General features: G+C 40.0%; 2 protein-coding genes across 2 annotated transcripts; one reads left to right on the top strand and one right to left on the bottom strand.

Moving 5' to 3' along the window:
* Positions 1-277: 277 nt before the first annotated feature.
* tmem169b (transmembrane protein 169b) lies at positions 278-11066 on the bottom strand. Its single transcript, XM_028807537.2, has 3 exons — positions 10849-11066; positions 5694-6063; positions 278-5091 (listed from the first exon to the last, which is right to left on the bottom strand). Exons 2-3 carry the CDS (start codon positions 5980-5982, stop codon positions 4451-4453), a joined length of 930 nt encoding a protein of 309 aa, XP_028663370.1. The 5' UTR covers positions 5983-6063; positions 10849-11066; the 3' UTR covers positions 278-4450.
* Positions 11067-26234: 15168 nt separating this feature from the next.
* Positions 26235-39725, top strand: rpl37a (ribosomal protein L37a). The gene is made up of 4 exons (XM_028807536.2): positions 26235-26311; positions 27310-27438; positions 28136-28218; positions 39540-39725. Exons 1-4 carry the CDS (start codon positions 26309-26311, stop codon positions 39601-39603), a joined length of 279 nt encoding a protein of 92 aa, XP_028663369.1. The 5' UTR covers positions 26235-26308; the 3' UTR covers positions 39604-39725.
* Positions 39726-60948: the final 21223 nt, after the last annotated feature.

Raw genomic sequence — 60948 nt, 5'->3', positions numbered from 1 at the left:
CCCTAGCTCATTTCCTTCCTTCTATTCAAATAACAAGTTATTAATACTGTGCATTTCACATCCTATCAAAAAGCTACATGATAAAATCATTATAATCATTTCTAGCTCAACATACTGTAGATGAACAAAGAGCATTAATCTTTTTGTTCCATGCTGCAAATGTCTTTTATTAGAAACAATAAAATGGTACAATCTTAAATGTCTCTCTTTATTCTTAAACTCAATGTGCACCTCACATTATCCTGTGTGAAGAAGTACCAGCCTTCTTTATTTAAGGTTTTGTTTTTAGGAAAAGCCTAATTGATCTTGTAGTCAGTGTTCCACAATGCCATGAATGGAGTTCTCTAATGTGTTTCTTGAAAACGTTCTGCATATATACTGTATATATTGCATTATCTGAAGCTTACATCAGATGTGTCTATAAAACCCTGAACAAATTTAGAGAGAACCCAACACACAATCACGTACACTAAATTCTGATTGATACAAAAATATATAAATACTTCTGCATCTCTCTCACTCTCCCTGTGTTAGGGGATCTACAGATAGCAGATCATGCCAAAGTTATTTAAATGTACATATTTGGCCTGGATTACTTAATCTCAGTAGCTGTGGATTTTCATTGTAACCAGGTACTATTGGTTGTGTTTGGACTCCAAAGCTAGCTTGAAGTTTTTATTTTTTCTGCACCTATGTGGTGAATTTAGAGTTATGAAAAGTAGCAAATCGATGTATTGTTGTTGAGACAGCTTAGTCCAAATTTTATAGTAGGCTTATTAATATTTGCTATTTTGCTTTTCTTAACTGTAAAAATCTGACATAGAAAAAGTAAAAAGTAAAGAGGCAGCTTGTCCGCATGGATCTTACTTGCTACCATTTCATTTTTTGGAACTGAACTATGTGTTTAAGCAGAATGTATCACAGGCACTAAAAGAAGCAGAATATAAAGTACTAGAATTCTGTGAACCAAACTTTTGTAAGGAACTCGGGTTTGCTAAATGTCATAGAAAATCTGCTTGCAGACAGTGAAACTTTTTGGAACCTTCTGAGTTCACAGCTTGGGATACAAGTTGTGTAATTAAATGGTAATTTTTATATGATGCTCATTTTGCCCATTATTAATAGATTGGCTACAATGAAATGCTGCTGTAGTTGATTTGAGCAACTAACTCAGACAAATGTTAGTATTTAGGTTCTATAACCACTGAAGTGCATTTGGCACTCTATTTTGCCACTGTTGTTTATTAACCTTATTTTTCAATCTGTATTATTTTGTCTGGCAGTCCAAGATGGCCACCATATTATCATGTCATATGACATGATTATGTGACTTGCTTTCTGAGATCATGTGGTCATGAGCAACAAATCTGCCCCACTACAGTGCAGCCCTGGAAGTCTGGTAAGATGGTCAGCTCTTCTTTTTTTTTAGAAACCAGACTGTATGTGATGTTCTTTTCCCATTTCTAAGTTCTGGTTAGTTTGAAAGTTCCTTTACATGCCATAATCTATGATTTTCCAGCACATTTTGCGTTTGTCTTCATATCTGTTTTGATTTTTTTCAGATTTTTACCCATTAGGGATTAGTTGTTATAGGCAAGTGCACATAGTTAGGAGATGAGTCAAGCTTATCTTTGGATGGCCTTTTTACTTTTCTTTTATAGTTCTATTTAGGATCAGTTAGGATTTCAATACTACATTCTGCTTTCTCCATTTTTTGTCTGTCTTTTACGGATAACATCAGGTGACTGAGCAGTATATTTGTGTATCGCCTGAACATTTTTATGTGCCTTTTTCTTATCATGCTAAAAAAGTTAATTGAGCTTAATATTAAAAGCAAGCATTAGGACATAAGATTGTTACACCTTTAAAACCATAGTCCTGAATCTTTCAAAACTTTCAAGACTGTGGGTCTGAATGGCTTTTAGAAGTGAACTTTTGAAGATGGCTAAATAAAGGAGAAAATTATTTAAATGCACTGCAAAATCAAAAACTAAAAGGGGGCTCATACCTACAACCCTAAAAATCAACAAATAATAGTTTGAGGAACAACATAAAGTGTAGGGTAATAATAGTGTTTATCATATTGACAACCATAAGCCAGTGTTTACGCTAGTAATTTGGAAGCTGAAAATGTAAAGAAAGACACTATGAAGTGGTAAAGGGAATTCTGTGTGTTGTTTGAAAAGAGACTAATCTAACAGCAGTATAATATGCACTTCAAAATACAGTAGCTGAATTCATTCAAACATACCCTTTAGTAGTCCTCTTTCTTTTAGCACTGTAATGAATGCCTAAGGCCTGGTAATTTCTGGAGCACAGGCTATATTCTCCCTCAACGGCAAAAGAAAGCTCTAACGTACAAATAAGTAATTTTTCTACTACAGATTAAGTGCAAGCTTCTGCCAATTTGTCTCCTACAGATATTTTATTTCTACAAACAATGAGTTGACATTTTCTTAAAAGCTGATTTGTTTGTTGATTTATGTAACTATATAAATAATGCATATAATTCATAAAATAGCACATAAAAGATAGTAGTGGAGATGGTCCTATAAAAAGCTACCTTTATAATAATACTGTATACAGTGGCTAATAAGCAACTTCATCCCATTTAGCAGCCTCTGGAAAACAAATAATTGAAGAATAGATGATGTCATATGCCTGATTCACTTGATGTTAATGGTGCATCTAGTCACAACATAAATAGAGTCTTGCAAGGACTGTCATACAGGATTATATATTAAAATATAAGTAGAACCTTAACAAAAGGGTCAGCCAATTAAACATGTTTCATTCTATCCAGGTTCTAACCCACTTTACTAGTTCAGGGACACAGGAACGTGGTGCCTGTCTATGCAAAACTGGAACTGTTCCCGGACAGGTCACCAGTCATTTGTAACATTCATTCATGTCCACATCCACAAAGGGCAAATACGGAAGTAACCTAACACTCACATCTTTAGAATGTAAAAGGAAAACCACAGTTTCTGGAAAAAAAAATCCATACACACATGGGGAAGGCTGACAAGCTCCATTTTAAGAACAACTGGTCAATGGGTTCAATCACAGAATGCTGGATCCATAAGGCAACAGCACTAATCACTATGCCAAGATTCTGCCCATAAACATTTTTATTAATATTCTGCATTGATTTCCCAAGGATGGATGTGTATGTCGCTGAGATTTTGTTAGCCATGCAATGTACAGTTAACCTCTTCAAGGCAAGGTTCAGTTGTTGCCTACTTTGATATCAACACTGCACTGCCTTACCAGAACAGGCTTAAACATCTGGAAGAAGGAAGGACAGTTAGACCAAAGACATATACCTATTTACTATAACTTTCATCTCTAGGAAAATCAGAGATTTTTATATAATACACTACATTTTGCAAAAAGTCATCTGTGATTTTGTTTAGCATTACACAAAGTTCCTCAACTATCAGTCACTTATAAGTGTATATATACTGTATAATAATCAAAAATTAACAGAGAACATTATTTCAACAGTAAGAAAGGTGAAAGTAAGACCCAGCATCATAAATGTCAGCGTTAACAACTTCTACTCATAAACTGACCTCATGAAGGTTTTCTGTTCATGAAAAAGTATATAGCACTAAATATACTCAGTAAACAGCAAAAAAGGATCAGGTCATTCCATATTTCATCAGTGGAAGTGCATACTTTACATTATGCCTTTTAACAGCAACATCGTTTTTCAGCACAAGACATTAAAAGAGGCCAATGTGCCTTTGGCATGCTATTTTGGATATGAAATCAATATTTGAAAATCAAAGAATTAAGAGTTTTAATATAAAAATAGAAAGTATATTTATCATTTTAATATGTTTGTTAGTTTCTTCATAGATCATAATCTCAGACCGTGGAAAATACAATGCATGTCCAAACACTCTCCTATGTTGAATGGATCCAAGAGATGTCTGAAAGCCACAGTCGGTATCTTACGCAGTGATCCTAGACAAGTATGTGCCATATATTTTTCTCCTACATCGTTTACACTGTCCAGTTCTATTGTAAAGAAAACCATTGATTAGCTGACCTCCCATGCAGGAAAAGAAATCTTACGTACATACATACTTACTCCATATCAAAGCATTCCTTAGCTGCTGTTGGTTTGGCATTCTCAATGTTAATTTATCTATAGAAAACATTTCAATTAGTCTTTTTACAAAAAGAAAGACCCACACTTAATCAGACACTTTCTTGGCCATATAAAGCAAATCTACCAAATGGCAACTTTGCGTTAAATGGCAGCACCATTGTTTGAGAAGGCCACAGATTCTGGAATCAGCAATATTATACTTCAGAGAGAATGAGCAACATTTATTGAAATATGAATTACTTTGTATTAAAATGGAAAGTCGCAATGAGGATAGCAAAAGCAATTATTAAGGTTTCCTACAGTAAGCTATCATTACAAGTGTAGAAAATTTCAAACTGCAGATGTTTCAAGCTCCTGAACTGGACCCCCTTTGCCTGGAATGCTGCCCGAGAGGGTGTCTGAGTCTAGAAGCTCTACTATACTGTAGGGAGAGCAGTCCTCCAGGCCAAGCTTACTGCAAATCCAGCCACAGAAGCCTTTCTCTAGATCACGGACAGCAATCCACCATTCAGCAAAAGCCCATGAAACCTGTGTGATGGCAGTATACAGACCAAGAGAGAGAGATATTACCACAATGATAATAGGGTAAAAGATGATAAGAAAGGGACAAATGGTTATTTTGTGCCAAAACGTTCGTTCCTCATTGTAAACCAAGAAAATATTATACCAGGTGATAGTGCCATAGTAGAAGGACATTACAAAGGAAAGTATAAACACCACAGGAGCACAAGCCAGGCTCCAGAAGACAACGTGGGGACCCTTGCTGACCCCCATCTGGCAGGCCTGCTTTCTTCTCTCTGTCGTCTCATTGTCTGTTTCTGTCTGGAGGGGCTCTTTGGACTTTGCTAGCTCTTGAAGCTCCTTCTCTGTCAAAGTCACATGAATATCCACCATCTGGCCCTTCTTCTTGCCACGTGTTATTGTCCCAGTTAGTGTAACATAACGGCCGTCCAGTGGAGGATTCCAGTTTCCTGTAAAGACAGATCATATTGTGAATAATCTTTCATATATACGTTAAAAAAACAACTGTTTTTCATTTCTCACTACCTATCAACCCCAATTCTGTTTTCAAAAACTCACAAATCAATGATGAAAAATTCATAATTTTCCTTGAAAATCCATACATTCCACTGTATTGCCACAGTAAACAGAATACTGTAGTAGTCCAATTAGAAAAGTCATTGAAATGACTAAATTTTTAGAAACAGTCAAACAGTTAAAACAGTCAACTGGATGGAATGACTCTTTATATGTAACCTTTATTATTGTATAATAAAAGAAGAATATACATTTTTTCTCAATGTTGCTAGATATGTTACATAGGTCTACTGTCTCTCTTCAAGTATGCACCACCTATTTACATTTTATTAAAATCTTTTATGCTGTATATTCAAATACAGATGTACAGTACAGTATACTTATTCTAAACAGGCATTTGACCCTCTCCCCTTAGTAAGAACAAACCAAGACCTGATAAAGTTACCTAAACATTGATAGCTATTTTAAGGCATATTTATACCAAAGTAAAAAAAAAAAGTCCTATTATAGAGCAGCAGCATAAAACTTTCTGTACCTTCTCCGGTTGGAGTGCTCAAGAACTTGGCCGCCTCATCCCCACTCTTTTCTGTGTCTTCTTTCCCTGGCTCTTCACTTGACACCATCTCAACCTCTGAGCGATACACAATAATGGATTCTGGCCTTGGCTCCTTTTTTCGTTTTTTTCGCTTCTCCACTCCAACTTCCTCTGCCTCTGAATGGCTTCCAATTGCATCAGACTGGCGTAGTGAAGCAAGACGGGGGCTCTCTGCTCCCCTAGACTTCACTTGTTCCATGATGACAGCTTGGGAGGCTTCTGTGTGCATTACTTTCCGTTCAAATCATCAGAAAATCGTCAAGATGTTACCCTGTTGTACCTCATTTTCCACTAAACACTTATTGATGACCTATATAAAAAATAAATAAATAACCACAGTTATTATTTCTAACTAAAATATCTACCAGGTCACAACAAGCATAACTCTTCATGTAACAAAAACCATGAATGAATTTCTGGATACTGTTATTATTACTTCTACAAAAACAAACAAAAAAAAAAACAGTTTATTACAGTCAAAATTGCAAAGAAGTAAAAACTGGACCTGAGGTTTGGAGTATGCCTGTTTTTCTTTGTTAGGTTTTATGGTGCTGAATGTTTAAATTTTATATGCTAACAAGTTGCAATTAAAAAATTAAGTAAAATTTTTAATTAAGTACTTCATGCTCTCTGAAGAATATTGTTTTTTGTTGTTTCATTATTAAAGTAATCTGCACTACAGTAAATTCACACTAACTGCTGATATTGTCATGAAGCATTAAAGTGAACTGAAGTGAACTGCGTATATCCTGGTAGTAGAAACCAGTCCTAAAAGGATTGTCAGTCAATCATGGGATGTAGTCACACCACACTCAAATTGAGCCAATGTAAGATTTCAACTTTGTCTCTTTCTATATAGATATCAGCTACTGCAAAGTTTTCTCATCATCCTTTTCTCACCATCCATTGTCACCTCAGGGTTAGACTCAAGAGTACTCTGAGGTTTAAAAATCACATTTCTGTTGTAATCAGAAAATCTTTCTGCCACATTTGCAGTGTTTTTCAGCCAGTGTGCCTATGCCGTGAGAGCTTCCTAGGTGGGCCATGGAAACAATAATGTGGCGCACTTGGTTCTGAACCTGAGAGGGACAAGCTCTGTAGGTGATCAAAACTTGTCTAAGGAGGACAGGACTACTTGGAGAAGCTGGCATAAAAGCAGCTCTGGGATCTCTATGTTAAAGCACTTCGGACATGTCTCCTGGCTGCTAGAGTCTATCTGGGTCTGAATGGCAGTGGGTGGTTACCAGCAAGCCTCACAGGGCTAGTGGATAGTGGGCATACAAGTTGCCTCTGAGGCAGAGAGGGGCGGGCAAAGGGATGAAGCAGCTAGGAGATGCCACCAAAGTGCTTACTATGTGCCATGTCTGTGAAAGCTGATCTCGGAATTGCTTTTTACCAGGTTCTCCAGTAGTTCTGCCCCTTCAGACAGTTGAGCACATATATGAGATATAATGTGTTTATGGTTATTAAAATAGTGGTGTGCCTTGGGATGTTTTTGGTTACAAAATCTGTGCCACCACAGAAGAAAGGCTGGGAAACACTGTTCTAGAGTTAGACCCTTTCTCATGTCTAAACACTTAGTTATGTCCGATCTTGGTTGGATTACAATTCAATCCTTCCTCCTTGAATTTAAAAATGCTACTCCACATAAAACAAACAATGTCACACCACCATTGGCTGAATCACAATGGCTTGCTACAAGATATCAAATTTTGTTCAGCATTTACCTGCTCCCTTCCAAATCAGGTAATTTGAATACTCCAGATTATCTGGAATTGCTGCTTGCTTTATAGCAACCTGACAGACAACTGTGACCAAATGATGCTGCCCTCTTCAATATTCCAAACACATGCCATACCAATATATGGCACCATTTATCAAGTCTGACAGCTCATGTTCTGGGCAACTGTCCTGAGAGATTTGTTTGTGAATTTCAGTCCATGGACATATGTATATTATGTTTAAAATTCCTCTTTTTTGGTTGATTTTCACTCTCATCATATACCTGTAACTATCTATATATATAATTCACTAAGTCCATGGCAAGCAAGACGCACGCAAGACAGCCACGCCCGCCAACTCACAGAGCCCCGCCCACCAACAATTCACTAAACAGCCGACCATGACGCGAGAGCAAAAGCATTTGCCAAGAACGTGTTCATTAATCAAGAACGAAAGTCGGAGGTTCGAAGAAGATCACATACCGTCGTAGTTCCAACCATACACAATGCCGACTGGCGATCCGGCGGCATTATTCCAATGACCCGCCAGGCAGCCAACCGGGTAACCAAAGTCTTTGGGTTCCGGGGGGTATATGGTTGCAAAGCTGAAACTGAAAGGAATTGATGGAAGGGCACCACCAGGTGTGGAGCCTGTGGCTTAATTTGACTCAACACGGGAAACCTCACCTGGCCCGAACATGGCTCACAAGTGCATGTGAACTGTAGCGTATGTTTGCAAAGCTGAAACTTAAAGGAATTGATGGAAGGGCACCACCAGGTGTGGAGCCTTTGGTTTAATTGGACTCAACACGGGAAACCTCACCCAGCCCGAACGTGGCTCATAGGTGCATGCGACTGAGGTAATGTGTGGAAAATGACCAGTCAACGTGACTCACAAGTGCATGTGAGGTGAGGAGTTGGGGGCGGACACATGAGCAGGCAGTGCGTACTGAATGATGACTAAGAGATGACTTAAGAAATCGACTAGAATGGTGGGGGTGGAATGGGCATCAGACGATCGAACTTGCCTATCTAGAGGATGTAAATGTCCTAACACGGGTTCCGTAGGTGAACTGTTACCGGTTGTGCCGACCCGTCGTTGGACGGTTAGGACCCGAAACCTCTCGGGCCCACTTCCCTCCCCTCTCTCCAGAGTTCCATCTTTGCATTCACTTACAGTCGTTTCCTCAAACCCACCCCATTTGGACAACTGTGTCTTTCAGGAAGTGTTCACCCATCAATACATAATTATGCGGCGTATGCTATGCCACGGGTTGGCTAGTACTGTCTAAACCAAGTCTTCCTTTCTATATTGCTCCTGATCCTATTTGTACTACTGATCTAATTGTTTTGACTATCTATTCATCTTCTGCTATGTAATGTCTATTTTGTTGTGATTCATAATTTACTGAACACATTTTCATAGTATCTTGTTAGTTAAAATGTATTTGTTTTGTAAAATACCTTTCATTGTGTGCTCTGTGACATGTACAAAATAAAGACTGATTGATGAATTGTGTAATTTATTGGCCAACCAGTCTATCAGTCTAGCACTTTGTCATTGTACTTTGGGAAGGAACTGGAGTGCCTATATGAAAGTCACACTAACAGAGGGCATATGCATACTACACATGGAAGGTATTCCAGTCTTAAACCAAAGCTTGGTCCATTGTGTAGCTGCACAACTAGTTTCAAATAGCGGTCCATGAAATTCTCAACTGCTACACCTCCTGTCATTTCCACAATAATAACATACAAAACAGCATCAAAACACTGTTAGAATTGGACAGTCCTCACTTACATCCCTGGGCTGTTCTTCTTCTGAATCCCCAAAACAGACCCTCCCTTTTACCTATAATATCAACTGAAAAAAGTGAACACCTCTTTCAGAAACTAAGCACAATTTGTGATTCGAAGTAAACCACGTCCATATTATGAGCAAACCTTTTCAAAATCTTTTCATATTATGAACAAATTCTTTCAAAAAGAAAACAAAAAAATCTTCTTAATGTCTTTGTGTGATCCTCAAAGGGCCAACACTGGGTGGTCTTGTTATTGTCTTATATTGTCTAATAGGGTATACTATAGACCAGGTGGCAATAAAGGGGATTGGAAAAAATGAAAAATTGTTGAAAATTTTAGAGACAATGAAACCTTCTGTTTTTAGGCACCTGCATACTCCCTCCCATGTCTTAGTGGGTACTCTGGTTTATTGTACTTCCTGCAAATGTGCAAGATAGGTTGATTGGCAACTCTACATTTTCCCAATATGAATGAGTGTAAAGTGGATATTCTACAACATGCATTTGCTTACAATCCCAGTTCAGTCCCTAGGACAAGCCCTAGCTCCATATCACTCATTAACAAACCTTATTAGTTTACAAAAAGAATGACGGTATACAGAACATATCATGGCTTAGATAGTTTGTCTAAAAAGTATAGAAACTAATTTAATTTACTTTTAGACCCACTTAATGTATTCATTTTTATGAGTTGCCAGTGTCTATTTCTGCACCACAAGTGCGCTGCAGGAGTCTCTCACACACATTTTGGAAATTAAGACAGTAGCTAATCAAAATCACAAAATGTCTTTGGTTTGAATTGGATCAAGTCGGCTCAAGTTAAGGAAGGAAAACCTCACACAAAGGGCACCGCAAATCCAGATAGAAACTGGAGTTTAAATACTGGAGAACTGCAGTGTTACACTGCTGCTCAACAGCAACTAGCACTTCACTTACTTGACAACAAAAAGATAAAAACCTTCACATAAATAAATGTAATTTTACCTTTTTTTTTCATTAGACCGGGACTTTTGTAATGTGTAGGGTCACAAGATGATCATTGTGCGACTACAATAATCTAAATTTCATATAATCTGGGGTCTTTTGCTCTGTGCCTTGACGCAGTTTCACCTTTCTTGTATGGAGTTGCTTCTGCTGGGATCACCCCGTGCCTTGCACCACAGACGTCTAAATCCCAAACTGGATCGCATGCCATTGTTTGAATGTTCAGCCAGCTCGTGATTGTGAACATTTTGTTTAAAAAAGCTTTCGATAATTTACTCAAGAATGTTATTGTTTATTCTATTATTCGCCCCAGTAATTAACAAAGAGTCACGAAACTGACGCAAACCAGCAGTTTTCCGTGACAGAACCGGCTTGTAGTTGAGCGCCCCAGATCCTTATATAAGCGCCCATTATGGAGAACAGCTGATCGTCCCGAGCCTCTTCCAGAAGCACTCGTTCGTAGCCGATCACACAAGACGCATGCACAATCCGTGTATTAAAACGGTTAGGCATTCTGACGAGGTCCGCCCTTTGTTGCTTATGACATGGAAATGTTATCGCTGTCATATAATACAAGCCTCGCCTTACCTTCAGTTGTTAATGGCGCTGTATATCGCGCAGCAGTCGTCTGTCACGACCATTATTTAAACAGCTTGTCTCGATGGCCAAGAGAGTGATACATCCGGACATTGCCATACCGCAGCTTACGGCGCTGTCACCATCGTTCAAACCTAACGGGCATAAACACGAGAAAGGCGCACACTCACAGCCTCTCGGGCGCTGCCAGCCACAGCAGAGCTGCGGGATTGCTGGGAGGGGATGGAACTCTTCCACAACGGACACCTAATGAGCCAATAGGAGGAGGGCTGCCGGTGGGTGACGCCAAATCTATTGGTTTAATCTCCCACATCTGCACCAGCCACCTCCTCATACCCATTAGTTTACCTTTTCTGTAGGTGTGGCCCCATATAGTAATAAATAGGTGTATTACTAATGTCCAAAAATCACGTAAGTGGGGAGGCTTCAAGTGTCATCTTTTCAAAACACATCAGGTTAGAATGGTCTAGTGTTATTAATGATATGTTGACTGGACATTTTTCCTTTTTTATTTATATTCAGGACTATCTCAAATCCCTCAGCTATCCATCCATCCATCCATCCATTTTCCAACCCGCTGAATCCGAACACAGGGTCACGGGGGTCTGCTGGAGCCAATCCCAGCCAACACAGGGCACAAGGCAGGAACCAATCCCGGGCAGGGTGCCAACCCACCGCAGGACACACACAAACACACCCACACACCAAGCACACACTAGGGCCAATTTAGAATCGCCAATCCACCTAACCTGCATGTCTTTGGACTGTGGGAGGAAACCCACGCAGACACGAGGAGAACATGCAAACTCCACGCAGGGAGGACCCGGGAAGCGAACTCAGGTCCCCAGGTCTCCCAACTGCGAGGCAGCAGCGCTACCCACTGCGCCACCGTGCCGCCCCTCAGCTATCCATTTACATAAATAGTTTTTCCAAAGGTTACTGATAATACCTTTGCTGTTGTGCAGTAAACCACATCCTTACCCTTTCAGCAGCCTTACCATCACAATCAGAATTTCCAAACCCCTCTCCCGTTTTCCTAAAAAATAATTTATTTAACCTAAATATTGACTGCTACAGTTCTTGGTTTCTTTGCTTTTTAACCTATTGTATAATTTCTGATGTTATCATCCTTGTTATTGTTTGCACAGCTGTACTAGTACTTTGCTTTATCCAAGATTTTACACAATTTTTGCTACTCATCGATTATATACTGTATAGCAATCAGCCCCAATAATAAAATCATCTGCCTAATATTGTATAGGTCCCACTCATGCTGCCAAAACACCTCTGACCCATCAAGGCATGGACTCCACAACACCTGTGAAGGTGCTCTGTGATATCAGGCATCAAGACATTAACAACAGATCCTTTAAGTGCTGTAACCTGCAAGGGTAGATCTCCATAGATTGGACTTGTTTTTCCAGTACATCCCACAGATGCATGATTGGATTGAGATCTGGGAAATTTGGAGGCCAAGTGAACATCTTGAACACTTTGTCATGTTCCTCAAACCATCCCTGAACAATTTTTGCAGTGTGGCAGGGTGCATAATCCTTCTGAAAAAGGCCACTGCCATTAGGGAACATCATTGCCATGAAGGGGTGTATGTGGTCTACAACAATCTTTAGGTAGGTGGTACATGTCAAAGTAATATCCACATGACTGCCAGGACCCCAGGTTTCCCAGCAGAACATTGCCCAGGCCATCACGCTGCCTCCACCAGCTTGCCTTTTTCCCACTGTGTATCCTGCTGCCATCTGTTTCCCAAGTAAACAACACACACGTCTGTCCACATGATCTAAAAGAAAATGTGATTCATCAGTCCTAACAACCTTCTTCCATTGCTCCAAGATCCAGTTTTGATGCTTAGGTGTCCATTGTAGGTGATTATTTATATATATATTGTGACAGATAGGGGGCACTATCACTCCCTTTGAACCCTCAAATCAGACTTCAGACACCAGATAAAAGTCCAAATTATTGTTTTATTAGGACAATAATGTACACCAAGCACCCTCCACTCCACAATACTCATAAATCAATACAATAATACACTACTAATAATCAATCCTCCACTGCCAGACGCGTTGTCACCCTTCCTCCAGACTCAGCTTGTCCATCTGGGATTTCCCAGAGTCCTTTATAGTCTTTGACCCAGAAGTGCTTCTGAACCCTCAGTACATGCGACTCCCTAGCACTTCCGGGTCAGATCAAAACTCTTCTTTTTCATCCCGGAAGTACGTAATTTCCCCTGTCGCTGTGACTAAGACGTACTTCCAGGTTATTTGGGAAATAGAAGTCCTTGCTCCTTCCTGCAGCGTCCCCTGGAGTCCCCCATGGTATCCAGCAGGGCTGTGATGTAAAACTCCACTGTCCATGATGCCCTGCTGGAACTCGGGGCACCCCTATGTTGCAAGAAGGGCTCCACCTGACGGCCTGGGGGTACTGGCCGGGATGAACGGCCGGCCATATCCCACAATATATATATATATATATCCATCCATCCATCCATCCATTATCCAACCTGCTGTATCTTAACTACAGGGTCACAGGGTCTGCTGGAACCAATCCCAGCCAACACAGGAAACAAACCCTGGGCAGCCCACCACAGGGCACGCACACACACACACCCACACACCAAGCACACACTAGGGACAATTTAGAATCGCCAATACACCTAACCTGCATGTCTTTGGACTGTGGGAGGAAACCAGAGTACCCGGAGGAAACCCACACAGACACGGGGAGAACATGCAAACTCCACGCAGGGAGGACCTAGGAAGAGAACCTGGGTCTCCTAACTGCGAGGCAACAGCGCTACCCACTGCGCCACCTATATATATATATATACAGTATATACTGTATATATATACTGTATATATATATACTGTATATAGATAGATAGATAGATAGATAGATAGATAGATAGATAGATACTTTATTAATCCCAATGGGAAATTCACATTTTCCAGCAGCAGCATACTGATACAATAAATAATATTAAATTAAAGAATGATAATAATGCAGGTGAAAAAAAGACAATAACTTTGTATATGTTAAATGTTAACGTTTACCCCCCCGGGTGGAATTGAAGAGTCGCATAGTTTGGGGGAGGAACGATCTCCTCAATCTGTCAGTGGAGCAGGACAGTGACAGCAGTCTGTCGCTGAAGCTGCTCTTCTGTCTGGAGATGATACTATTTAGTGGATGCAGTGGATTCTCCATAACTGATAAGAGCCTGCCGAGCGCCCTTCGCTCTGCCACAGATGTTAAACTGTCCAGCTCCATGCCAACAATAGAGCCTGCCTTCCTCACCAGTTTGTCCAGGCGTGAGGCGTCTTTCCTCTTAATGCTGCCTCCCCAGCACACCACCACGTAGAAGAGGTCGCTCGCCACAACTGTCTGATAGAACATCTGCAGCATCTTATTGCAGATGTTGAAGGAAACCAGCCTTCTAAGGAAGTATAGTCGGCTCTGTCTTTTCTTGCACAGTGCATCAGTATTGGCAGTCCAGTCTAATTTATCATCCAGCTGCACTCCCAGATATTTATAGGTCTGCACCCTCTGCACACAGTCACCTTTGATGATCACGGGGTCCATGAGGGGTCTGGGCCTCCTAAAATCCACCACCAGCTCCTTGGTTTTGCTGGTGTTCAGTTGTAGGTGGTTTGAGTCGCACCATTTAACAAAGTCATTGATTAGGTCCCTGTACTCATCCTCCAGCCCATTCCTGATGCAGCCCACGATAGCAGTGTCATCAGCGAACTTTTGCACATGGCAGGACTCCGAGTTGTATTGGAAGTCCGATGTATATAGGCAGAACAGGACCGGAGAAAGTACAGTCCCTTGTGGCGCTCCTGTGTTGCTGACCACAATGTCAGACGTGCAGTTCCCAAGACGCACATACTGAGGTCTGTCTTTAAGATAGTCAACGATCCATGCCACTAGGTATGAATCTAAACCCATCTCTGTCAGCTTGTCCCTAAGGAGCAGAGGTTGGATTGTGTTGAAGGCGCTAGAGAAGTCTAGAAACATAATTCTTACAGCACCACTGCCTCTGTTGAGGTGAGAGAGGGATCGGTGTAGCATATAGAATATATATATATATATATATATATATATATATATATATATATATATATATATATATATATATATATATATTGTGGGAACCAGCCCGGACACAGACAGGCAGACACCAATGGTTCAAAACACCACACACATTTATTGTACATTTCTATTTACAATGTCCCAAAGCACACAACCCCTGTGCCCCTGCACCACACACCCTCAGTCCAGGCCTCTTTCTCTCTTGCCTTCCTTCATCACCTCCACTCCTCTCCTTCGAGCTATGTCCACTTCCACCCGACTCCAGCTGACGAATGGAGGGAGGCAGCCCCTTTTCAATCCACCCGGACGTGCTCCAGGTGCCTCTTGACGAGCTTCTGGCAGCACTTCCTGGTGTGGCGGAAGTGCTGCACGAGCACCCGGAAGCACTTCGGGTGTCCCTGGTTGTCTTTCCGCCAGCACCTCTGGGTGTGGCGGAAGTGCTGACATCCAGGGCTTTTCAGGCATCTGGGCGCTCCCTGGCTGTGACCACGGGCCCCTATAGGGTTGAGATTCCATGCTCTGTTCTCGTGGTCCCCATACCAACCAGGGCGGCTGCCCTCTTGTGGTCCAGAGGAGGCGTAGTCCCTCTTCCGGTCCTTCCAGGCGTCCCGGCTGGGTACCGCCCCCAGCCGCTCACCACAATACATATATATATATATATATATATATATATATATATATATATACTAGCAAAATACCCGTGCAGAGAAGTAGTGTGTTAAAGAGGTTATGTAAACATATATATACATATACATATATACATATATATACATATCTACATATACACATATCTACATATACATATATATACATATACAAATTTACACATCTACATATATATATACATATGTACATATATATACATATAAATATATACATATCTACATATATATACACATATATATACATATGCACATATATATATAAATATAGACATACATATATACATACATACATACATTCACATATATATATATATATATACATATCTACTTATATATATATTCACGGCATTCGTAGTCTGAATCACAATCTGATTGTATGGGTGGTTACCTACCAGGTAACGCTTATGGTTGGCCAGCAAGTCAGCTAACATCAGCCACGGTGCCTTCAGTTGTGAGAAGCAGATCATAGAATGGTTGAAAATAGTTTACTGTCAAATAATGCAAAGAGTACGCGACACGTGTTTCGCCCTAATTCTGGGCTCATCAGGCGTACAAACTCACTGCATATAGCCAAATTCCCGGGCTTTGCAGCGGTGAAGTATTGCTTTTAAATTTTAATTAAGAAGAAAAGAAAACCTTGTATGTGTCACTCGCTCGCTTCTTATTGTTTCGCTGCCTTCTCAATTGTGTAATGAATGTTTTCTTCAGTGCTCTGGGGCTCTTCCTTGTTTTCTACGTACTGCGTTCACAGTCAGTTCACGTGATTACGTGGGAGGCGTGATCACGCGATACACAACCCCACCTCCCACGGCCAGCGAGCTGCAGTCCATTACAGTATATGGACAAAAAAGAGGTTCCAGTTATGACCGTTACGCTTTGAATTTCGAAATGAAACCTGCCTAACTTTTGTAAGTAAGCTGTAAGGAATGAGCCTGCCAAATTTCAGCCTTCCACCTACACGGGAAGTTGGAGAATTAGTGATGAGTGAGTGAGTGAGTAAGTGAGTGAGTGAGTGAGTGAGTGAGTGAGTGAGTGAAGGCTTTGCCTTTTATTAGTATAGATATATATATATATATATATATATATATATATATATATATATATATATATACAGTGCTTCAGGTGATAATTAACCTAATTCAGGCTGCACTTCCGGGTGTGGCTGCATTCCAGCCCACACAGGCTCGTTAAGCTGTGCAGCTCCTACCGGTGGTGGCCACAGAGCCCAACAGGGCTGAGCCCTTAAGTCCCACGCCTGTGGCCCCAATGGCTGCCACCACACATTCTGGCTGGTCCCCTGGACCCAGTGTCAAGGGGGTGTCCCGGCCAGGCATAGGTCCTGGCCTTCTGCCACAATATATAATAGTCTTTTACTGTAAATGCTGCAGGAGATAAAAAGGAGTCCTACAGGATGATTCCTTGCCCAGATAGGATGCCATGAGAAAAGAGATTGAAAGGACAGGCTCTCTGACCAGATAGGTACAAGACTCCTTACCCAGCAGGGAGGCCAGCATGATGAGAAGACCAGGAGAGACACTAGCTTTTGGGTACTATATCCCCAATACACTAGAGGGCAGCTTCCCTTGGATTCAGTTCCCCTTCGGATACCCACAGGGCATCATGGGAATTGGAGTTCCGGAACACAGCCCTGTTGGGTTCTGTGGGTACCATTAGGGGGCACTGCAGGGGGATATGATCCCTACTTCAGGAAACTCTTGTCTAACCCAGAAGTGTTTCCTATGGACCATGTCCTAGCCACGGAAGTACCGCCAGGTTAAAGATTAAAGAAGTCATCTTAACTGGCAAACAGAGTCGGGAGGAAGTGGATGAGGCTTGATGGGACGTGTGTGAAGAAATAGGATTCTTTTCTGGGCTGGTTACTTTGATTCTTCTTATTTTGATCTGTGGAGATAACATTTATTAATAAAAAAGGACTATATTTGAATTTGTGATTGATTTGGATGTGATTGCGATGGGGGTTTGGGGCTCAGTGGTGCCCCCTACTGGTTAATATATATATATATATATATATATATATATATATATATATATATATATATATATATATATATATATATACTAGTCATTTAGCCCGTTACAATAACGGGCGCTAGAACAGTACTGCATAAACATTAGTAGGAACAGTCTATATTAAATGGCAAGGGACTTTGACCTCATTCTTTTTGTTGGTCATATTTTTCTTTCTTTCAGCCTAGTTTTTGTTGATGTTTACTTGCTGAGCTGACAGTTCTTCGTGGGCTGCCGCCGTGTATTGTGTGTCTTTAATTTTCTGTGACAGTAATACTGTCTTGTACGTCTGCTGGCTTGTACGTCCGTAATATACCTTTAATTTTCTCTGGCGGTAATACAGGCGTGCGCGTCGGTAATATGCCTGTAATCTCCTCTGACAGTAATACTGGCTTGTATGTGGCTGAAATATGCGTCACTGTATTGTGTACCTTTAATTTCCTCTCGCAGTAATACTGGTTTGTATAAACGCCTCTAACTTTCTCTGACCGTAATTTCGCGTGTCGCACCGTGCCCCGTGCATGCACATTTCACCAGAAGACACACACACACGGACACATGGACGCACACAGGGATTTTATTAAAGATGATATATATATATATATATATATACTGTATATATATATATATATATATAGTATATATAATATATAATGTAATATATATACAGTATGAAGCTATGACAGAATTAATTATTAAACACAAGGAAAAGGACTGAATGTTAACTCAAGGGTTAAACTAAAGGTAACTTAAAGCTGAAAGTGCAAGAGGTCTCTGCTTTTCTTAGAGAAGCCACCAGCATAAGTTTCCAATTTTAGAACATGGTAAATGAGTAACAAACACCCCTCCAGAAAGCAGGGATAAACTGAAGGAAAAGTCCATGCACTCCTCCTATGAAACTGTGCTAAGCTCAATTGCACAATCTGCTAAACACCCCTGTTAAGAAAGCGATGATCAGAATAATGGGAGAATCAACATGAGTCAGAAATTACTGGTGCCATAAGTTGATTGGAGGAGCTAATAAAGTTCTGCATATTAAGAGTCAGATGATGTGATGTATTAGATAAGGTGATGTAATTAGAAAAAAGTATAAATGCAGATGAACTGTTAAATGTATTGCTCACTCCATGGACTGAAACATTTGCAAATAAAGAAATGTTCTGCACTCTCATCTGAGCTCTGTGATTTCCTTCTTTGAAAGTAGATGAAAGTTTTTTTTTTTTTTTTACATGACACTACAGGAAGTGGCAGAGAATAAATATGACTATCTAACCTGAATCACTTTCTATCTTTTGGTAAGAAAAATGGTGTAAATTCCTCAGTATGTTTCTAATTATCAAGAACAATCAAAATATCAATTGGACATTTTTAGAAACAGCACCCATGAGATCAACAGTACCATTATACAGTAAATTTGTTTTTGGCCTGTCAAAAATTTTAGAAACAGCAGCTTGAAGAAGTCGTCAGACCCTTTTTAAGATGTTGTTTGATTACAAAGTATACTTACATATCTTGTTTCAGTGTCTGTACCGTAGACTCACATACTCAAGACAAAATGCTTAAAGAAGAAATAATTTGTTAGGATCTGAACTATAGCTTGTGGTGAATGAGTCCTATAAATAGTTGGGGTGCCAATTGGGTCACCCCACTTAATATCTTTTTCTAAACAAAACAGGTTGCAATTAAATAAACTGGTGAACAGGGGAACACAAAATATGCTTCTGGATTGTTTTATTGGGAGCTCTGTCTTTGTGCAAGTTTGGGTCTAAGTGAGATGCCATCTTTCTGGGATGGGCTCTTTGTATATGTTTCCATTCAGAAGAGGTGGAAGTTGAGGAAATGATGGGGGTGTGGCCAGTTAGCTTCAGACAAGACAGTTAGCGACAGTGTCCCTTCTCACCCTGGGGTGGTACAACATACCTGATCAAAGCTAGCAAGGTGATCCTCAGACGTGCAAGCGTGGCAAGGTCTATACGCAAAGGTCAACCACCTTTCCTCAAAAACTGATCTAATGACAGATGAATGCTAATTTTGCCAAAGATAAAGCCCTAAGCTAATGGATAATTTTACTGTAAAGAGAAAAATTGATGTTTGGACTACGAACATGGTACTGCCCTCCTTTCATGTTTGTCCTCTGTTTAAACAAACTAGACTTCTTTTTATGTACAGTATGTGTGATTTACACTGTATATCATCTGATATTGTATTTAATATTTAGTACTTTATTTGTTCTTGACTTTTGGATTTATTTATTGTCTGGCCTGTCATACTTTTGCCTGTCATATGTGGCAGACTTGCAAATAAGAATTTCTTTTTACGATTTTCACCCGACAGTAAAGCTGCTTGAGCTGCAACACTGATACTAAACTGAGCGGGGCACGTAGTCATGATAAAGTTACTCCATTCTCAGATTTTGCTACACTCACTGGGAACAGACCTACTGTTATGGTGAGTTGTTTTGTTTAATGGATTAAGTATATACAGTATATAAGAATATGTAGACTTTATTATTCTAGAGGGAAATTTGTTTGCAGCAGAAAAGTACAAAACATAAGGTATTATTACACAGGTACAACAGAATAATCCAAGACACAAAAACTGACAACTAGTGCTATTACTTATACAAACAACTCAAGATTTGTACAAAGAACAATAATTGCCTTTAACAGTACACAATAATAATAATTCTGAATTCAGCAGCAGTCCTACCAGTAATATAATTCAAAATGCTTACAGTCCTGGGAATAAAAGACTTCTTAAATCTACACCTAAACCCAAATCTGCAGCCTAATGGAATCTGCTGAAATTTAGGAAAAAGAGGATGGCTACTGTCTTATACAATCAAGTCCATTTCCTTTTTAACCTATTTGTAATACAGTTCAGTGAAAGAGGTCTGGTGTGACCCAATAATGTTATTGGTAATTTTTACAATGTTGTTAAATAGTTGGGCGGCATGGTGGCGCAGTGGTAGAGCTGCTGCCTCACAGTTAGGAGACCCGGGTTTGCTTCCCGGGTCCTCCCTGCGTGGAGTTTGCATGTTCTCCCTGTGTCTGAGTGGGTTTCCTCCGGGCACTCCGGTTTCCTCCCACACTCCAAAGACATGCAGGTTAGGTGGATTGGCGATTCTAAATTGGCCCTAGGGTGTGTGTGGATGTGTTGGTGTGTGTCCTGCGGTGGGTTGGCACCCTGCCCAGGATTGGTTCCTGCCTTGTGCCCTGTGTTGGCTGGGATTGGCTCCAGCAGACCCCCGTGACCCTGTGTTCGGATTCAGTGGGTTGGAAAATGGATGGATGGATGTTAAATAGTTTCTATTTTTAATACTGCGGTTGCCAAATCAACATATAAAAACAAATCTAACAACAGATTCAGTAAATCTTAAAACCTACTTTCGAAAAAACAAACACATAACAAGCGTAAAACTATACTAACAGGTGCCCTCTTTACTGTATCAACTGCTTTCTGCTCTGCCATAATGTGTACCTGATGCTGCTGCTTCTCAGCATGCCTGCTCCTGCAACTACATAAGATTCTGAAATACTTGTTTCATTAAAGATAAGAAAAATATACAGTGAGCATATCATCTGTTGATAGAACCAGATGCATGGATTCTTTTGTCATTTATGATCTTAACCTCAATTGGATGAATGCAGAGAAATAACCCAGCCACAGGGGATGCACAAACCAGTGTGTTTCTTCGTGCCAGTCCTAAGCCCAGATAAATGGGGATGGTTATGTCAGGAAGGGCATCTGGTGTAAAATTTTGCCAAATCAATATGCGGACAACAATACAAATTTCCATACCAGATCGGTCGACCCCCGGGTTAACAATGACTGCCACTAGTACTGTTAGTCAACAGGGTGCTGGTGGAAATTGGGCTACTGTTGGCCGAAGAAGAAGAAGGAGAAGAAGAGGGGGGGAGACATGTCCGGAGGCAGGAAGAGAGGAGGAAGGTAAAGACATTGGAATTCAGGGTAGGAACTTTGAATGTTGGCAGTATGACTGGTAAGGGGAGAGAGTTAGCCGATATGATGGAGAGAAGGAAGGTTGATGTATTGGGTGTGCAAGAGACTAAACGGAAGGGGAGTAAGGCCACGTGGATCGGAGGTGGATTCAAATTGTTCTATCATGGTGTGGATAGGAGGAGAAATGGAGCAGGGGTTATTCTGAAGGAACAGTATGACAAGAATGTTCTGGAGGTGAAAAGAGTGTCAGACAGACTAATGACTATGAAGCTGGAAATTGGTGGTGTGATGATGTATGTAATTAGTGCATATGCCCTGCAAGCTGGGTGTGCAATGGATGAGAAAGAAGATTTTTGGAGTGAGTTGGATGAAGTGATGAACAGTGTACCCAAGGGACAGAAAGTGGTGATTGGAGTGGATTTCAATGGACATGTTGGTGAAGGGAACAGAGGAGACGAGGAGGTGATGGGTAGGTACGGTGTCAAGAAGAGAAATGAAGAAGGTCAGAGGATAGTGGATTTTGCCAAAAGGATGGACATGGCTGTGGTGAATACGTATTTTAAGAAGAGGGAGGAACATAGGGTGACGTACAAGAGTTGAGGAAGATGCACACAGGTACAGTAGATTACATCCTATGCAGAAGAGTCAATCTGAATGAGATTGAAGACTGCAAAGTAGTGGCAGGGGAAAGTGTAATTAAGCAGCATAGGATGGTGATCTGTAGGATGACGTTGGAGACCAAGAAGAGGAAGAGAATGAGGGCAGAGCCAAGGATGAAATGGTGGTTGAAAGTTGAAAAAGGAAGACTGCAAGGCTGAGTTTTGGGAGGAGGTGAGACAGGCACTGACTGAGTGGTAGTGAAGAATTACCAGACAGTTGGGAAACTACAGCAGAAGTAGTAAGGGTGACAGCAAAAAGGGTGCTTGGCGTGACATCTGGACAGAGGAAGGAGGAAAAGGAAACCTGGTGGTGGAATGGGGAAGTACAGGAGAGTATACAGAGGAAGAGGATGACAAAGAAGAAGTGGGATAGTCAGAGAGATTCAGAAAGCAGTCAAGAGTACAAGGAGATAAGGCACAAGGTGAAGAGAGAGGTGGCGAAGGCTAAAAAAAAAAGCGTATAATGAGTTGTATGAGAGGTTGAACACTAAAGAAGGAGAAAAGGACCTGTACCAATTGGCTAGACAGAGGGAACGAGCTGGAAAAGATGTGCAGCAGGTTAGGGTAATAAAGGATAAAGATGGAAACGTACTCACAAGCGAGGAGAGTGTGTTGAGTAGATGGAAAGAGTACTTTGAGAGGCTCATGAATGAAGAGAATGAGAGAGAGAAGAGGTTGGATGATGTGGAGATAGTGAATCAGGAAGTGCAACGGATTAGCAAGGAGGAAGTAAGGACAGCTGTGAAGAGGATGAAGAATGGAAAAGCTGTTGGTCCAGATGACATACCTGTGGAAGCATGGAGGTGTTTAGAAGAGATGGCAGTGGAGTTTTTAACCAGATTTTTTAATGGAATCTTGGAAAGTGAGAGGATGCCTGAGGAGTGGAGAAGAAGTGTACTGGTGCCGATATTTAAGAATAAGGGGGATGTGCAGGACTGTAGTAACTACAGGGGGATAAAATTGATGAGCCACAGCATGAAGTTATGGGAAAGAGTAGTGGAAGCTAGGTTAAGAAGTGAGGTGATGATTAGTGAGCAGCAGTATGGTTTAATGCCAAGAAAGAGCACCACAGATGCGATGTTTGCTCTGAGGGTGTTGGTGGAGAAGTATAGAGAAGGCCAGAAGGAGTTGCATTGTGTCTTTGTGGACCTGGAGAAAGCATATGACAGGGTGCCTCGAGAGGAGTTGTGGTATTGTATGAGGAAGTCGGGAGTGGCAGAGAAGTACTGTATGTAAGAGTTGTACATAATATGTACGAGGGAAGTATGACTGTGGTAAGGTCTGCAGTAGGAGTGACGGATGCATTCAAGGTGGAGGTGGGATTACATCAGAGATCCGCTCTGAGCCCTTTCTTATTTGCAATGGTGATGGACAGGCTGACAGACGAGATTAGACAGGAGTCCCCGTGGACTATGATGTTTGCTGATGACATTGTGATGTGTAGCGATAGTAGGGAGCAGGTTAAGGAGACCCTGGAGAAGTGGAGATATGCTCTAGAGAGGAGAGGAATGAAGGTCAGTAGGAACAAGACAGAATACATGTGTGTAAATGAGAGGGAGGTCAGTGGAATGGTGAGGATGCAGGGAGTAGAATTGGTGAAGGTGGATGAGTTTAAATACTTGGGATCAACAGTACAGAGTAATGGGGATTGTGGAAGAGAGGTGAAAAAGGGAGTGCAGACAGAGTGAATGGGTGGAGAAGAGTGTCAGGAGTGATTTGTGGCTGACGGGTATTAGCAAGAGTGAAAGGGAGGGTCTACAGGACAGTAGTGAGACCAGCTATGTTATATTGTTTGTAGATGGTGGCACTGACCAGAAAGCAGGAGACAGAGCTGGAGGTAGAAGAGTTAAAGATGCTAAGATTTGCATTGGGTGTGATGAGGATGGGAGGTGACAGGATTAGAAAAGAGTACATTAGAGGGTCAGCTAAAGTTGGACGGTTGGGGGACAAAGTCAGAGAGGCGAGATTGCGTTGGTTTGGACATGTGCAGAGGAGAGATGCTGGGTATGTTGGAAGAAGGAGGCTAAGAACAGAGCTGCCAGGGAAGGGGAAAAGAGGAAGGCCTAAGAGAAGGTTTATGGATGTGGTGAGAGAGGACATGCAGGTGATGAGTGTAACAGAACAAGATACAGAGGACAGAAAGATATGGAAGAGGATGATCCGCTGTGACAACCCCTAACGGGAGCAGCCAAAAGAAGAAGAAGAAGACTGGAATCAAACTTCACAGGGCATACAGAGCATCACAAATACACAAGTACTCACTGAGACAGTGAAATACAGAGAGGAAAACCTGCTCTAAAGTGCACGCCACCTCAGACTAGGGTGGCAGTTCACTTTTCAGCACAACAATAACTGAAGTATACAGCCAAGACAATGTTGGACTGTCTTTGAGTGGCCCAGCCAAAGCTCAGGCTTAAACCCCACAGAACATATATGGAAAGACCTGTAGATGGCAGTTTACAGTCAATTCCTATCCAATCTAACGGACCTTGAGAGGGACTACTGGGAAGAATAGGAAAAACTGCCCAAATTCAGGTTTGCAAAGCTTGTAGAGACTTACCTAAGAACAGTCAAAGCTGTAATTACTGCCACAGGGGCTTCTACAAAGTATTGAATTAAGGCTCTGAATATTTATATGAATGGGAGATTTTGGTTTTTGAATTTTAAGAAATTTGCAAACATGTCTTAAATTATGTTTACACTTTGTCATTACAGGTTATTGAGTGTAGATTAATGGGCTAAAATTAAATGCACAACACAAAGTGTGAAGAAAGTGAAGGGGTCTGAAAACTTTCTGACTTCACTGTAAAATTATGTGTGTCGTGATTTTTGTTGTTGTTAAAATTACCTTTCCACAATAAACTTCTTTACAGTAAATACATTTGTGGTGCAAATCACTCCTTTTGGGTTCTCTCCTGGAAAAGGATAGACTGAATTTTTCTGATTGGAGTAAAATAACTGCCTCAATGGCAGACTTTAAAAACTTTTTTTCTTAACAACCGAGTGTAAAGGGCTGTGAGGTTCATCAACAGACTGTGAACAGTTTGTGCTGTGCTGTAAAGTAATAAAAGTGGTGATACACAAGCCAAGTTATCAGGTGATATGCAATGTACATTATATGTTTTTGCATAAACCAAAGGCTACAAATTGTAGGTGAAAGTGCCAGACGTGATTTCTCTGCTAGGGTGTTGGTCTTCAATTTGTAAAAGTTAAATCTTGGTAAACTGGTGGCCCTTTGAGCATAGCAACACAACAGGGTAGTCTAGAAAGTAAACGGCTAAATGACTATTTTATCAAACATCAGAAAAAACTTTCCCTGGACTTGAAGGAAATAAATGGTACAGAGATGCCTCTTGAAAGTTGCTACATACTGCTATGTTTTGATAAAGCCTCCTTTAGTTATAATTAACACTATATGATGAATTTAATTATTACACTAGCTAACTTTTATATATATCTAAGATGAGACTCTCCAGAAGGACACCAAAATTTACATCATCGGTACGCACTGATGTATTGAATTGTACAACTACATAAATGAGTTTGCGATCTCGACAAAACAAAAAGTTAAATAAGACTATGGGTATGTCAAGGCTTTTCAGCTTAATTTAATTTAAATATGTCTAGTACTGATTCTCTACTTATATTTTTCTTTATTCTGCATATGAAAAAGTAAAAATATATATGTTATATATTTTGGATTGTGCAAAGCATTTCATAAAAGTGATTAGTTTATTAAAAAAAATAAGAAAACAAAAATAAAGGTATCTGAAAACATAGTATTAGGAAACACTCTGAAACCTTGAGATATTGTAGAAATCGTACATCATTCTCTTGTCCTTACAATGCTTTTTCAAAGAAGGAATTAGAATGCCACACGCCTATATCCGTATGATGTATTAACACGAAGCATTCTTTAAAGAAAGAACGGAAGTCCTCCAATATCCCAGAGTGCGCCAGTCTTGCGTATCTAAATCGCGCTTGCGCACTAACGAAAGCCCTCTTTTGGACCCTGCCGCTTCCAAGATGGTGAGTTATTGAAAATATAGAAGTGGTGTTAAACCACAATCTGCTTCCATCCCCATAAATAATGGACAGTTGGCTGATTAAACTTTTCAGCTGAGTAGTTGTAACAATATCTTACCCATATATATGTATTAATGTACGTTTTATTTCTTAGAAGTAGTCGTTATTTATGTAAAAAGTTCACATTCCATCGCAATGGCGGCGCGGGTGGATAAGCACCCTATGTACGGTGTGTAGATTTCATTTGTCAGTATAACATAACTGCTTTTTGCAGGTGTGCCATTATGAGTAGTTAATTTTTTTTTTAAAGTTAAACGTTTTTCGGTTAACTACTAGAAACCTCCATTTATAGTCCTAACATTATTAAAGGCCCTTGTTTTGCCTTTTCATTTGCTTCGGAGTCATCGGCATCACTGTTAAGACTTTAAGCATATAGTTTTGTGAGCGGCCTATTACAAAAAATGGGGTTGTGATATTTGGTGTTTGATTAATATCCGTTTTAATTTTGACAGATCTAAGCTAAATACGGTAAACTGCTGTTTCGCTTCAGTTCATTAAGGGCTTCCAGCTCACCCTGTAAACCCGCTTTGAAATTTGTTAATGCAGTTGAGTGATTATTAAATTGTAATCGCTAAATGCAATTTCTATACAAAATCTGATGAAAGGAAAAAGAAATGACATGATGGAAACTGCTGTTCATCAGATTTGGGAGGGCTGGCTTCTATCACCGGTCCAGTCAGACAGCGTGGAGTTCTTGTATTGTCCCATATATTACGGACATTATTAACCTGTCACACCCATTCCAAATTAATGACAAAATTTGGTATGTGTTTTAAGTGTACCCTTCAATTGATTCCAGGTTTTACTAGAATGTGCTTGGACACAGGAGAAACAGTATGCAAATTTCAGTGTCCCTTGTGCTTTTAAGAGACATTTAAAATAGTAAGAATGTGTAACATGAGTGGTACAATAAGCTGAAATCATTTTTTCCTTTTTAACAGGCAAAGCGCACTAAGAAGGTAGGCATAGTTGGGAAATATGGAACCCGCTATGGTGCATCCCTCAGGAAGATGGTCAAGAAGATTGAAATTAGCCAGCATGCTAAATATACTTGCTCCTTCTGTGGCAAGGTAAGAATCAACAATTTTTGACAAATGCTTTATTTTCATGTACAGTACAATAATATTAATCCAATAGTTATTTATCCAAAGTATCAGTGCCACAAAGTTGAATTTTAAAGCAATTTTTTTTACAGCCAGTTTTTTGGATTAACCTGTAAACAACAGAACATCATCTTTTCCTTGTTTTATTTGTATTTCTATTGATTAGCGGATCTTGCATCAAAAATTATTTTAATGAATATTCAGAAGTTTTTTAATTTTGGTTGTATCACTTTGTGACACAGTTCATTATTGCCAACCTGTATTGCAGCAACTACAAGATAGTGGAATGAGTATAATTTTTTTTTTTATTGGTTCTGGATGTTGAAGAAACATCCACATTTTTACATGGTCTAAAAGATATAGCATAAATCTTACCTGTGAATATAGTGAAAAATGGAAAGGCCAACAATGCACTTTATTTCGTACATATTAACAATGAAACTTAAAGTGCATTTTTGGTGTGTACTATGTTTCTGTGTGACAGTTTTGGCCATTTTCAACTGTTTTGGTCATTGTAGTCAATTGCACTTGGTAATGAAGAGGTCACAAATGTTAGGGTGTATTTATTTTTAAGATTCTGTAATAAAATAATTTGAATTTTTAAATTAATCATGCTGTGTTTATGTACAAATCATAAGTTATGAACATTTAATGCATTTGTTAGACAAAGATGAAGAGAAAAGCTGTTGGAATTTGGAACTGTGGGTCCTGCATGAAGACTGTTGCTGGTGGAGCTTGGACATACAAGTAAGTAATTTGCTTGTATAATATACAGTGGGGCAAAAAAGTATTTAGTCAGCCACCAATTGTGCAAGTTCTCCCACTTAAAAAAAATGAGAGAGGTCCGTAATTTTACCATAGGTATACCTCAACTATGATATTTTGGCCCATTCCTCCATGCAGATCTCCTCTAGAGCAGTGATGTTTTAGGGCTGTCGCTGGGCAACACAGACTTTCAACTCCCTCCAAAGATTTTCTGTGGGGTTGAGATCTGGAGACTGGCTAGGCCACTCCAGGACCTTGAAATGCTTCTTACGAATCCACTCCTTCGTTACCCGTGCGGTGTGTTTGGGATCCTTGCCATGCTGAAAGACCCAGCCACGTTTCATCTTCAATGCCCTTGCTGATGGAAGGAGGTTTTCACTCAAAATCTGACGATACATTGCCCCATTCATTCTTTCCTTTACACGGATCAGTCGTCCTGGTCCCTTTGCAGAAAAACAGCCCCAAAGCATGATGTTTCCACCCCCATGCTTTACAGTAGGTATGGTGTTCTTTGGATGCAACTCACGACGAGTAGAGTTTTTACCAAAAAGTTCTATTTTGGTTTCATCTGACCATATGACATTCTCCCAATCCTCTTCTGGATCAACCAAATGCTCTCTAGCAAACTTCAGACGGGCCTGCACATGTACTGGCCTAAGCAGGGGGACACGTCTGGCACTGCAGGATTTGAGTCCCTGGCGGCGTAGTGTGTTACTGATGGTAGCCTTTGTTACTTTGGTCCCAGCTCTCTGCAGGTCATTCACTAGGGCCCCCCCGTGTGGTTCTGGGATTTTTGTTCTCCGTTCTTGTGATCATTTTGACCCCACGGGGTGAGATCTTGTGTGGAACCCCAGATCGAGGGAGATTATCAGTGGTGTTGCATGTCTTCCATTTTCTAATAATTGCTCCCACAGTTGATTTCTTCACAGCAAGCTGCTTACCTATTGCAGATTCAGTCTTCCCAGCCTGGTGCAGGTCTACAATTTTGTTTCTGGTGTCCTTTGACAGCTCTTTGGTCTTGGCCATAGTGGAGTTTGGAGTGTGACTGTTTGAGGTTGTGGACAGGTGTCTTTTATATTGATAACGAGTACAAACAGGTGCCATTAATACAGGTAACGAGTGGAGGACAGAGGAGCCTCTTACAGAAGAAGTTACAGGTCTGTGAGAGCCAGAAATCTTGCTTGTTTGTAGGTGACCAAATACTTATTTTCCACCATAATTTGCAAATAAATTCTTTAAAAATCAGACAATTTGATTTTCTGGATTTTTTTTTTCTCATTTTGTCTCTCATAGTTGAAGTATACCTATGATGAAAATTACAGGCCTCTCTCATCTTTTTAAGTGGGAGAACTTGCACAATTGGTGGCTGACTAAATACTTTTTTGCCCCACTGTATGTAATAAACATAATATGTTACCTGGCTTCTCCCGGGAAATTTCGTAGAACAATGGTGCTGTCAGTTAAAGCAGGAAAGACTTTGGTGATGGTTGCTGATGAGGGGGCAGGGGGCATAGAAAAGGTGGTTGTATTACTGTGTCATGTGCTTTAGAAATACTGGGAGAAACTCAATCCTTTGCACAGGTTGTCAGAAGGAGATGAATAAAACATATAGAGCCAAAGTAGTTTTTCATTATTTTTGATAAATATTTGCACTGTAAATTTTCCTTTGACATTTTTAAAGGGTTCTCAAACGTTAATGATCTGACTTCTTTTTGTAGTGGGCTTGCACAATTTTAGCCTTGTCCATCTCTGGGATCACATGCAGTGCTCTATTGCTTCTTCCTATAATGTGTTGTTTTTTCCCCCTTCCCTGTAACATCGCCAGTGCCAAGTGTAATCAATGCAAAAGCAGTGTATGGTTTCCAAAGATACCTAGGGGGTGTAGAGGAAAAGGAAATACACTCGTGTGATTGGTCATATACTTGGCAAGCATTCTTAATTATAACATATTACCTGATGTTAAATAGGTAAAATTGGGAAACTGGGAAATATAAAATAGGTTATCCATAGCTATTTTTGTGGAATGTATAGCATGCTTTGATGTCATTAACTCAAAAAATATAACATCACAAAAAATGATTAAGATAGCTGTGAAAAAATAGGGGTTCAGTGTTAAGAGTATTGCATTTAGCCATGCTTAAACTATATGTTTTTGCCACTCTGAATTCCCAGTTAGATTTCATCGGACTCCTTTGAATTTTTTCGAATATGTTATACATTCCTTTTTCATTTCTTTAATTTTTGTAAGTATGAGATTTCTCTTTTTACAAAAATAAAACCTTTCCCCTCAAGTTTAAATAGGAAGAAAAGTGGAGTAAGATGTTAATGAATTTAAGTCCAAACATTTTCAAAGTATTTTTTGTCATTTTTAATAAAGGTGTACAGCTGCCGAACAACTCCAAACATTCAAGGCTGGGGGGCTGTCAAGAGGCAGGGCCTGTTAAAGCCCATTGCAGCACTTCTTGTGTGATTTTTGCGCTATACAAAAATAAATTGCTTTCATTTGCTACAGCCATTTTTATTTACATTCCGTAATTTTCAGCAGGAACAATTAATCATTCTAATACTCACCTGACTAATTGATTATCAGAATGTTATTTTGTTAAACCTAAAAAGAAGTGGTTTGAAGGACAATCAGCAGTTGGGGAGTGTGACCTGTGTTTGTAGAAAGCTTATGAGGGTGGGTAGAATGATGATATAGAAAGTGTACATTATAGCTATCCACTATGAAGAAATTATGGTAAGATCTGCTACTCTGGTGATATGTTGAGTGCAGGTAGAGGTGAGGCACAGTAGTGATATTGAGAGCGAGAGGTGCATGGAACTAACATGGTGCTGTCCCATTTTTGCCTTTTAAAGGGGCATTGAAGGGTGGGTGAGAAAGCTGTGTGAGGAGTAGTATAAAGTATGTGAGAGTGAGAGGTGTCACTTACAACAGAAGGTAGCTTGTGCCAGCCAAACACAGTTGCAAAGAGCAGAGGTGAAATGAGAATAATAGGGTGAATGTCTATTTGTTGTGTCTTCAGGAGAAAAGGGCTAGGGTAGTTTAGGCAACTGTTGAACGATAGGGTGAAGAGTTGCAGTGACACTGTTTGGCGATATGTATAGAATGGTCTCAACTTGAAGGATGCCCAGGACCTTGAACCCTAGAAGAAAACATTTTTGTGTGACGTCTGGCTAGCCTGTATAAATCCAGGAAACAATTGCTAAACTAGTGATGATGATAAAGAATGGGACCTATTAATGGTGGAAGAATAAATTATTCAGGTGAAGTTTGAAATAGCCAGCAATGTTGCCTTTTACTAGTTTGTAAAATGTATCTGGTTTGAATACAGGGTTGTAAAATGTATGTGGTTTGAATACAGTGCATCAGAAAACACCCTTTTCTTTAACATTTTCAGACTCTCATTTAATTGACTGGTCTTTTGTTGTCCTTCTGCATTCAAAAAAGTACAGTAGTGTGATTTGTACATGTACAGGACATTTAGAAATACCTATTTTTTGATATAGCTTGAAATGCATAACTCTTGTTGTGTTGCCCTATTTTTGTGTAGTTTGCTCCGTTGTATCATAATAAGAATTAACAAAAGCAGAGCAGACATCTGGGCAAACAGTGCTAGAATGATGAAAGGCTGTAGCTACTTTAGTGTCAAACCCACTCATTGGTAAATAAAGGACTAAATTACCAGAACACCTGGAAAACCAGAATGAAAATCAGGAAGAAAGCATTGTTAAAAAATTAAACCCATATAACTACTTAGTACATTTTAGAAAAACAAAGTGAGAAATGAGAGCTCACTTGATTAAGCTAGGCATCCAAATAAAATCAGTCGGTTGGAATGAAAACCTGCAATAGCAGTGGGTCTCCAGGACTGAGGTTGGAAAACTCTGAACTATAGCAATCACTTAATCATAATGTACTGTAATTGGTGATGTTAGGGCTGGTTAATACTTCATGCTCAGAACGCATGCGCATCATGGCTGCCACGCATTCCCAGCATTCATTTGACACGTCCTCAGAAATTAATGTGTGCACGAGTTGCAGTACCAGCAAAAAGTTGGGGGGGTGCAGTGTGATCAAATTGGAACGTGACACCAGAATCTCTGTTTACTATCTAAAGGATCGATGTGCGTGCTTTGATGTTTGATGAATGGTTCGATGTGGTGAAGCAAAATGCAGACGTACAAATGCATTTGTGGTGCTTTTATATTCAAACGTTGCACATTCTCCTACGTAATGACAAGATACATTTTAAAAGTCTTGCATACCATCTTTTGTGCTGTTTTTTTTTTTTTTTTTTTTTTTTTTGCGCACCTTCACAACAGCATCAGGATGTACAGCAGTGTGTTTGAACCACAGAGAAAAAAATAAAGGACACAGTGAAAGGGTCTATTTTGTGATTTAAAGTGGAAGTTTCAGCTCAAATGTCCACCTTAATCTTGTAGTTTATCATTAAAGTAGACAGTCGTAAACGTCCTCTTATAACCAACCCAGTTGTTAATCGCTACATGCTTCTGGGGCTTCGTCCTGAACTGCCCGCAGCAATTGCCACACAGAAAACATTAAATTTATGACATTCCAGCTCTCTGCCCATTTAGAATCCTTAGATTTATACTTAATACCACTTTCATGATGAAATGCAATAAAGTATGTATTTTACAGATAAGTTGTTAACTTCATTTAAATAATGAATACTGATAATAATTACACATGTTGTGGCAGCACGTTGGCTAAGCAGTAGCGCTGCTGCCCCGCAGGGAGTCAAATCCCTTGTGTTGCTTGCCTGGAGTTTGCATGTTTTCCTGGTTGGTTTCCACATTCCACATTCCTTCCAAAGACATGAAGGTTTGGGTTTTTGGTGACTGTAAAATGCTAGTGTATTTGTTTCTGTCTTGTGTCCGATGCATGCTGGAATGGGCTTATCTCTAGATTGATGGATGTAATCATTAAAACATCTTTTTCAGAGATATTGTTACAAGGTGTCCTCGTTAATTAATGGATGTTCAAGCAATTCAAAACACAGTGAAGCCGAATGTTTTCTCACAGTGATGATATTTTGCACTGCCACCTAGTGGAATCTTCCAGATTACAACGCTTGCCTAGCAGTAGCATCTGCTGGAGCCCCCGTTGCGTGAAGTATAACCCAGCTTTAATACTTCATCCACAAGCCACTTAATCTCCAAGTCATTATATAAGACTTAATGTAATGGTAATTCTGAATATTCTTTCTTGTCCGTTTTATGCCAGATGCGAAGTGAAGTGGCTTGGCTGGACAACATAGGACAGATGTTGTCCACCTGCCTTTTAACTTCCAGCTACAGGTTTTGAATGCCCTGCCGCCAAAATGCAGCTAAGCCAAATCCAGTTCAGTGGCTAATTCAGGAAGATTCAGCTGGCATAGTTGCTAACACTTGATGACTTACGTGAGAACACCAACAAAGACTGCCTTATAGAAATTCTGAAAGGAGAACCTTTTAAAATGTTTGATGCTTGCATTTCTTGATTAAAAAATGTTCATTTGATACTCTTATGCCTTTATGTAGGTTTAATTTGTTTGTCCCCACATGTATGAGCTGTGTAATTCCAGTGTTAATACTATTTAAAGAAATGCATAAGATTGTTAGCCCAGATGCGTGAAATGACATGCTGATAAAGCAACACTACATGTAAACAAGCAGTAACATGGAAGCTAAAATGATTTGCTAGCCTTTATTTTCAAAGTTTAATTGAGCTAATGCAAACATGTTTGTTTATAGGCAGTGACAATTAAAGGGAGTTCCTTTAGCAGCCTGCATTATTTGCTCAATAGTGCTTACCACCTTTGGCATATGAGTGTTCTTGCCCGGGAGAAACTAGGAGTGGGTAAAACTTAGAAATTAACTATAAATTCAAGTGTTGCCATTGTTCATGAATGCAGTGTTTTCTAAATTGGTTGTACATTTTCAGTAGTCTTTGCTAATCGAAAAATTCACTATAGTTGCCCAGTGTTGCATTGCGACTACAGTCGTCCCTCGCCATATCGCGGTTCACCTATTGCGGCTTCACTGTATCGCGGGTTTTTTAAATACAAGTGATCGCCCGCCTAACGCGGAAGTTATGTTCCAGACGCATCAGCAATAGGTGAAAATTTGCGATATAGAAAGACCATATAAATAAAAATTGTTATAGTTTAAGCCTTAAAATACCCATCCCACATGCTTTAAACACATGTAAACTTATAAAACACACTTTGTTAACACATATGTGGATGTTGGGCTAAGGATATGAGTAACATCTGACTATTATAAAACATTTTAACTTCATGCAAGACAAGGCAGTGAGACAGGAAAATAGGTGCTGTACAGGCTTTTAAATTATTGACACGCAGAGCTACAAGCAGCACAAAGTCCACTTCTCCTTAGCGTTCATTCAGCTCCCCACCCCCTTGACAACACGAAGTGGCAGGAGCGTACTGTGCCTCGGGGAGGGGGGGTTTGAGCGAATGTGGTTCAGTCCTCACACACCCCCACTCCTCCTCCTCCTTCAGAACTCGCACAGCGACAAGCAGGCATTTTGGCAGAAGTAGCACAAAGTCCATTTCTGCTCAGCGTGAGTTCAGCTGCCCCCCCTTCACAAAGAGAGTGGCAGACACATCGATATCTGATCGCTGTGTGTAGTGTTGCTCTGCGGTGTTTAAGAATGTAGAAAGTGTTTAAGAGCATAGGAAGTGTTTATAAGAGTGTGGGACCAGGTTAATAAGAGTGAGAAAGGTTTATAAGAGTGTGGGAGGGGTTTATAAAGCCCTAAAATATATATAAATAATAAAATATAGGTTGCTACTTCACAGATTTTCACCTATCGCGGGGAGCTCTGGAACGTAACCCCCGCGATAGGTGAGGGATGACTGTATAATGAAAAATTTGTGAAATTAGTTTAGTAGTTCACAGTACGTGATGTTTGTAAAGCATTGAATTCCTATCTTAAACTGTTTGCAGAGGATCAACTCTTTGTTCAGATATTATGAAGTTGAGATATGCGTCCAAATATGGAGCAATATTTTAAGACAAGAATGGAAGTGTTTTTCTTCTTCAATATTTTACTTTTTCCCTTTTGTGTTTGTTTGGGAGGAAAATAAAAAGGGGCAGGTGAAAGTGGTGCCATAATATTGTTTATAATTGACTCATTTAAATATCTGTAGTTTTCATATGTAGAAACCTCTTACCTGCCTCTCTTTCTCTTACATATATATACATAGTGTTTCTATATTTTTTTTTTTATAAAGGTTGTAAAATAAAAATGAAAAAGGTAGACACAGTGCATCCGGAAAGTATTCACAGCGCCACATTTTATGTTACAGCCTTATTCCAAAATGGATTAAATTCATTTTTTTCCCTCAGAATTCTACACACAACACCCCATAATGACAATGTGAAAAAAGTTTACTTGAGATTTTTGCAAATTTATTAAAAATACAAAAACTGAGAAATCACATGTACCTAAGTATTCACAGCCTTTGCTCAATACTTTGTCGATGCACCTTTGGCAGCAATTACAGCCTCAAGTCTTTTTGAATATGATGCCACAAGCTTGGCACACCTATCCTTGGCCAGTTTCGCCCATTCCTCTTTGCAGCACCTCTCAAGCTCGGTTGGATGGGAAGCGTCGGTGCACAGCCATTTTGAACATCTCTGGAGAGATCTTAATCAGATTCAAGTCTGGGCTCTGGCTGGGCCACTCCAGGACATTCACAGAGTTGTCCTGAAGCCAGTCCTTTGATATCTTGGCTGTGTGCTTAGGGTCGTTGTCCTGCTGAAAGATGAACCGTCACCCCAGTCTGAGGTCAAGAGCGCTCTGGAGCAGGTTTTCATCCAGGATGTCTCTGTACATTGCTGCAGTCATCTTTCCCTTTATCCTGACTAGTCTCCCAGTCCCTGCCGCTGGAAAACATCCCCACAGCATGATGCTGCTACCGCCATGCTTCACTGTAGGGATGGTATTGGCCTAGAGATGAGCGGTGCCTGGTTTCCTCCAAACGTGACTCCTGAACTCTTTCGTGTAAATGCCAATCTTTGTCTCATCAGACCAGAGAATTTTCTTTCTCATGGTCTGAGAGTCCTTCAGGTGCCTTTTGGCAAACTCCAGGTCGGCTGCCATGTGCCTTTTACTAAGGAGTGGCTTCCGTCTGGCCACTCTACCATACAGGCCTGATTGGTGGATTGCTGCAGAGATGGTTGTCTTTCTGGAAGGTTCTCCTCTCTCCACAGAGGACCTCTGGAGCTCTGACAGAGTGACGATCGGGTTCTTGTTCACCTCCCTGACTAAGGCCCTTCTCCCCTGATCGCTCAGTTTAGATGGCCAGCCAGCTTTAGTAAGAGTCCTGGTGGATTCGAACTTCTTCCACTTACGGATGATGGAGGCCACTGTGCTCATTGGGACCTTCAAAGCAGCAGAAATTTTTCTGTAACCTTCCCCAGATATGTGCCTCGAGACAATCCTGTCTCGGAGGTCTACAGACAATTCCTTTGATTTCATGCTTGGTTTGTGCTCTGACATGAACTGTCAACTGTGGGACCTTCTATAGACAGGTGTGTGCCTTTCCAAATCCTGTCCAATCAACTGAATTTACCACAGGTGGACTCCAATTAAGCTGCAGAACCATCTCAAGGATGATCAGGGGAAACAGGATGCACCTGAGCTCAATTTTGAGCTTCATGTCAAAGGCTGTGAATACTTGTGCTTTCTCAATTTTTTTATTTTTAATTTGCAAAAACCTCAAACATTTTTCACGTTGTCATTCTGGGGTGTTGTGTGTAGAATTCTGAGGGAAAAAATGAATTTAATCCATTTTGGAATAAGGCTGTAACATAACAAAATGTGAAAAAAGTGATGCGCTGTGAATACTTCGCGGATGCACTGTAAGTAGTGTACCGGGGCTAACTCCTTAGCATATTGTTGGAAACTTATCCATCCATCCATTGTCTCCCGCTTATCCGAGGTTGGGTCGCGGGGGCAGCAGCTTGAGCAGAGATGCCCAGACTTCCCTCTCCCCGGCCACTTCTTCTAGCTCTTCTGGGAGAATCCCAAGGCGTTCCCAGGCCAGTCGAGAGACATAGTCCCTCCAGCGTGTCCTGGGTCTTCCCTGGGGCCTCCTCCCGGTTAGATGTGCCTGGAACACCTCACCAGGGAGGCGTCCAGGAGGCATCCTGATCAGATGCCCGAGCCACCTCATCTGACTCCTGTCGATGCGGAGGAGCAGCAGCTCTACTCTGAGCCCCTCCCGGATGACTGAGATTCTCACCCTATCTTTAAGGGAAAGCCCAGACACCCTGCGGAGGAAACTCATTTCAGCCGCTTGTATTCGCGATCTCGTTCTTTCATACCATAGGTGAGGGTAGGAACATAGATCGACTGGTAAATTGAGAGCTGAGCCTTGCGGCTCAGCTCCTTTTTCACAACGACAGACCGATGCAGAGCCCGCATTACTGCGGATGCCGCACCGATCCGCCTGTCGATCTCACGCTCCATTCTTCCCTCACTCGTGAACAAGACCCCGAGATACTTGAACTCCTCCACTTGGGGCAGGACATCGCCACCAACCCTGAGAGGGCACTCCACCCTTTTCCGGCTGAGGACCATGGTCTCGGATTTGGAGGTGCTGATTCTCATCCCAGCCGCTTCACACTCGGCTGCGAACCGATCCAGAGAGAGCTGAAGATCACGGCCTGATGAAGCAAACAGGACAACATCATCTGCAAAAAGCAGTGACCCAATCCTGAGCCCACCAAACCGGACCCCCTCAACGCCCTGGCTGCGCCTAGAAATTCTGTCCATGAAAGTTATGAACAGAATCGGTGACAAAGGGCAGCCCTGGCGGAGTCCAACTCTCACTGGAAACAGGTTCGACTTACTGCCGGCAATGCGGACCAAGCTCTGGCACCGATCGTACAGGGACCGAACAGCCCTTATCAGGGGGTCCGGTACCCCATACTCTCGGAGTACCCCCCCACAGGATTCCCCGAGGGACACAGTCGAATGCCTTTTCCAAGTCCACAAAACACATGTAGACTGGTTGGGCAAACTCCCATGCACCCTCCAGGACCCTGCTAAGGGTATAGAGCTGGTCCACTGTTCCGCGACCAGGACGAAAACCACACTGTTCCTCCTGAATCCGAGGCTCGACTATCCGACGGACCCTCCTCTCCAGGACCCCTGAATAGACTTTTCCAGGGAGGCTGAGGAGTGTGATCCCTCTGTAGTTGGAACACACCCTCTGATCCCCCTTCTTAAAGAGGGGGACCACCACCCTGGTCTGCCAATCCAGAGGCACTGTCCCTGATGTCCATGCGATGTTGCAGAGGCGTGTCAGCCAAGACAGTTTTTGTTGGAAACTTAGTGGGAATAAAATGTGAATGAGAAGAAATAGTGTTGATTTATTTATATTTAAGAGCCTACTGATGACTTTTGACAAGTACAAGTGCTGCAAAATTACTACCGTACCAGTTTTATGTTCATGTGACTAATGGGTTAAATAATGTGTGTGTAATCCATTAATTAAGCCAAAATACTTTATCCATAAGAGGTTGAAAAATATTCTTTTGCTTGCTGTAGACATGCTTATATTCAAGCTGTTGATCAATTGCTATTTTTCTGTGTTCTAAGGTCATTACATATAAACAAATGTAGTTTCAAGCAAACATCTTCCTGTTAATGTTGTTTTGGCAAAGGGGTACATTCTTATTCTAATTGTGCAAGGAAGAGACTTGCTTAGATTTTAACTAATTATGTTACTATAATCTAACAATATATTGACCATATAATTTTGTAAATTGCTTTGTTCTGCAGGAACATGTTTTCATGCATTACATACAGCACATAGAATGCATTTTTTATTTGATTTTTTTGATTATGGAATTTTTTTTTTTTTTTCCCCAAACAAGTCTGGCTTGTATACAAAGAAAATAATGTTGTATATAATCAAATCATAGAGCTCCTTTACAACACACAAATCCAGAATAAAGTAAAGTAAATAACCGGGTTATTTTGTACAGACAACAAAATCCTTAACTGAAACTCGGGTTTACATGGCTGCATAACCAGGATACTTGCAAAGAAATGTGTGTGTGTTAACCTGGTTTTTGTGAGACTAAGAACCAGTCATTTTTGCTTAGTCTAGTCATTTTTGAAACCAGGTTATTAAAGCACATTTAAACACACTTGGATGTATCTAACTTGCTTAGAGTAACATTTATTTAAAACAAAGCTTTTTAATTTTGTCCTATTCACATACTACGAAAATAATTAAGATTTTTCTTTGTATTTTCAGTACCACATCTGCAGTTACAGTAAAGTCTGCCATCAGAAGACTTAAGGAGCTGAAAGACCAATAGATGACCCCAGTGTGGATGATCAACCCATTTTTTTTTGTACAGTTCAATAGTGAAACCTGTGACTACGTACTCTTGGGAAGAAACATCAGATTTCTTTATAATAAAGAAATGTTCAGTTGTCATTTGTTTGTTTTTTGTTTCAAAGATATCTCTAGTACTTTTACTTTTTGTTTGGAGGGGCAGTAAATTGGTTGTAAATATTTGCAATTAGCTCTTCAAGCTTTGTTTAGTTGGCGTGTAGAATTTTATTTGTCTTGTGTCATGATCCTTTCAATAGATTAAATCTCACTTCTGTATGTGTATTTCTCATTTTGAATGAGTAACCCCAGCCACTTAATTTTGTTTTTTGTTTAAAATACTCACTGCTAAGTACAGTATATTTAATAGTTAAAAACCAGTCACCATGTCTGCATGGAAATATATTAAATTACACCTGTAATTTACACCTTACTTTCACATATATTTAACTTAGGCTATTTACTTTCACTACTGTCAGTTTAATAGTTTGAAAGCCTGATAAGAACTGTGTGCATTTGCAAAAAAAAAAAGTCAGCAATAAATGGTAAATTCAGTTAGAAAACTACTTTCTTAAGTAAAGGGCATCAATTTATAAATTCTGATCACTGCATGCATTTACCAATATAAAAGACAAAATGGTTTGCCCAGAATATTAACACCCAAGTTTCTTCTTAGTAGTCCATAGGCTAAAGGTTTTGGTGGTCTGCCCATTTCACCAGCATGTGGGAAAAATTAAGTGTGATTTGAGGACTTATGAATTTTACAAGGTGACATTTAGGTAGCATTGCATAAAAAGAAAAGAAGCGTTTCCACTTCAGATTTGTTGCACGTTTTGAAACGTGCACACACGAATAAAATTAATTTTGAAAATTGTATTTAATGAAAACATGCACATCTCATTTTTTGATAAATTAGGTGTACAGGAAATTGTTCCTTTGTTATTGTAGCAGCCATTTGTAAAAATTAGTAATACTAAATGTCTTCGAGGTAGCTTTCTGGACCCTGACATCGATGGGGCTGATGTCCAGGTAAGTGACTTACTAAACCGGAGTATGCGGGAATTGGTTCAAGTGAAAACGAGCCTATTCACTTTAGTCGCTGTCTAAATGGAAGCCTTAAATTTAAATCTCTGCAAGTATGAATGTCATGAGACGTGATGGTGGCGTTTGTTAAACTTGTTAAGAAAATGACAGGAATTTTGTTGGTCAGTGTGGTGACATAGTCGCGCTGTAGCGATTTGGCTTTGATTTCCTTTGTTTACAGTATATGCTCGGAAGCTGCCGAGACGGGCGTAACTCTCCTTGCCCTGCCATCCTGAATTAGATTGCTTGGGCGACCCGGGATTTACAGTGGTAGGCATCACATTTGGACGTTTCTTGCACACACGTGTGGGTTTTTAATGTGTCCACGTTCTTGTGGGCCTGTAGTGCTCCTCGGCTACTGGTTTTTTTTTTTTTTTTTTCTTCCCACATCCCGGCAATGGCGAACATGTTGGGGTAATTAGAGACCAGCGTGGTTATGGGGGTGTGGGGTGAATGTGCCTGTCATGGACCATTCCCTACCTTTTGACAGATCCACACTTGTATCATTTTTGCTGTGTTGTAAGTTGCAAAGGATGCGTTGATGACCGAGTCCACAGAACAGCAGACTGTTTCGATTCGCATGGAAAAGGTACACGTACGATAAATGTGCCCAATCTTATGAAACTGTTTAGAGTGGCCAGCGTTAGAAGAATGGGCAACGACCAGGTCCTGGATTCGAACCTTTAACCGGCAGAGCTGCAGAGAGTGAAGCGAGCTAATTCAGCGACTCGGAAATGGCGTCAGCGGGCGGAAGGCTGTGCGGTGTGGTCCAATCAAAACGTCAGAAGCATCGTTTAAGGAAGTGCGGTGGAGCGAGTTAAAGGTGCTGACGCTAATGGTCACGGGGTGTTGCTGGGGGTTGTTTTGTTATGAATGTTTAGGATTGTTTATAACTTTTTTTTTTTTTAAGTGTTTTTTCCCTATACATCTCATTGAAGCTAAGTAACATTCTTTCCAGTTTACACTACTGATTAATGATTGATGTGTACAAATGCTGGTAATGTGCGATGACAAACTTTACACATTGTACCATATTGGGTTACAGGTACAAGTATCGTGGACTGAAACATCCTGCTTCGTGGAACTGCAACAACACTTGATCCTCCGTACCGAATTAAGCTCAGGATCAGCTGATCTCTGCTCTGACCCGTTGTTTTTCTCACCGCTGATTACCTCAGAGCCGAGGATGGCGCAAATAAAACTCGGTCGTAATTTAATAGTAGGTTTGACCTAATTTTCCTGCCAGTGTTGATATTCTGTGCAGCAGCTCTCAGTGCAGCGGCATGTGTTCATTCAATTAGATGGATGGATTTAAAGCATCTCAATCAGCGATTTTCAAACCCACTTATCCTGAGTAGGGGCTCGGGGAAACTATAAACTATTCCAACAAAAATCGGGCCAACGCCATCGAGTGATAGCCTAAATATTGGAAATGAAAATGTTCTGTATCTTATGCACAGTCTGTTCATAACAGCTTCATCCAGTCAGTTTCTGCTGGTCCAAAGCTGACTTTTTCCTGTAAAAAAAAAATCAATCCATTTTCCAGATCCACTTTTCCAGGGCAGGGCCACTAGACAGCTGGAACCTATCCCATCAAGCATTGGACACAAGGCAGAAGCAATCATTCAATGGGGCATTTATTTTTGTAACATATGTGCACTTATTGCATCACTTAGTATTCTAATGTGCACAAGCTGTTCCTCGGCTGGACTCCTATCATTTATGACTGCGTGACTGCATGCAACAGGAGATGTGCAGTCTGGTGAACTGTACATGGAAGTTGGGGACACAAAGTGTGTAAATTCCAAGTGTTCAAGACTATGCCAGCAGCAGAATTAAACAGAGTTGGCTGCTACCCTTCTGTACTGAATATTTAGCCTATGGTTTAATATTCTTGAATGAAATTCATGTTAGGGTGGCACAGTACAGAAATTGGGGTTCGTGTCCAGGGTGTTCCCTTGCCTGGAGTTTGCATGTTCTCCTCATGGGTTTCCTTCCACAGTCCTAAGACCTGCAGGTTAGTTGGACTGGTGATGCTAAACTGTCCCTTAAGTGTGTGTTCATCCTGCGATAGACTGGCGCCCTTGTCTAGGGATTGTTCCTGTCTTGCACCCACTACTTGCTGCGGTAGACACTAGCTTCTCCACAGTCCTGCCCTGGATATGTGAGTTTTGGAATATGGATGGAAATTCATTTTGCATGCAATTATGTTTTAGATGGGAACTCTTCAAAATACACCATTTAAGATTGCTTTTGCCTTAACCATTTTAGTTAAAACACACAAAATAGCATAATCCAAAATGTGACATCTAGATTTAAGGTATGTTCTTACATATGAAAAGCAACCATTACCTGTTTTAAAATCAGAGTGAGATTTTCACAATTTGCTCGTCAATGAAAATCATTGACTGGCTTTGTGCTCAGGGTTGATTACGCCCTTGTCCTGCAGTAACAATCCCCCATTGACCTTGTAATGATAGATAGATAGATTATTAATCCCAAGGGGAAATTCACATACTCCAGCAGCAGCATACTGATACAAAAAACAATATTAAATTAAAGATTGATAATAATGCAGGTAAAAACAGACAATAACTTTGTATAATGTTAATGTTTACCCCCCGGGTGGAATTGAAGAGTCGCATAGTTTGGGGGAGGAACGATCTTCTCAGTCTGTCAGTGGAGTAGGACAGTGACAGCGGTCTGTCGCTGAAGCTGCTCTTCTGTCTGGAGATGACACTGTTTAGTGGATGCAGTGGATTCTCCATAATTGATAGGAGCCTGCTTAGCGCCCGTCACTCTGCCACAGATGTCAAACTGTCCAGTTCCATGCCAACAATAGAGCCTGCCTTCTTCACCAGTTTGTCCAGGCGTGAGGCGTCTTTCTTCTTAATGCTGCCTCCCCAGCACACCATGGACTAAGTGTGTTCAGAACTTAATCATTGTATTCACAGGTTTTTGGAAGTCTCTGTAAGGCCCTTCTGAGTAAATAACACACAACAAAGAAAAAACAAAAGAAAGTTAGAAAATGAACACATTCAGATGCAGTCAATGACTTAATTAAGTGATTTGAAAGTTGTAGCCTTTAATTTTTTGTTTTTGTTACTTCAGCAATGAGAGCTAGTTTTCACAATTCTGTTTATTAAATATTTTTGTAACAAAAATTCATACTCAAAAATAACTGATAATATAAACTAGCTACATGTGTTGGTAAACTGCTTGCTTTTTAACAGTGCTTTAAAATGTCATGTAGTTACAAATATAGCACAAATGGGCTGCTTAGGCAGAAAATTATAATTTAAGTTATGAAAAAATGGCAGCAGTTGATATCCTATTGTTAGATGTTCGTCTATGACTAATTGTAGTACAAATTTCTTAAACATAAAATTTTTGAAAGATACGGAGCCCTTTAGGTGTCATGCAAAACAAAAATCCATTTGATCAAATTAATCCATGCAAATGAATCATCAACTTGTTTGAATGAATTACTCGATCAAACATCGAACAACTTAGTAACTCATTCTAACAAATTACATAACTCGTTCAAACTGATTATTATCATTTTTTCCCCTGACTCTTATTTCAGTATTATGGAAGTCCATTCTGCATTAATTCATTCAAACAGATTATTATTATTATTCTTCCACCTTGCAGTCCAGTTCTTATTATGGAGCCCGGTATGGTTTCAGTGAACTGTAAGGTGTTTGTTAACATCACTAAACCAGAAGAGGAACTAGTTGGAAGACCACCGCAGTTGAACCGGTTATTTTGAGGTGTACTGAAATGAGTTTCAAATGCAGGAGAAGTTACAAGTATAGATTTATGCAATTTTCTCAGAGAACGTGATATTCTGGAGTCAGTGGTGGAAATGTTAATAGAAGAAAAGGTAAGTTTAAAATCTAGTCAATAATGGCATTGAATAGCATAGAATATACTGAAACTATTGGCTGGCTAAACTGTTCCAGTTCACTAAACTGCATACCAGGAAAACTAAATAGTTAGAGAAATAAGAAAAAAATAATCCATTTGAACGAATTACGCAAGTCATTTGAATGAGTTAATAATTCATTTGAACGGATTAATAATTTGTTCAAACAGATTAATAACTCATTCAAAATATTTTTTTTTTTTCTGCTTGACACCTACAGGACTCCGTAGTACAAAGTACGTGATGGAGAGTTAAAATTATTGGCTGCTTTGGACCATGATGGAGAGCAGGTCTGCAGCTGTGAGGTTGTTTTTGGTGAGTACATCTTTGTTTGTTCACTCTGTGCTTACACAGCAATGTTTACACAATTCCTTTCCTCTTATGTTAGTTTCTAGATACAGTAAGTAACTTTTTAGGTGAGTTCGCATATAATACAAAAACCATCACAACTGAAATGTCCGTCTGTCTGTCCAGATGAAGTAACTTACTCTTCAAGGACATTTTTCAGCAGAGTTCAATTTTTGAGGTTTGTTGTGTCTAAAATTTCAAAATCTCCACTTGGAGATCCGTTTTGCTGTCTGGAGTGGCTCTCAGACTAGTAAAAGAGAACAGTCTACAAAATATGCAAGTTGAAATGAACTCTTGCAAGGTAAGTTAAATCCAGTAAACTAATATATAATCGATGTCTCACAGAGTATTCTCGGTTTTAAGACAAGCAAGTTCACCAAGGCATTTTAATGGGAGATCATTTTTAATTTCCAAAGTTTGTATGACACGCTGTATTTGACATATCTTAATGATTGAACGTTCTGAACAAATTGTTCTTAAAGAATAATTGTGCCAAATTTCAACAAACATGGTTTACTGACAGTTGTTTAATGCAGCCAGACAGATAGACATGGCAACCACAGTAGGTGCTTTGCATATTGTCTCTGAGTCCAGCAGAAAAATTACTTTTGGGCTCCTGTAAAAACCAGAATAAATGCTACAAATGTGGCAGCAAGAATAATTGGATCCATTGATTGAAGATCACATAAACATTTAGTTTATGTTCAAATTGGTAACTCATAATCTACTCTATCTCTATATATAATCTTCATTTGGATCTTGATCTTTGTTTGTCCACGAATTAATTAGAAGAAGAAGCACTAGATGGCAGTAGAGAGACAGCTAAAACATAGGCATTGCATTAAGAATCTCCTCCAGGCTTATACTAATGAAGACTGTAGTTCTCCAGTCACACCTCAAAACACAGACATTCAAACTAAACAAATTGTTGTGCTTTAAATTAACTAATCTTTATCTTTCTATATAATTTTCATTTGGATCTTGATCTTTGTTTTTCCGCAAATTCCACGAATGCGTAGACCACCTTCCAGTTTAGTATGTTGTTACTCACGGATGTCAACAATATGCCGGAATAACGAAAGGGGTGGTGGACAGTGTTACGCTGGTTAGCTCCTGAGGCCTGGTTAGAGAATGAGATTGCCGAAGATAAAAGGTATGTGCCTACGTAACATATGAATGAAAGAAAGACAGTGGGTAAAATGAATGACAGCGTAACAGCACGTTCCGGAAATTATTATTGTTACGTTGTAGCCGGCAAGTGTTGCGCGTCTCACAGTTGTACCCTGGCTTGCTCACATGTCAGTGAAGTGATCCCTATTTATGCTTTAAAGAGCCTGGATACCTATGTGTCCCCCTTTTATAACCATTGCTCCGTGTTTATTGCCTTACTCTTTGGATTGCCACAAAGCAACCTGCGAGATTGGAGAAAGGTTGAGAAGAGATCATGAGAGGAAACGACAGTGTCGTGAAAACGAGACAGACTGTGAACGGAGAGAAGCAGAAATGCTCCTACACCACCACATAATTACTATTCGGACAGTGATTCCGAGTAGGCCGTTCCTATCGAATCAATGTCCAAGGGTTTTGTTTTGTAATTTTGTTTCCCTTATAAAAAATCATAATGCTATGTGACGAAGGGCCCAGTTCACGACTGGCAGCCGTGTTTAAGCAGGGAGCCCTTCACAGACAACTTTAACACACGCAATGTAGTAGGGCGCACATGACTAGTATATATATAAAATCCTAAACCTAAAAGTGCAATGGTGACGTTTTTATGTCACTTTTTTTGTCATGCTTTAAATCGGGCTTATTTTAAAACCTACATATACTGTATATGTTTGGTATCATTCTTTTCAGAATTTATCAAACTTTAATGTGATGTTGTTAGAATTTCAGATTCTTATTCTGTTTTTAAATTATAAACTAAAATATATAAAGAACTCATGTGCCGAGAGACGGGACTTTGTGTCAAATGATTTAACCACGCCTGTGGCCGGAAATAAAACACAAAGAGTAGGACAGCTGCTGTCCAGGCTTTTAAATGTTCGAAGTGCCATGCGAGATGCAGATCATGCGGCACGACAGCAGCAGCAAGCCAGCAGCTGATCGAGCAAAGAGGAGGTAAAAAAAAAAAATTGCATTTGTTTCCCATTGTATCACTGTTTAAGAGGGGGTTTCAGAGGAGCGACCACATCTCCTTGGGTTGCGTTCAGCCCCCCTCACAACGCAAGTGGCAGAGACGCTAAGTGGCTGGCGAGCGAAGTGAGCAGGGGGGAACTCCCTAGTATTTTAAAATAATTCTATGTACATACAGTGGTGTGAAAAACTATTTGCCCCCTTCCTGATTTCTTATTCTTTTGCATGTTTGTCACACAAAATGTTTCTGATCATCAAACACATTTAACCATTAGTCAAATATAACACAAGTAAACACAAAATGCAGTTTGTAAATGGTGGTTTTTATTATTTAGGGAGAAAAAAAAATCCAAACCTACATGGCCCTGTGTGAAAAAGTAATTGCCCCCTGAACCTAATAACTGGTTGGGCCACCCTTAGCAGCAATAACTGCAATCAAGCGTTTGCGATAACTTGCAATGAGTCTTTTACAGCGCTCTGGAGGAATTTTGGCCCACTCATCTTTGCAAAATTGTTGTAATTCAGCTTTATTTGAGGGTTTTCTAGCATGAACCGCCTTTTTAAGGTCATGCCATAGCATCTCAATTGGATTCAGGTCAGGACTTTGACTAGGCCACTCCAAAGTCTTCATTTTGTTTTTCTTCAGCCATTCAGAGGTGGATTTGCTGGTGTGTTTTGGGTCATTGTCCTGTTGCAGCACCCAAGATCGCTTCAGCTTGAGTTGACGAACAGATGGCCGGACATTCTCCTTCAGGATTTTTTGGTAGACAGTAGAATTCATGGTTCCATCTATCACAGCAAGCCTTCCAGGTCCTGAAGCAGCAAAACAACCCCAGACCATCACACTACCACCACCATATTTTACTGTTGGTATGATGTTCTTTTTCTGAAATGCTGTGTTCCTTTTACGCCAGATGTAACGGGACATTTGCCTTCCAAAAAGTTCAACTTTTGACTCATCAGTCCACAAGGTATTTTCCCAAAAGTCTTGGCAATCATTGAGATGTTTCTTAGCAAAATTGAGACGAGCCCTAATGTTCTTTTTGCTTAACAGTGGTTTGCGTCTTGGAAATCTGCCATGCAGGCCATTTTTGCCCAGTCTCTTTCTTATGGTGGAGTCGTGAACACTGACCTTAATTGAGGCAAGTGAGGCCTGCAGTTCTTTAGACGTTGTCCTGGGGTCTTTTGTGACCTCTCGGATGAGTCGTCTCTGCGCTCTTGGGGTAATTTTGGTTGGCCGGCCACTCCTGGGAAGGTTCACCACTGTTCCATGTTTTTGCCATTTGTGGATAATGGCTCTCACTGTGGTTCGCTGGAATCCCAAAGCTTTAGAAATGGCTTTATAACCTTTACCAGACTGATAGATCTCAATTACTTCTGTTGTCATTTGTTCCTGAATTTCTTTGGATCTTGGCATGATGTCTAGCTTTTGAGGTGCTTTTGGTCTACTTCTCTGTGTCAGGCAGCTCCTATTTAAGTGATTTCTTGATTGAAACAGGTGTGGCAGTAATCAGGCCTGGGAGTGGCTACGGAAATTGAACTCAGGTGTGATACACCACAGTTAGGTTATTTTTTAACAAGGGGGCAATTACTTTTTCACACAGGGCCATGTAGGTTTGGATTTTTTTTCTCCCTAAATAATAAAAACCATCATTTAAAAACTGCATTTTGTGTTTACTTGTGTTATATTTGACTAATGGTTAAATGTGTTTGATGATCAGAAACATTTTGTGTGACAAACATGCAAAAGAATAAGAAATCAGGAAGGGGGCAAATAGTTTTTCACACCACTGTAGTTATTTACAATAATAATTACATAATTACAATAATTCAAATAATTTTATCAAGCAGACATGTAAGCAAAAAATTGAACACACCATCTAATATGTATGTATAAATATACATTTATTTACACATTTTCTCCAAGTGAGAAAACCCAAATCTAATTCCCAGATTTCAACTGTGCTCAGTCAGATCCACTGTGAGCACTTCACAAGGCACAGCAGCGCAGACAAGTATGGAAAGTGGATTTAAATAAAGATCTGACACAAGGGACATCACTCCCAGGTACTGTTACATTACAGATTGATCAAAATGGGACTGACATCAAATGCCACAGCAGGAAACCAAGAAGAGAAATGGGGGCACATATAATGCTGCTGGGTTGGTTATTCTAGAATTTGGAAGCTCTTTAGCCAGAGTCCCTGTAGAGATTTTATTCATCCTTTGAATTATAAGCAGGCATGGATCAAGAGTGCAGTGTATGCCCTTGAGTATAAGCTATGAGTAATCATCTCCAAATTTGCCTGGAAGCTAGACTAGCCATCTAAATGCTGGAATTATAGGACCATACCTGCCAGTTCTAGTTAGAATCTTTGCTGCTGTGTTTTGAATTGTTTTTAGAGTAGTGAGCAAACAATGTGAACAGCCATTCAACAAGGCAATAAAATAGACAGTTGCCCTTGTTGCTGTAACCTTTGAGCATGGGAAAGGCACTATATAAATAAAATATATTATTAGTATTAATATTCAAGATCCTAGCTTTCAAGGGCCCATGGTAGCGATAGGGATGAAAGTCTACAGTGGCAGTGGCAGTGACGTTGCAAATCTACAGTATACATTTTTCAGCCTTATCCATCCATCTTCCTAACCAGTTTATCTAGGGTAGGGCAGATGGCAACTATTCAGGCATTCATCAGACACAATGCCAGGTCATCACAGAATGAAAACACACACACACACACATATTAAGGGCCCATTTAGCACCTGGGTGAAACTCACACAGACATAGTTAACATGCAAAGTCCACAGAGGGATTATTTGGGACACAAACCCATGTCTCCTTACTGTGAGGTTGATTCTTTTCGGTGTTATGCTATTAATGTATGTTTTATGTTCTTTACCCTGTCCCTTGGTTTGTGATTGTTTTTGATGTTTGTATATCCTGACTTTGACCCTACTATTGTTTAGCTGTGTCATAAAGTGATTTTGTTATTCATTTTTTGTTATTAATGTTTTCCATGGATATTTTGTAAAATTTTTTAGCACACAGAATTAGAATTTTGAATTCACTAAATGTTTAAAATGCTGAAAATTATTTTGCACCACCTTAGACACCATTATGTTTTCTCTAGGACACAGCTATTTTGTGAATCCAGTCAATAGGATGTGACTCCTGGCTACCGTGGCTGTGGCTTTAGAGGTCATGACTCCTGATGTTGTTTATGCAGCGACATGTTAAGCATCCATTTGTTCGCCAAGCTTCGTGGATAGAAGGTTCCATTTATGTCTTTGCTTAATTTTTTTGACTCCTTTTACTCTCCTGGTCAAACACATTTCTAAACTGTTAGCTCTCGACCTCTAGCAGAAAAAATGTACTTTTCTGAGATACTGATTTGAATTTGTTTGTTGTTAGGCAAAGACTATTTGGTCCCTTTTGTTTCTGCCTTGTTTTCCTTGTTTAGTTTTCTCAATCCTTAGTTGAAATTTTCTTTCATAAATCTTAATGTGAAAGAATTTTTTTTTTGTATTGGACCAGTAGATATATATTCTTTCCTCTCTTCCTTTGGTTGACATCTTGAGCTTTAAAAGCCTTTGTTCCATTTTTGGCCCTGTAAAGGCCACGAGCCTGCCATATGAGTTTGGGGCTAGACAGTCTGAGCTGGTGAGGCTTACTCCTTTGTTTCAGGCAACTGAGGAGAGCAGGTCTGGGTTTTGTTTTGTTGAGGCCTGCACTCCTTTTTTAATATTTTGAGTGGCCAGATTACAACAACAACAACATAATAATAATAATAATATGTAGAAATGGTACCAGGAAGAATAATATTTTATAATCAGGCTATATGAGTGCAAGGGTTATTGAACACACAGATCACAGTGACACACTGAATATCAATTGAACTTCATTAGCGCCTACAGTCAGTAAGTGTGAGAGGACACTTGTTCTCCTGCAGTTGTAAACACATGAGAAAAACACACAGTGTACACCTGCTCTTAGGTCTTAAACAAACAGGTAGTCAAAGGTGCAGCCATTGGCCTTTTTAAAAGATAAGCAAAAAAAAATAATTGAAGGTATTCAGTTAAAGTCAGAGGTTTACGTACACTTAGGGCGAATTCTTTAAACCCCACTTTCTAACCCCTCCGCAGATTTTATACTCAAAAACTCTAATTTGACTTTTAATTTAAGACATATACATTGTACAGGGCAGAAGTAATTTTTCACTTTTTATGGACTACAGTATATCACAATTCCAGTGGTTCACAAGTTTACACACACTTTGTTAACTGTGCCTTTAAACAGCTTGGAAAATTGTAGAAAATGATGGCAGTCTTTTAGGCAATTAGACAGTTGATCTGGATTTTTCACAATACAATGATGGACCACTTTTATTTAACTTGAGTGTTCATGGATTTAGGGGTCATTCAAAAGGGATGTCAGTTCTAGCAAATGTTAAATTACGATTAGACAAGAGATCAATAGTAAGGTTGAAGGGGATTATGCTAAATTCAAAGTCATAAACAAAAGTACAGTCAAAAATAGACGTTTCCGAACAGAGTGTTCAAAACCAAGTATTTTTTAAAAGTCTTGGAGTCCACTTGGACACTACTTTATCTATGTCAATATCTTGGCCAACATGATGTTGCAGTTCATGTGTGGCATATATCAAGTGCCAAGCAACCATATAGCATCTTTGTGTCCAGATACACAAAATGATGGCGACCATGAAAAACTGACACACAATATAACAGCATCCATTGGAGAAAATAAACACATAAAATGACAGGCCCAGGAAAATTTTTCACATGGGGTATTATCCTGATTGAATAACATCACTAAAACAGTGGTAAAAATCAGTAATGAATAATAAGTAAGTCACATCATTATTTACAATTTGCATTTGTTTGCATCATGTAATTAAAGCTATATACTGTGGAGGCCAAATTGTTAAGTAGTCTGGGGACTTAATTTTTAGCTTTAGATGTGTAGACAAAGGGTTTTTCCTTAGGAAGAGTAGTCTAAAAGAGGGCGGAAATCAATACATTAAAGAGAAGGTGAGCGTTTCAGAACAAAGTAATCCCCAAATGGCCAGATGTCCAAAAAGTAAGCAAAAATTCCATATGCTAAACTAGTCCTGTGTTCCCTCACTATCACTAATTCCTTTGTTTTATGTAAAGATGCAAAGATAGATGTTATTTGCTAAAGAGTTCCCACACAAAGTCCCAAAAGTATTAAAAATTCCCACTAGAGTGGGAACCATTATATTTTGGCTAGACACCACAAAGGTCAACTAAGAATTGTTATAAATAAAGAAATATATATTACAAAAATGCTGTGCGGCACAAAGTAAACACTGAGGAACAATAGAGCGCAAAGGAGTTACCTGAAAGAACAAGAGCAATTCAAGGCAAACAATTTTCTTAAACACAAAACCCAAGAATAGAAAAAAAAAACGAAATCCAGGAGAGTCACAAGTAATCACAAAAGCAATAAACACAGGAATACTCACCACCACCACGTGTGAATTCCCAATGAACCGCAAGGGACTATGGGTCTCACACAGAGGGCATTCCCTTGCAGTGATGGACAGGTGACTCTGCCTCTTGTGGGACCACCCACAAAAAAAAGACAGGATAAATAGGCGAATACACATTGACATATAGAAACTACATAATCAATTAATATTAACAAAACAAAAGAATCAAAAGGCATAGAAATGGAATTGGAACCCCAGCCAGGTAGGACAACAGACAGAGATGTGCACCACTATCTCTTATAATGTTGATGTGATAATGTTACATGTCATGCCCATTACTAACAATAATATCACAGGAAAATAGCACTTAAAATGGGTATGCTTGTGAAGGATTGCTGACTACAACATGGTGACTCTGTCATGTCACTGAAACAATGATACAATTAAATAACAAATTACAAAATACAGATGAAAAACATAATAACCAATTGATCAAAACAATAAAATATTTTACAAGATACACAAGGATATATCAGTGTAACTGCAGTTTTTTAAAGAAATTTACGTGTTTTTGTTTCACAATCTGGAAGTTAAAAAAATAATAAAAAAATTAACTCATAACATCCTCATTTGCACTAGCAAAATATTCAATGATATACAAATGTAAGAGCAATCTTTTTTAAAGAAAAAAAATACAAATTTTAGAAACAGCCCCCTTGCTTCTGTTAACACAATCATTGTGTAAGAATTTTAATGGCATTAAAGAAAAAAATCTGTTTATTAATCAAAATTGTTCACCATTGCTAATACTGTCAAACTGCCTGAATAGATTCCGACTTTTCTGGTACACCTTCTTTGAGTGAAACTGTAAGCTCTAACAAGAGACCTTTTAGTTCTTTGTTTTTGTTTTTTACAAACACAGTGGTTTTATTTTTCTGCTCTGTAGAAGCTAGTTTGCATAGGCCAGCATTCACAACAGTTATAAAACACATAGAGAGTGTATGATGAGAGAGGTTTGTGGTGTTGTGCATTTTTAAGTAAATAAATAATGAAAGACAGTGCGGCTTCGGCTCCGTGTGGGTGCCGATGTATGTGAAAGTGTGCATGAGCAGCCCCGGGTTTAATGGGGGAATTGACTGAAACAACAAGGACAACTCAAGGAAAGAAATGTCTGAAAACAAAAAAGTCCAAGAATGGTGAGAAAAAAAAAAAAAAACAGAGCAAGAGTTTAAAATCCAGTAAAGTCACAAATAATAAAAAAAACAACAACAATAAACACAGGAAGAATCACCACCACCACCATGAGCACATTCCTAAAGAACTGCAAGGAACTGTGGGATTTCCTCAGCTTTTATAGGACAGAGGACAGTCCCTTGCGATGATGGACAGGTGGCTTGGCCTCTTGTGGTGTTTATGATGCTTACACAAGCAGATATGTGTGATTCACACAGTAAATCAAGGGCAAGGTGTAAAGTCCACTGCCTCTGCCACTATACCTACCCTATGTCTGCCAGACTAGAACCAGCACCAGCAGACTGTGCAATGAGATTTGTGTCTAGCTCCAATTCTAACTAGTGCCTGCACATTTTATAAATTATATATCACACATTTCTTTGTTTTGTTATTACAAGTGCCTAGGCATGCTAGCAGTATGCTTGTGCAATCAATCTGGGGAGAGGCACGGTCAAGTCATGGCATTGTGAATGAAGATCATTTGCTGGTTTTTTTGCAGCTAAGATGTTTGGCGAAGATAAAAAACATTCTTTCCAAAGATCAATTTACAACAGTAATCCACGCCTTCATTACAACCCGGTTGGACTATTGTAATTCGTTGCATGTTGGTGTTAGCTAGTCCACCCTGTCTCGGCTGCAGCTGGTGCAAAATGCTGCTGCACGCCTTTTAACTGGCACACAAAAGAATGAGCACATTACACCTGTATTATCCTCACTGCACTGGCTGCCTGTTCAGCTTAGAGTTCATTTTAAGATTCTTTTATTTGTTTTTAAGTCCTTAAATGGGCTTGCTCCGCCCTACCTCGCTGAGCTGCTGCATATGCACTCTCCTTCCCGCTCACTCAGATCAGCTGGTCAGCTGCTTCTGGATGTGCCTAGGACTCAGCGAAAGCTCAGGGGTGATAGGGCTTTTTCCGTTGTGGTTCCAAGGCTCTGGAATTCACTGCCGATCCACATTAGACAGGCCTCCTCACTGCTCATTTTTAAGTCTGCTCTTAAGACTTACCTTTTTGGTTTGGCGTTTGATCCTGTGTGAGCAGTTGATTTTACTCTGTTTTAACTCTGTTTAGATGTTTTTACTATGTTTTAATTAGTTTTATTTATTGTATTTTATTTACTTATTTATTATTTTGTTTTTGTTTAAAATTTATTTTAGCCTATGTTCAGCACTTTGGTCAGCGGCTGTTGTATGTAAAGTGCTTTATAAATAAAGTTGAATTGACTTGACTTGACACTCTTCTTAGTGTTATGCACAGAAATGGAACGCCACCCCTTTCAAAAAATAATTCTTCACAATACATCCATTCATCTGTTTTCACAAATTTATTTTCTCCAGATCAGGGTCATGTGAAGATGGAATGTATCCCAGCAGTAGTAGATACAAATCAGGTCTTAAGTTGCCACTAATATAGTTATCATGACTTCCATTTTTGAAAAGTCATATTTGCAATGTACCTTTTGATGTAGTAAAACCTACTGTATATTATATATACATATATGTCTGTTTTATTAATTGGGGAATCCTTTAAAATATATCAAAAGAACTGATTGTTATGTCCTGAAATGCATTTTCTGAAGGCTGATTTTATGTTTGTTAGAGCACGTCAGGAGCCCCCCTCCATTACCATGCATTTCAGCTGCTGTCAAGATCTCAGTTGACCTCTATTGTAGGATCACAAGATCACCACTCTGGCCCACTGCTGTCTTGCAATAAGACTTCAGGTTTGTGTCCCAAGTGGTCTCTGCACAGAGTTTGCATATTCTGCATGTGTCTTTGTGGGTTCCTTTTAGGTGCTTCCGGTTCTGGCGTGGATGACATCATTTCCTTTACCTAGTCCTTAAAATTGCCATCTTACCTCCACTTAATCAGTTCTGTTTTGGACTCTGTCTTGTAAAGAACTCACTTTTACAAACCTTTTGCAGCCAGGATCATATTATATGGGTGGCTGCCCCAAACCTTTGTGACTGTCTGGAGTCAATTTGTTACAACTGTAACCCATGACATCACAGGTCGTGCACTGCGGGTGTTCTACAGGGCAATACAGCTAGAAATAGTACATGGCTAAGCTCAAAATAGCAGTGCCCATGGAAAACCTACATGGTGTTGTGTAAGAGACATAAAAGTATTTATTTTCTTTTAAAAACGTTAAAAACATTTTAATGAACCAAAAAGTTAAAGAAAATTTTTAAAACATAGTTGTAAAAAAATTATATCAAAAGCAAATCATAACATCAGCAAAGATTTGCTCTGCAAATCAATGAAGTGGTCCTTCTGCACATTCAGCATCATCCATCAAATAAAGGTGAAAAGATTGTGAATCCACTGATGTTTTTCTAATTTGCCTTAAACAAAGTTTTTATCAAAATAATGTATGAGATTTTCCAAATGCTCCAAGATATTAACTTCAATCTAGTCTGGGTCATTTTTTAACAAGTCCCCTCTAGAGAGAAAAACAGTTTCTAGAGCACAATTTGCAGAATTGCTTTTTGCCCTGCATCTCTACCATGGAGCCATTTTGTTTGCTGGAAGACAGTAATCTTCTTATTTCAATGCAAAACAGTCACTTCTGACTGTTGGTGAGGCCACTCAAATGCAAGAATACAGTATATATACAAGGCAGAATAAAAACTTGGATGTCAGAGTCTTCTGGTAGTTCTTTTTCCCTTTCTCAAAGAAACATCTCCATTCCAAGTTCCATAACATGAGAGAAAACTGGCCCATTTGATCACCAGCATACAGTCTGTTTAATAAAGAAATACTTTGTGAGAAGCTCCCACAATTAGGAGGGATATCCATATTACTAACCGAGAATGCTAAACCGGATGATGGACGCAGGCACATCCGGCCATGGGCCGTAGCTGCAAAAAGACGTACTGCGCCGGCGCAACAAACAGTCCGCGAGAGTCGGCTGAGGACCCGAGAAAGGCGGACAAAAGAGGGCGAGAGAGGCGGATGAGGGTCCGCGAGAGACGCAGGCGCAAAAAGAGTCCGACAAGAGCACAGAAAACAGGAGTGAGCACATACAGAAAGGAGTCACAAAAATGAGGCTCAACAAGCACCAAAATAAGGAAAAAAAAACATTACAGAGTACTCAAACGAGGGGAAAGCACGAAACACATTGCACACGAAACTAAACACAACAAAAAAAAAAGAACAGACGAGCGCACAATAGCAAGGCACGACCATACCCCCGCCACCCTACAGGCACGGGACGGGACACACACCAAGAGGGGGATTCAACAAGCCCATGGAAGACCAAAAAAAAGAACACAAAACCACCCAAAAGACCCTACAAGCAAGGGACGGGACACACAAAGAGGGGGAGAGAGGCGGATGAGGAGCCGCGAGAGACGCAGGCGCAAAAAGAGTCCGACAAGAGCACAGAAAACAGGAGTGAGCACATACAGAAAGGAGTCACAAAAATGAGGCTCAACAAGCACCAAAATAAGGAAAAGGCACATAAAAGAGTACTCAAACGAGGGGAAAGAGTACTCAAACGAGGGGAAAGCACGAAACACATTGCACACGAAACTAAACACACCAAAAAAAAAAGAACAGACGAGCGCACAATAGCAAGGCACGACCATACCCCCCCCCCCCCACCCCCCCCACCCTACAGGCACGGGACGGGACGGGACGGGACACACACCAAGAGGGGGATTCAACAAGCCTATGGAAGACCAAAAAAAAGAACACAAAACCACCCCACAGACCCTACAAGCAAGGGACGGGACACACACAAAGAGGGGGATTCAAACAAGACACAGGAACACAAAAAGAAACAAAACGCTCGCGCAACAACGATCCCCCCCACACATCCATAAGAAAAAATGTCTCGACTCCAAAAACGCAAAGCTCAACTAAAGCTTCTAACTAACGATGTACCTAAAAGTAAAAACTTTATGAACTGCATTAGATCCTACAATAGTTCATTTGCTTTTGCATATACCGGAGTAAATATCAGGCCACCAAAAGGCAATGGACCATACTGCTTTCGCATATGTGCACAAATACTGCATCGCATTGGAACAGTGCACCCTGAAACAAATCAACAACGCAAATATGCACAAATCTACATCCTAGATCCACATTACGCAATCTATCAATCAAAGTGTTGCATCGCAACAGGCACGGATTCAAAACGAAACACCTCCCGTCTCAGACATACGTTAATGGCAGCGAAGGCTACAACGGGCTTCTCACACAGCACAGGCAAATCGATTACAGCTCCAAAACAACACGTCCCAAATACTACACATGCAACAACGCGCCTCTCAAACGGCACAAGGAAAACATACACCAGGAAAATTCATTCGGATTAATGAATGTCATTTGCAATCATTGTCATTCAGTTCACTTCCCTGAAGAAACAACTGGCAATACAAGTTATACATTTACACGTTGTTGTCAAAAGGGTCAAATTAGACTGCCTTCTTTACATTCATATACTGAATATCTACAGAAGCTTATAACTGACGATGTACCTGAAAGTTAAATCTTTATCAACTGCATTAGATCCTACAAATCGGTATCCACTATGAACATTAACGGTGGCACTGCACGTGACATCCGTCTTGAAAAAATGTTGTTTATTGATGAATGTTTATTGATGAATGTTCAATGACATGAAGTCACTTACTCAACACCATTCATAAACTTCTACAAACGTTTATGAATAATAATATTCGATTTGGAGGAAAGGTACTTTTATGAGGAGGAGATTTTAGACAGTGGTTAGCTATTCTTCCAGATGCCATGCACTCAGCTATTGTTCAGTGCACCTTAAAATACGCAGACAATTGGCATTACTTTCAAAACATACAGTTAGTAAAAAAGATACGATGTCCAGAACCAGATCATAACAATTGCTTATTACAACTGAGAGATGGTACACTCACCAATACAGATGGACTTCAGCCACATATTATTACAATTCCTCAAGCCTTTATCTGCGACGACTTAGTTACAGAGACATTTGGAACAGCAATCTCATTAGACCAAATGCCCCTTTTAACACAACGCACTATATTATGTCCAAAAAATATTAATGTGGAAAACATAAATACCCAAGTCATTCCATTACTTCCTGGAGAGACACAACTCTTTCTAAGCTCTGACAAACTTGACTCTGATCACAACAATAACCATCTTAAATGACCTTACAAGTTCTGAGCTGGAATTACCTTTTACACTTAAACGGCGTGTACAAAGAAATTTTCAAATAAACCTTTACACTGTGCCACACACTTTATTGTTTGATTTCTATTTGCATCATCTACACCATCACACTATTCTATATCTCATTCATACATCACGCTCTTTGTCATTCCCAACACCAGGGGTTGGCGAGCGAAGCCCACCCCACAGACCCTACAAGCAACAGACGGGACACACACAAAGAGGGGGATTCAAACAAGACACAGGAACACAAAAAGAAAGAAGACGCTCGCGCAACAACAATCCTCACCACCCCCCACCCCCCCCCCCCCCCACACACACACACACACACACATCCATAAGAAGTGACACCCAAAGCCACATATTCTAAAGTGAACGTCAACACCTTCACACTAGACAGCATAGGTGTCAGCATAGGTGGATCTCCTTACAATAAAACACTATTAACCGTTCAACTGCAGAAAAGGAAACATATTAACAGTGACTGCGATCCTCCGGAGTGGCAGCAAATCTGTTAATAAATGGTCGTACATGTCACTCAATATTCAAAATACCGGTCCCAATCACAGAGACATCAGTATCCACTATGAACATTCACAGTAGCAATGCCCGAGACATCCGTCTTGCAAAACTGATAATTATTGATGAATGTACAATGGCATCCAGTCACTTACTCAACACCATTGATAAACTTCTACAAACGTTGATGAATAATAATATTCCCTTTGGAGGAAAAGTTCTTTTATTAGGAGGAGATTTTAGACAATGCTTAGCTATTGTTCCACATGCCATGCGCTCAGCTATTGTTCAGTCCACCTTAAAATACGCAGACAATTGGCATTGCTTTAAAACAATACAGTTGGTACAAAACATGCGATGTCCAGATCCAGAATATAACAGTTGGCTAATACAACTGGGAAATGGTACACTCACAAATACAGATGGACTTCACCCAGATATTATTTCCATTCCACAATCCTTTATCTCAGACGACTTAGTAAAAGAGATATTTGGAACAGCAATCACATTAGACCAAATACCCCTGTTAACACAACGCACTATATTATGTCCAAAAAATATTAATGTTAATCACATTAATAACCAAGTCATTTCATTACTTCCTGGAGAGACACAGATCTTTCTAAGCTCAGACAAAGTTGACTCTGATGACGACAATGAACATATAAATTTCCCCTTAGAATATTTGAACACTATTAACCCTGCCGGATTACCACAACACGACCTTGCCCTTAAAAACGGAACAATAATCATGCTATTAAGAAACCTTAACACAAAACAGGGTTTATGCAATGGCACACGGTTAGTCGTCAACACCATGACACGCAATGTTATTCAAGCGACAGTTCTTACAGGATCACATGCTAACAATACTGTTCTCATTCCTAGAATTGACCTTACAAGTTCTGAGCTAGAATTACCTTTTACATTGAAACGCCGACAGTTCCCCATTAAACCTGCATTTGCCATGACCATCAACAAATCACAAGGACAAACCATGGACAAGGTTGGCATCTACCTCTCTGAACCCGTTTTTGGACATGGACAACTTTATGTTGCCTTCTCACGTGTTCGCCGTTCATCTGACGTTAAAGTTAAAATTATAAATAATCCATGCCAAGGAAGACTCATTCAAGGACAAGACACCATCTTTACTGCTAATGTTGTATACAAAGAAATATTCCAATAAAACATTAATATATGACAAACACTCTATTTGTTATTTCTATGGGCATCATCCAAAGCTGCACACTATTCTATATCTAATTCATACATCTGACTCTTTCTCATGTCCCAACGCCAGGGGTTGGCGAGTGAAGCGAGCAGGGGGCGGAGCCCCCTAGTTCTGAAGAATACAGTCAAAGCTTCAGTCTGCACTGCATACCCTTCCTATGATGTTGTTTTGTTTCAAGATGGCCAACTGTGAGC

Source organism: Erpetoichthys calabaricus, chromosome 8 (genome assembly GCF_900747795.2).
Source record: "Erpetoichthys calabaricus chromosome 8, fErpCal1.3, whole genome shotgun sequence".
Taxonomy (NCBI): Eukaryota; Metazoa; Chordata; class Cladistia; order Polypteriformes; family Polypteridae; genus Erpetoichthys; species Erpetoichthys calabaricus.
Note: the sequence above shows the minus strand (reverse complement) of the source record. Positions and strands in the feature narration are given on the sequence as shown.

What these genes read in the sequence shown, in the direction of transcription:
- tmem169b (XM_028807537.2), bottom strand. Translation starts at nt 5,982, where the DNA reads ATGCACACAGAAGCCTCCCAAGCTGTCATCATGGAACAAGTGAAGTCT. An exon ending in GAGCACTCCAACCGGAGAAG is followed by an intron (nt 5,092 to 5,693) that starts GTACAGAAAGTT and finishes CTGTCTTTACAG; the next exon opens with GAAACTGGAATCCTCCACTG.
- rpl37a (XM_028807536.2), top strand. An exon ending in CTTGCTCCTTCTGTGGCAAG is followed by an intron (nt 27,439 to 28,135) that starts GTAAGAATCAAC and finishes TGCATTTGTTAG; the next exon opens with ACAAAGATGAAGAGAAAAGC. An exon ending in GGTGGAGCTTGGACATACAA is followed by an intron (nt 28,219 to 39,539) that starts GTAAGTAATTTG and finishes TTGTATTTTCAG; the next exon opens with TACCACATCTGCAGTTACAG.